Source organism: Protopterus annectens, chromosome 7.part1, assembly GCF_019279795.1.
Source record: "Protopterus annectens isolate FY-2018-M chromosome 7.part1, PAN1.0, whole genome shotgun sequence".
Lineage (NCBI taxonomy): Eukaryota > Metazoa > Chordata > Ceratodontiformes > Protopteridae > Protopterus > Protopterus annectens.
In genome coordinates this window covers 297,719,642-297,791,730 of record NC_056740.1, presented here as the reverse complement: position 1 = coordinate 297,791,730, position 72,089 = coordinate 297,719,642, and positions in this window count along the sequence as shown.

Here is a 72,089-nt window from a genome sequence, read left to right as displayed (position 1 = left end):
ATTCCTCACTTGGGTATTATAGAAAAACTCACCAGCATGAACATAAACCCCTACGTCACAAGATGGGTTGCCAACTGGCTAACAGACAGAACTCACATGGTAAGAATAGCGGGCTCCAGGTCCGACTCTAAACCAGTCACAAGTGGTGTCCCGCAAGGCTCGGTTCTGGGACCCCTACCATTCGGCATATATTTCTCAGAAGTACAGGCAAACACAGGAAGATTATGGCTAACCAAGTTCGCCGATGACTGCAAACTGGGAGCCATAACTGACTCTCCGGCTGACATGGACATCCTTCAAAAAGGCCTTACTGAGACAGACACCTGGTGTCAAAGTCATGACCTCAAGCTGAATGCCAAAAAATGCATAGTCATCCTGTTTGGGAAAAACAAAACACCCACGGATTACCATATAGGCGGCAGCCCCTTAATACAGAACAGGTAATAAGAGATCTGGGGACCCAGGTAGATAGTAATCTCTCCTTTGACAATCATATTGCCAAAGTAGTTAGGAAATCCTTCTATGTGACCCATCTAATTACTAAGGGGTTCGCATCTAGAAATAAAGAAGTTATAGCGCCCCTCTACTCGTTACTCATCAGACCCATCATAGAGTCATCATCTTCTTTTGGCTGTTCCTGTTAGGGGTTGCCACAGCGGATCATCTGTTTCCATTTCTTCCTGTCCTCTAAATCATGCTCTTTCACACCAACTGCCTGCATGTCCTCTCTCACCACATCCATAAACCTTATCTTAGGCCTTCCACCTTTCCTCTTACTTGGCAGCTCCATCCTTAGCATCCTTTTCCCAATATACCCAGCATCCCTCCTCAGCACATGTCCAAACCAACGCAATCTCCCCTCTCTTGCTTTGTCTCCAAACTGTCCAACCTGAGCTGACCCTCTAATATACTGATTCCTAATCCTGTCCATCCTAGTCACATACAGTGCAGATCTTAACATCTTTAACTCTGCCACATCTAACTCTGACTCCTGCCTTTTCGTCACTGCTACCATCTCCAACCCATATAACATAGCTGGTCTCACTACCCTCTTGTAGACCTTCCCTTAAACTCTTATTGGTACCTGTCTGTCACAAATCACTCCTGACACTGTTCTCCACCCATTCCACCCTGCCTGTACTCTCTTCTTCACCTCTCTTCCACACTCACCATTACTCTGAACTGTTGATCCCAAGTACTTAAACTCATCCACCTTTACCAACTCTACTCCCTGCATCCTCACCATTCCTCTACCCTCCCTCTCATTTACACACATATATTCTATTTTAGCCCTGCTGACCTTCATTCCTCTCCTCTCTAAAGCATATCTCCACCTCTCCAGGGTCTCCTCAACCTGGTCCCTACTCTCACTACATATCACAATGTCATCTGCAAACATCATAGCCCACGGGGCCTCCTGTCTAATCTCATCTGTCAACCTGTCCATCACCACTGCAAATAATAAAGGGCTCAGAGCTGATCCTTGATGTAATCCCACCTCCACCTTAAATGTACCTGTCACTCCCACTGCAGTCCTCACCAATGTCACACTACCCTTGTGCATATCCTGTACCACTCTTACATACTTCTCTGCCACTCCCGATTTCCTCATACAATACCACAACTCCTCTCTAGGCACCCTGTCATATGCTTTCTCTAAGTCCACAAAGACACAATGCAACTCCTTCTGACCTTCTCTGTATTTCTCCAACAATACTCTTAGAGCAAATATTGCATCTGTAGTGCTCTTTCCTGGCATGAAACCATACTGCTGATCACTAATCATCACCTCCCTTCTTAACCTAGCTTCCACTACTCTTTCCCATAACTTCAAGCTGTGACTGATCAATTTTATCCCTCTGTAGTTACTGCAGCTCTGCACATCACCCTTATTTTTTAAATATAGGTACCAAAACACTTTTTCTCCACTCCTCAGGCATCCTCTGACTTTCCAAAATTTCATTAAACAATCTGGTTAAAAATGCCCCATTTGGGATGTACCTCACAAGACATTTCCAACAGCTGGAAAGACTGCAAAGGCACCTCGCCAAAAGGATTACTGGCCTCGAACATATGTCCTATGCAGCCTGACTGAAAAAACTCCAGCTGTACTCAGTGACATATTGCTTACTCAGTGGTGATCTTTGCCTGACTTACAAAGCCATGTCCGACTCAGAATTGATGGACATGCTCCACCTAAAGAAATCCAAGTCACTGCGAGCCACAAGCTCTAGTGAGCTAAACCTCGCCACAACAATAAATAGAACATGCTGGAGGGATAGATTCCTGTCACAGAGACTCCCCATGCTTTGGAACAAAATTCCAAACTACATTAGGCAGAGCCCCTCACTAACACTCTTCAAGAGCAGCCTTGATTATCTTATAATAACAGATTATATAATACTGATGAAGAGATTATTCAACTTTTCACCTCTCTTTACACTGAGTTATATTCAGGTTCTTCTAATTCTGTTAAAGATAATCACTCAAAACTCTTTTTAGACTCTTTGCAGTTCCCTAAACTTAATGATAATCAGCAAAAACTACTTTCTACCCCTATATCGATACAAGAAATCTCGGATTCAATAGATAATCTTAAATTGGGTAAATCTCCGGGACCTGATGGTTTTACTCCAGAATTTTTCAAAACTTTCAAATTGGTAGTTCTTCCCTTTCTATTTAAAGTTTACAATCATATAAGAGTTAATGATATCTCAGATATTCATTGGAACACATCCAAAACCATTCTAATTCTAAAAATAATAAAGATAAATCTGACCCAGTAAATTACAGACCCATTTCTTTAATTAACGTGGATATTAAGATTCTGTCATCTATTCTGGCTAACAGATTGAAACGGATTTTACCCTCAATTATCTCGTCAGATCAATCAGGTTTTATGTCTCAGAGACATGCTTGGGATAATACTCTATCTTTACAGACTATACTTCATCTCATTAAGAAAATCCAAACCCTATATATGCTTTGATTATAGATGCATCAAATGCCTTTGACAGAGTATGTTGGAACTTTCTATTTCAAACTATGTTATGTTTTAATATTCCCTTATTCTTTATAAATTTTTAAAAGTTTTATACAAGAATATGTTTACTAGACTATACATTAATGGTCAATTTTCTGCTCCGATAAAGATCACTAAAGGAACAAGACAGGGTTGTCCATTGTCCCCTTTTCTTTTCAACATTTATTTAGAACCTTTGCTATTGTTTATCACTCAAAATACTTTTCATAACATCCCTAGAATTCTTAATACTAATATTCATTTCTCTGCTTTTGCGGATGATTTAGTAATCTACTTTCAAACTCCATTATCTGATTACAGAAAAATAATGAATTTTATTGATTATTTTTCTTTGGTTTCCAACTATCTTTTAAATTCTACAAAAACTCATATTTTTCCCTTAAATTATTTAGCACACAAATCTTTTTTGTTTCCAGACGATCATTTTCAGTTTACTTACAATATAAAATATTTAGGAATCAATTTAGAACACAATAATAAATCTTCCTTTCAAAATAATATTAATAAATTATGGAACTCTATATTGTCTGATATGGACAGATGGAAGCATCTAAACCTTTCATTTCTTTCAAGGGTGGCCATTATTAAAATGAATATTCTGCCTAAATTTCTTTACCAATTCTCATCATCTGATCAGATAATTTCAAAAAATTTTTTTGAGTCTGTAAATAAAGCTTTGGCAAAATTCATATGGTTCCCTAAATCTGTTAGAATTTCTTATTCTAGATTGGCATTTTCAAGGACAAGGGAGGTTTGGGTTTACCTAATCTTTATCTCTATTATTTGATTGTCTCATCCAATAAACTTCTTACTATCTCTAAATTCAATAACACTTCTTATCCAAATCAATCTTTATGGATAAAATTATGGTATAATTATGTCATTTCTAATAATTTAAATCCTGAAGCTATTCCCTTTATCTCTCTGGATAGTTTATTTATTAAAAATATATCTACAGTATTTAAACAAAAGATTAGAGATTTCCAAACCTTACTCAAAATGTGTAAACTAGAAAAGATCTCGCACCATGTTCAGCCAATTCATCTAAACCCAAATATATTATTGGACAATAAACTTTTGAACTTAACAAACTATCCTTTAATTAAAAATCTAAAAGTAGGAGATGTTTTGAAATATCTTGACTTGCCTTTATCTGACTGGCGTAAGTTATTGAAAGTAAACTGGAATTACTCACCAATTCTTACACAACTAAGAGCAATAATTAAAAACTAATTTGCATGTCTGGTCCCCATAGACTCACAATTGAAAATCCTTAACACGATTATCAAAATACTTTCATCATCTGATAAAATGCTCTCAAACTCATATAAATTAATTAATTCTTTAATGATGGACCACAACTGTCTTTTATCCAATGTTTGGTTGAATTATAATTCCCAATTGTCAGAATCTCAGAAAGTCCTGGCTATTAGACACACTAAGGAATTTATCCCTTTTAAAAAATTAGCATACACACAATTAATGATTAATAATGATGCCTACTTTACCCCAATCAAATTAAACAAATTTAACCCAAATAAGTCCCCTTCGTGTTCATGCTGTTCTCATCCCCAAGCAGACCTCCTTCATATTCTATGGTATTGTCATTTTTCTCACAGATTGTGGACATCTTTGAAAGTCAGACTGCAGAAAATGGGATATCAAAATCCACGTTGACGTGGAATTTGCTATTCTACATATTCCATTGATTCATCTTTCAAAAGTTGATATTCATGTTATCATTTTTATTTGCTCATTACTAAAACTTTATATAATACAAAATTGGATGGATGCCTCTAAATTAAAATCGGTTACTTTCCGGAAAGTCGGTTTTAAATTTATTGATGCTCAAAGATACTTAGGTGGGAGTCCAAAAAAGCTATTAGAAAGGTTGTGTTAGAAAAGGTTCTAAACATGTTAAATAGTTAATGTTAAATATTTTTTTTTTTTTCTCTCAGGTTGCCTAACTTGTATATAGTGTACATATGGTGTATGTTTTATTTCTAAATAATTTATCAAAATCTCAGGAAGGTTGTTATCACTAGATGAATTGTTATATGTTCATTTATGCCTTCTTGTTATGTATAATCTTTTAATTGTCTTGCTATTCATATAATTAATAAAAAAAATTTTGAGAAAAAAAAAGAGCAGCCTTGATGAGTGGATGGGTAACAGAAAATACACCCCTGGGATCACTTCATTGGCTCTGCTTGACAGAGGCTCAGTTAATTAATCAATGGGGCGGCGAAAGCCGACACACTCTGGCTAGGCTTAAAAATGCCCTTGGGCAGATAGCCTAGTACCTACCTATGAACCTCTAATGCAAAAAGAAACTATAAGACTTTGACACCTGACCAGGCAGGCATTACAAGTAAATGTGACTATGGCAAAAATGCAGTAAAAAATGTAAAACTGTTTAAATGAGGCACAGATTCTGCAGTGTATCAGAATTCTCTCACTATTGTGAATATAACTACAGGATTATGGCATTAGACTGATCAGAAATTGCAAATAAGTAAATATAACTTTGGTTTTAAAAATGACTAGTCTTTTCAGTCAAATTTGGGGTGGAATGAACAGTATGTGTGTGTGTGTGTGTGTGTGTGTGTGTGTGTGTGTGTGTGTGTGTGTGTGTGTGTGTGTGTGTGTGTGTGTGTGTGTGTGTGTGGGTGTGTGTGTGTGTGTGTGTGTGTGGGTGTGCGTGTGTGTGTGTGTGTGTGTGTGTGTGTGTGTGTGTGTGTGTGTGTGTGTGTGTGTGTGTGTGTGTGTGTGTGTTTGAATGTCACAATCAAGAAAAAATACCTAGATGAGAATAATATATGCAGTATGAACCAGAAGGAAGTATTTATATAATGACAAGTTAGGAAAACTGATCATGTATAATCTTAAAGAAGGAAATGTATGGAACTGACATAATCTCATTTTAAGTGACCCAGTGGAATATATGGAATACAATTCAATAGCTTTTTTGTTTCTAGGAAGAAACATCTATGAACAATATGATAAATCCTTAAGTTAAAGGGTGGACCACGGGCATACTGAAGCATTAATTCACAGAAATGCTGGTGGGTGGTTAAAGCAGACTTAGTAGACTTGGTTGTACAGTCAAAAGCAGTCTATTAATGACGTATACATAATATATTCATACAAACTTTGGAAAAAACACATATATTATTATTATTATTATTATGCAGAATCTATGACTCATCAAATATTTATAGAACTATGAAGACTAGATGGGTAAAATGATGTTTATCTGAGATCAGTCAGACTCTTTGTTTCTGTGTTGCATTCCAGAACAAATAAGTTACTCAAATGTTTGGCTACTCCACTGCAGACAACACTAATACAAATTTGAAGACTGCACTCGCCATGATCATGGGAGTGGATGACACAGTTTTGTGTTTTTATTGTTTAAGTAATCCATCTGTGCTTTTATTAATATGATTAGGTATGTGGTTGTGGGCAGTGCTTTTCATACAATTTTTTATTTTTACTCCTGTGTCCTTTTGGGGCATGTTTTCATCATTAAATCACTATACATATTAAAGGTTTAAATATAAAAACAGAAATTAATGTTATTGTAATGCATCCTTATAATGTTGCAGTAGTAATAATGCACATTATCAAAACACGTGCATTTCCTGTTTCTAACTGATTTTGTTTAAAGGGTGAATGCATCTGGTTCCTTTGTTAGGTTGTGTAGTCAGGACCAAACAGGTTTGAGTCTAGATGGAGGTGTTGGATTTCATGGTATTATAACAGAACCTGTTTAGGCACCTTATATGCCCTAAATGAACCTTCTTTCTCAAACTAACTGTAGCATGCATTGTAAACTGGAAAACTACTGTCAGAAAACTGTTTAAAATGTGAATATTTGTACTAATGTTGTTGTTGTGTCTTTCGGCTTTTCCCGGTTAGGGGTCGCCACAGCGGAACTCCGGTCCGCTAATGATTGGCAGTAGATTTTTACGTGCCAAGTTGCCAGTTCTGACGCACAACCTTCAAAGAAGGTACACCCATTCATGCATGTCTCCACACAGAAGACGCTCTAGCTGAGAATCGAACAGGACAACGTCGTACTGTGAGGCGATAACGCTACTGCAGCACCACCACCACTGCAGTCTAATATTTGTACTAATGTATGACCAGTTATTTTTGTAAAATTGTAATCATGATCGTGTCTCTCTATTCTCCACATTTTTGCAAAATGTCCATATTTATGCATCGTATTTTGGTCTTTTCCTCATAAAACTTGTAACTTTCTGGCAAATATTCCAGGGTTGATGTCATTTGAGTTTCAGACTTCATATCCTCCAGCAAATGCATGTTAACACAAATCCTGTTATCCTAGTAACTTTCTAAGTTTATAAGAGCCATAGCTAAAATCTATCCCTATATTTGGCCCATTGCTCCTCCCCCAATATTTTAGGCTTTCTTCAGAGTTTTGTGCTAAGAAGTTGAGAGGTGTGACCATGATCAGCACTGACCCTGCTGTAATATATTCTCATTCCATTTCAGTTAGCCCCACCCATTCACTTGTTTCTTATAGACCCCCTTGCTTTGAAGTCACAAGCCACCACTTCTGAATATTATTTTAGAAAAAGCTGCACAGAAAAATAGACTGCACAATGTAATTAGCTGCAGTTTTAAAAAGTACTTTAAAAGTCTGAACAAAATAGATATTATTGTTAATTTGATGTTATATGCTAAGTGAGGCACTTCTTTTATTTAACTGAAGTTCACTTAAGAACATGAATAAAATGATAAAACTGTGCTCTCAAAATATCATGAAGAAAAATATCTGTACTGCTCCAAAGAAGCTTTTCTCAGCTTCATAGTGTACAATTCTGTATGTGTCTAGTTAATATGTCCATAGGATTATATATTTATGTATTATATGTATAATTGCTCTGAATTTCTCTATATATATATCGGCTTGTATTTTTATAGTTTTTCTTCATTCTTCTCTCAGTACACGCTCGCTGGAGCTTCTAAATCTTACCTTATCTGCAATTAATTGTATCATTAATAATAATAATTCCAATTTGTGAACCAGGTGGGCCAGGCCCACTGGACACATAATGCCTTCTCAGATGCAGCGCAATATCTGGTTTAATGACTTGCTCCGTATCATCCACACTAGGTAAATGAGGGCTAAAGGAATAAAAAGCTGTACCACAGGCACTACAACTCCCCTTCTTAACCCTTTACACCTACTGCCAGTTTGTCTTTTCAGCTTTTCCCGGTGAGGGGTCACCACAGTGGAACTCTGGTTCACTAATGATTGGCAGTAGATTTTTATGGTGCCAAGCTGCCAGCCTGACTCCCAACCTTCAGCGAAGGCACACCCATGTCTTTTGAACACTACTCAACCATGGGGAGAACATGCAGATTCCACACAGAAGGCACTCCAGCCAAGAATCGAACAGGAAAACCTCTTGCTGTGAGGCAACAACACTACCGATGCACCACCTTGGCTACACACCAACTGCCAGTCAACATACTAAATTTTACTATTTACACATTCTGTATATGATATTGTGGATTAGTAAGATACTAATGTATTTTCTGCTCTTTGAGCTCGGGTCATGGAAGAAAATGGGCAATAGACCAGCTCAGAAACTTGTGTTGTTCTGTGCTGTTCCATCTCCAAAACCACACCAAAATGTGGGTAGTATGGCCAGCTACTTTATATAGCAGTTATACATAACAATCATCTCAGAGACTTTCACTTTACTGAGCAACAAACCACATCATTCACCTTATTTATATAACATTCTGCATCTACGTTCATAAAACATTAGATACGTTTTATTTCCAAACAGCCGTTGTCAGTTAGAATCCTTACCATTGTGAGGTAGATTTTTATTCAAGTGTCACTAGGTTAAATTATTTATCAGTTTATCTCTACTGATGCCATAAACCAATGTATGCTGGTTTCTAAACTAGACTGGACATTTCATCACCAACTAAAAATCATGTAAAGTTTGGTTCTTCTACCAATAACCCCAATTATGTACTAAAATGGACATCAGTCAATTATTTCTGTGACTGCAATGACTGAGGAACGTGCTCCAGCAACATAATCATTCACTGGGAGCACACAACTTGTATTTGCACACTAAGTCATACTGTGGGGCATCTTCCTGTCCCCACAGCCTTATCATCCCAGTGACAGCAGCCACCTGCTTCCTACTGATGGACGGATCATTCCTTACTCTGATGTAATTATGCACAGCATGAAGCATGGAATGTTGGAGGTCATAACTGTCCATCCTGTATATCACAGATATAGGAATCCCCACCCCTTGAGGCCTTCCTCACAACAGTTCATTAACAATAGTATAACAGACCAATGACTAGAGCAGTGGCGGCTGGTGACTTCAAATCAAAGGGGGGCTGCAGGAGACAGCTGAATAGGTAGGGTCAATGGGAAGGGGTGCAGCCAACTAGAAAGGGGAGGAGCTATGCTCAAAAACACAAAAACTGTCATTTTAATTAAATACACTGCCCTGGGTGCCAAACCATCATTATGAGAGTCCAGTCAAGACAAAATGAAGTGTAGAAGAAAAAAAATATTTCAATGCATTGGCTACATGACAGCTTACTTAATATCTAGATGGAAACAAAAAGGTTGTGAGGCATGAAAGAATAAATTACGTTTTAAATACATTACTGGAATGCTAGTCAAAATCAAGTATAAGAAAAACAAGCAGCACTCAACTCAAACCACTTCTCCTTGCACTGCAGTTCCAATTATAATTTATATTCAGATTTATTTAAGTACCAAGTAACATGCTGAAAGTAGCAGTCTCTGTGATACCCCCACTTGTAAAAATGTTTGTTATCCAAAAAAGACCTGCTGCCTCACAACAACTATCTACTTGTTTCATGGGGAAAACATGATCAAAGTAAAAAATGAAAAGCAAACAAGAAATAAGCTCAAGATACATTGCTTAAAGGATTACTGTAAAGGTTATGGACCACACACGATAAATTGGCATTCCGTTTAGTTTATAAGTAAAGCCTGCGAAGATGACTGCAAGTCTCCAACAAATGTAATAAGCTTCTAAAAATAAAGTAATCCTGTCCTTTATTACAAATACTGTCATATACATTTCAATACCCAAGGCTTATATGTTATCTAGTTATGTAAGTATTCTCTGCATGGCAACAACAGAAAGGCTTTCATTGTTGGCAATTGTTTAACAGTATTCTTAGTAAAGTTTACTTGCATCTTACAATCTCAGACAAGCTTACCTGATGGTCATTAAAGCATTGCTACTTAAACACAGAGCAACAGGCACTTTCTGAATAATAATAAGCATAAATCAACAGTATAAAAATATGACATAAACCAGAACATTCTGCAAAATCAAGGACAGATGAAAAGCCACTGTAGTACTTGTGTCTACCTTGGATGGGGGGATACTCTGCACATTTACACTGCATAACTGTTCCTTGCCTTGCTTGGACACATCCAGAGTCAGTACATGGTGGAGTGGGGTGCAGCAAGTATGTCACAATTTGAAATGTCTCTGGCTGACTGTGATGGCCCTGACACATTTGTCATACCTCTCAACCTCAGAGCAAGAAATCTGAACAAAGCCATATATAGAAGTGGGACAAAGGCCCAAAAATAAGGACAATTTTTAAATATTGCTCTTATAAACTTAGAAAGATTATAAAATAGTAGGTCTTGCATTAGTATGAATTTTCTGAAGGGTATGAAATCTGAAACTCAAATGTCTGTCATTATTTTCTAACTTCAATCTTTAATGATTTACCACTAATTTGCCAAATAAACACAATTTTATGAAAAATGGACCAAAAATGTGATGCAAAAATATAAAATAGCCACACAATACAGCTGGGAGCCTGTCAAAGAAGGGATACTTTTTTAATATTAGTACTGCTAACTTGAGCAGCTGACAAAATAAAAGAATCTACATGCATTTCTGAAATAAAAGTAATCTATAACTCTGATTATTACAGTTATTTATTAATTGTAAACCCTCCACGTTTTCTTCCAAAATTGTTATCTCATCTCTGGAAAAAGATCCTTTACATGTAAAACACAGTGGCACCTTCTCATCCTTCAAGATGAACCTGAACCTTAATTAAACCTCCTAGCTTTCTTGTTATGTGTAATGATTATAACTTAAGATTAAAGGTAGAAGGGTGTTCCATCAGAAAAAGGAAGAGTATTTGCATCAAACCTCTCTGTGATTAATGAAGTTCCATTTGGAAAGTGCAGCCATAGTCAAGAACAGTTTGAAAAATGACACTAGCAGTACAAAGATAAAATTACAGTTGTTTCATAGCTGTGCTCAATAGTTACTCCTTTAGACAAAATCTGACAGTCAAATTTAAACTTTTGACAAAAACTTGAAAGAGAGAAAATACCCAATGCATCAGAATTTTACAAACTGAGAAGTTAATTGAAAAACATACATGCTTGGAGGATCACCCTATAGAAAACAGAGAAATAAATACTGCAAAGTGTAATCATGTAATATAGTGTAAATTTGTAGTGGCAAAGATCAACACATGTACCAGTGCTTACCGAGAACAGTTGACTCAAACATTTGTGAAGCACAATTGATGTCATGTGGCCACTTCTAGAGACAGTCCTGGCAGAGTGTGAAATACAGATTAATAGAAGGTTGAAGAGAACAGGGATGTATATAATATACACATTCAGCTAACAATGCCTGACAAAGTGGGAATTACAGGGAAATAATGCGTCACTTCTGGGTGTTGTAAGGTATGAAGCTGCAGTTTGAAAAATAATTTCATTCTATTTGTGACTAGATGGTTCAAGCAGATTAAAGGGATGGCTGTGGGTACCCTGTTTTCACTTGCTTATTCTAATTTGTTTGTGGACCTTTTAGAAAAACATCTACACCCATGAATATTTTTTTAGCAGATATGTTAAACACTATTATAAACATGATGATTTGATTTTCTTTTTCAAGAGGGTACCCAGAAGGCTGACGGTTTATACAGGATCTATATAATAAGAGAACTCGATTGAAATTTACAATACAAGTGAAAATGCAGGATTTTAATTATTCTGATATTGATATTAGGGTCATGGCAGGAAAGTAATAGCCACCAGACTTTATCATAAATCCATTGGTACTTTGGACTGTGTTAAAGGAGATCATGTGGAAAGTTTTAAGAACCAAAAAGTTTGCACTAAGCATAAGGAATTCTTGCCAGAAGCTGAAAACATAATTGAAATGTTTATTATAAAAAGCTATGAATGTGAAGATACATTGAGATCTTGTTGGAAGACTTCAACTAAATCCAAACAGGAATTATTTGATGAATGGATTAATTCAATTATTGTAATAATATTAATGAGATAAGATAACCAACCAATACTGACATAAATAGAGTTAACAATCTAAGTAATGATCAGAAACTAGACAGGATATTTAATATTGTTATACAAGAAGTGGTTAAAAGAACTTCAAAACAGTAACAGAAAAAATACCTAAGAGAAATCAGTGCAACCCTCACAAGTGTACCTGAAAAGAAAACAAATCGAATTTGTGTGAGCCGAGGCATCATTGCCATTTATTTGCCAGCATAACAGTTGTTGTTGTGTCTTTTGGCTTTTCTGGTTAGGGGTCGCCACAGCGGAACTCCGGTCCGCTAATGATTGGCAGTAGATTTTTACATGCCGAGTTGCCGGCCCTGACGCACAACCTTCAACGAAGGTACACCCATTCACGCATGTCTCCACACAGAAGACGGTCTAGCTGAGAATCAAACAGGACATCTTACTGTGAGGCGACAACGCTACCACAGCACCACCACCACAGTTTTTCCAGCATAACAGTACACAAAGTAAAAGCAGCACTGTGCGCCCTTACCTAGTCCTTCTTAATCCCTTGATGACTGTGTGTGCAGTGCAGCTGCTCATAAGCAAGGCAAAGACAAAGGCAAGCAAGTGCAACTCAAGCCGAAAAAGTTATCTTCTAGTTCTAACCTAACCACTTTACTTATTAAGTCACCACCAATGCCGGTATCCAGTCCACTCCGTATTCATAGACAAGTACTGTCTGTGCTAGCTAGTGTGCTTATTTATTGCTACTGATTGTTTCTTGCTCTCTTTTTTGAGAAGACAGTGAGAACCAATCAGTAGCAATCCAGACGTCCACATCACGTAGGTGCCTGCGGATGTGGTAGTCCAAACCCTCTTCTAATTCACTGTGTGGTTAAACCGCATAGACTTCTGGGCATCACACTGATGCCTTCTCTTTAATCTGGACTGGTTTTACAGCAGTCTAGATTTCAAGGTGTGGCTAAATAAAAAAATTAAAAAAACCCGGAACTCGACGAGCATGCGCAGTTCGAGTTGCGGGACTTTGTGCACCCACGCTTAGGATTAGGAAGCACATCATTAGTAAATGAAACAAGCAAAATAATTTAAATATTTTTTTTTATTTTTTTTTGTACTGCAGAATGTCTATTTTTGCTGGGAGGGCTGAAGTCCTACAGTCAGATGGCACGAGCCATCCCTGGACTAGAGTGACACCAGATAGGTGGTCCATGCTAACTCTTCTGTGTCCTTTAGGAGGGCAGGCAGGGATTTTTCTTTATTTATTCCTTATTAGTGTATATAATTTTACTGTTTCACCTAAAGTGTCTGAAATTTAGACCCTCCTTTAACCTTCTTCCACCCAGTGTATGCTTTACAGTCTTGACCATACAGGCTGAAATGAAACTCGGTGATACTAAGTGCTCTGTAGTATTTTTAGCTGTGTCTCTCTCCTGTTCCCTGCAATAACTAACTAACTTATGACCAGCCCTACTGATGGCCTATGCTGTCTGACTACTAACTTAGGTAAGGACATGCCAGCTAGCTCTGTGCCATTGAGTAGCCTTCTTTCCAACTTCGGTGATTCCTTAACAAATATGATGCCTGAGACATGACCGATTCCAGCTGAGAAAATACTGTCCTGCTTCAAGGGAGCCAAGGAGGGAAATGATGATGAGGAATGGGGACCGGTGAAGATAATGATGAAGACCAAGCAACAGAGTCTCTATTGATGTGCCACTTTCTCCTTCTCCCCAATTGCATGTAAATGAGAGGTGGCATACAAAATGTAACACTTCACTTGTTTGTTATTGCTCTTGCATTTATTTCTCTTTAATATATTCTTAGATGTACATTTAAAGCCTGATAATGAGATTCCCTTGCGTACGATACTGTACCTTGATGCAGTCACTTCCCAGCCAGACCACACATGGTATCAAAACTAAAGTAACTAAACCATGGATACCAAAAGGGACCAAAACTTACTTGGTAATAAGTTGTCCGTACTTAAGAAGAGATATCAGCTGCTGAAATAAGTAGCTATGCTGCCCTTCAACCCAATTCCCTGACTTAATTCCTTTTTATTGCTTTAATATGGATGCATACTGTTAGAGACTGATGTTTTATCAAGTTGCAGAGACACACCTCATACTCTAAAACAAATTGGTATACCATAAACAATATTATCCACCCAGGTAAACCTTCTACTCCCCATCCCTTCCTCAATAAAACTCCTCTTGAAGTTGCAACCCTCCTACAAAACTACTACATTGAATCTATTCACAAAATAACACCCCCCAACAATAACCAGTCACAACCCCCACCTCCTCCACCACTCACCTCCATACAGCCTTCTCCCTGAACCCTGTTTCCACTGCCTATATTAAATCTCTCTTGCAGAATCTTAAACCATGTTCTCCTTCCTTTGATAACCTACCCTCCCAATTTCTCAAACTTGCAGCCAGTTCTATAGCAAATCCCATCTCTATCCTTATCAACCTTTCTATCAAAGAATCTACGGTCCCAGAAATTTGGAAATCCTTTTATACTATTCCATTGCACAAAGGAAGAAACTCCACCGACCCTTCTAATTTTTGTCCAATAGTCATCCTCTCCCCTCTCTCTCTAAGATTCTAGAGAAATGCATTCATGGTCAACTTCTTAAATATTTACTTCAGTTAAATCTCCTCACCCCCTCTCAACATGGACTTAGATCCCATCACAGCACATCTACAGCTCTTCTATCCTTCACTCAGACTATAGCAGAGGCAAGAGATAACAAACTGGTGTCATGTGGAAAACGAAAAATGAAGCACTTTGAGGAGAATAGTAACTATGGCTTCAAAAGTGGATAAATAGTATATTTTAACGCACCAACACTACAAACACTGCATTTTCATCCTGTAAAACCAGAACTTCATCAGAAAATGTAATTAAACCATCAAATGTTCCTTATATACTAATAAAGCACCATCCATTAATTAATAAGTGTAAATTAACTTTTTAACTGTTTCACCCCCAAATAAAACTACATTAAAATCAATGGGCCAGATTCAGGAAGGCTTACACGGAGTTTAAGAGTAGTGTAAGCCTCCGTGTAAGCCTCCTGATTCAGCAACAGCCCAAATCTCCGTGTAAGAGACAGCTAACACGTCTCTTACACGGAGTGGGCGTGGAAATGCTCAATACCTCATTTGCAGCTCCAAGATATGCAAATGAGGTATGTGAGCGATCCACGAAGCCCAAACCAGTCCGTGTAACGGACGTGTTGCAGAAATGTACTCAGCTGACAACTGAGTACATTTCTGCAAAATTAAAACGGAGCTATGTCAGCTCCAAATAAAGGGTGCATTTGTTACAGTAAGCATGCCAATGGCCAAATATGTGGCCATTGGCATGAAAGTGTTGCAAAAAAGTTATATAACTTTTTTTTCCACGGGATTTATGTGTTTAACTGCAGCGCACACCGGCAAACGGGTGCGCTACCTAAAACTGAAAACCGAAGCCTATAAGCCCACAATTGTGGGATTTATGTATTACATGAAATGTCAATGGAGGGACTTGCAGAGCAAAACAATATGGCCTCCGTTTAGTGGTTGTCAAGGGGGGGAAGCTCCGTGTAAGATATGTAACTAAGCATTACTAGGCAATCCTATGTAAATGAGGGTTACAATACTGAATCACACTGCCACATAGGTAATGAGCACTTTCTGAGTAGTGTAAGAGTTAGAGAAGGGGGAGGAACAGAGTAAGAGGTAGGTGACATCATGGGGAAGGATAGAAAGAAATGTACCAGATTAGAGGGCAACGTAAGGTAAGAGATGACAGACAGACATCAGGGAGGGAGGTGTGTCCCAACAGAACACTAGGAAAGTCAAGAAATTGAGGGCATACGCTATCTCTACACTCTAAGTTTCTTGATATACGTGCATGCGCGCGCGTGTAAGGCAGGTTCCACATGTGGGAGCGTGTTGCAAACTGTTTACAACGGTTTGCGCGGGCGTGCACGTGTGTAAGGCAGTGTGCGCGTGTTTTAGCATGAATCAGCCTAGCTAACACCGTGTAAGGATGTGTGCGTGTAACACCGTGTAGGGATGTGTATGCGCGTTTAAGTGACTGTGAGCGTGTTTAAGCTGGTGTGCACATTGCTCCCCCTCAGGAAACAGAGAGGAAGCAGGAAACAACCAAAATACAGGGAAACTGCCAGGGAATACTGCTGGAGTTAATTGGTGGAAATAATTGGAAGCAGGCAATTACACAGGCAGACTAGAAACCCAACCCAGCACTTAAAACACAACAGAGAGCAGTGCAGGCTGTTTCTCACAAGAGATACTGCCAGAAACTAAGCTATCAGAATTGAAACTGAAAAAAGCTGAACTCAGAGCAGAAATGCTAGGGGCTGCCATAGCTGTTATAATCAGACATAGGCGAATTGCTGAGGGTGGTGATAATGCAGATGCTGACAGACAACCCAGAGTGAGGAGAAGGAGAAGAGTATACAGGCCCAGGGTCACCTACCATGGGTTACATGAGCTGGAGATAGTAGAGCGCTATAGAGTGGACAGAGAGCTCCTGCAGCAGATTGTTGAGCTGTGCAGGCCACACCTCACACACAGAACCAACAGAAGGGAACCCATCCCAGTGGAAACCAAGGTATGTGTTGGCCTAAGAATACTAGCAACAGGTACCTTCCAGAGACCAACTGGCGATATGATGGGGATATCACAGGCATCAGCCTCCAGGGTACTGCACCAGTTCCTGGATGCCATGTCACCACATGTCAGTGATCATATATATGTCCCTAATGACCGTGAGGTTGTGGCCAGCAATATGCGTCTCTTCCAGCAAATAGCGGGATACCCTGAGGTGCTGGGTGCAATAGACTGCACGCACATACGCATCAAGGCACCAGCCGGTGAGCGGGGTAGAGTCTACATTAACCGCAAGGGATACCCCTCCATCAACTGCCAGGTCGTGTGTGATGCCCAGGGCATAATAATGAATGTGTGTGCTGGCTGCCCTGGGAGCTACCACGATTCCCACATCTGGCATCTGACGAGCTGTACCAATCATTTGCCAATGGGGACTTCCCACACGGACACCTAGTGGGGATGCTGGTTATGCACTTGAGCCGTGGCTGATGACACCCATCAGAAATGCACACACCCGAACAGGAACACCATAATGAGGCACACGCACAAACACGTAATATCATAGAGCGTGTGTTTGGGCTGCTCAAGTCACGGTTCCGGTGTCTGGACACGTCTGATGGAGCTTTGCAGTACACACCAACTACATGTACCCAAATGATCATGATATGTGCTATGCTACATAATATGATCCCATGGAAACAGCTGCAGCAGGACCAGCACAGGGCTGGGCCAAACATCCCCACCATTGCCAAGGCCACCACAGGCAGGGGTGACTTGGAGGAGGAACAACCTGACCTTGTCCCAGTAGGCAGAAGGAGGCGTGCCCAGTATGCCCTGGCCTTGACAAAGAGGCAACGATAGCACATATGCTTGGTCAGTAGGAACACTGGGACTGATACCCACTCTGACTCACTCATACAGTAACAGGGATGCCTAACATGACACAACCTGCTTCCAAACGTACAGGGAGTGTAGTATGTGCATCCGACAGAGGCAGCCCTGCAGCACCACCCGAGGCATGAATGCCATGTGTTAAGTAATGTAACACCATGTATCATATGCACACCTGAGGACCATGACTAACATCCACCCTCACCAATCATAAACCACAAAAACACAAACCCACCTCATAGCTATCACAAGGGATAGGAACCTAGATGTAATGCTACCCAATGCCAAAGGTATAAACAGCAAGATGTGTGCAGTGTAAATGCACACAGTATAGGGAATGCACATATCAGTGCTGTAATAGAAAACAGGGTCAAAGCGCACATCAGTACCCTGACACTACCAGGGTCACACCTCATACAGTGATGTACATGTGCAAAAACATGGAACAAGATACAAAATGAGGGTGACTACCAATAAATGGCATGGATAACCACACACCCCTGTTGTTACCACAACAAGAAGCAACATGCATTAGCCATGGTCAAACACCAATGGCTAAAACTGACTACTACTATATAGCTTGCTGCAGACCACTGTCCTAATAGCAGGAACTGCCCCAGGCCTATGTTCACAGGTTCACAGGTTCATACTAGGCTATCTGCCCTAGGGCATTTATAAGCCTAGACCAGAGTTCCGTGGAGTCTGCCGCCTTCACTCTGATGGATAATTTGCCCATTATATTGATGTGCCTCTGACAAGCAGTGATACTGAGGTTATCCCTGGGGCATACCTGCAATCTCCCATCCATTGATTAAGATCTCACTTGAACAAAGCCAGTGAGGTACTCAGCCTCACATGTACCAGGATGTTGTTCCACAGCATAGGGACTCTCTGGTTGAAGAATCTGTCCCTCCAGCACATCCTATTAATATCTGTGTTGAGGTTTAAATCTCCTGCCACTGTAGTTCTGATGGATGTAGAGGTCTTGAGGTGAAGCGTGTACATTAACTCAGGTTTGGACATGGCCTTGGATGTCAGGCACAGGTCACCTCTGAGCAGACGGTAAGTCACGGAATCAAGCTGGAATTCCTTCAGTTGGGCAGCATAAGAAATATGTTTGAGACCCTTTCTCCTCCTGTCGAGGAATTTGTGGGCCCATCCAATTGCCATAGGTGTCGGGTCATATACATGCTGAATGGGGCATTGCACTCAATCAATGGTCCGATGAGTGAAGAGTACAGGGGAACAATGACCTCCCTGGATCTAGATGTGAATCCCTGCATGATGAGGTGGGCAATGTAGAAGTTCTACCTAACTACCCTGGCAACGTGAGTGTCAAACAAAAGGTTACTGTCAACCTGGGTGCCCAGGTCCCTGATAACCTCCTGTGTGCTTAGAGGATTGCCACCTACAGGGGAGCTAGTGGTAACCTTGTTCTTCCCAAAGGGTATGGCTATGCATTGTTTAGTGTTTAATGTAAGGCCATGGCTCTGGCACCAGTTATCCATGTCTATGACACCCTTCTGAAGGATGTCTGTGTCAGATGGGTGTCCAACTATGGTTCCCAGTTTGCAGTCATCTTCAAACTTTGTCAGCCATAATCCTGCTGTGTTTGCTTGTACTTCTGAAAAGTAGATGCTGAGCAATAGTGGGCCCAGGACTGAGCCCTGTGGGACACCACTTGTGACAGTTGTGGAGTGTGACATGGCACCAGCAAGTCTGAACCTGTCTGTTCTGTCACGTAGCCAGTTTGCAACCCATCTTATGATGTATGGGTTCACATTTAAGCTGGTGATGTTTTCAATGATACCCGAGTGGGGTATTGTGTTGAAAGCCTTTGCCAGGTCAAGGTAGGCTGTGTGGAGTGCCTTGCCCTTGTCAATGGCCTTGGTGTCTGTTATGAAACAGTCAACCAAGTATAAAGGCATGATCTGCCCTCGACAAAGCCTAACTGGGTTGGATCTAATGTCTGCAAGTCCCCTATGTCCTCAGCTATGACTTCCATTATGATCTTCTCCATAGCTTAGCAGACCCTGCTTGTCAAGCTGATGGGATGGTAGTTTCCGTGGTTGGTGGAGGCACCCCATGTGAAGTGGGTCCACCATTGACATATGCCACTCCTTGGGAACATATCCTGAGTTGAGGCTAAGATCAAACAGCTGCCCTGACTGCGGGTTTCATTCTTGAGTGAGTTCATGGAGCACAAAACCAGGGACACCATCTGGTCCCATGGATGCTGCGTTCTTTCCCTTGGATAGAGCAGTTCCCACCTGAGCATTTGAGATGTTTGGGGGCTACAATCCTCTTTCATACATATCTCTCCAGTTGTGGTGGAGGGGTGGGGGGAGAAATCTGCACTGAACCTGTCAGCCAGTATGTTGGCAATGTCTGTAGGTTCAGTGATATTTACAGCATTCTGAGCCTATTCTGAGCATATCTGGGAGTTTCCTCCCAGGTGTGTAACGATGTATAAAAGGCCTCATGGTTGTCCCGTGAGTCCTTAGTGGGTTTACTCCCAATATTCGCCTTGGATGATTTCATGGGGAACTCAGTGTTTCACCTATATTGAGCAGGGGTGTCTACCCTTCCACGGATATCGCTCTATCTTGTAGTACCTCCTTCCTTGTGTTGTAGTGTTTGTTTATGGCTGAGGTCCACCACACTGGACGCTTGCCTCTGGTACAACGAGTCTGTGTTTTGTTTGGGATTGCCTCATCCATGCAGTCCTGAAGGTGCTGGTAGAAGGCAGTTGTAAGTGATACAGTGGCTTGGGTAATGGTGTCTGCTGGCTTGGGGGCTTTGAAAGAGACCACACCAGTCATTAGAAGTGTGTAGTCGGCTTCTGAGAAGTTCTGCACTGTGGTCTTTTCTATCTGGGGTGGGGTGGGATGTGGACTTCCACTGAGAGTAGGTTATGATCTGATCTCACCAATGATGGGTATACCTCTGGTGTTGAACATTGTGAGCCCATGTTTGTGATGATGAGATCTACTATGTTGTCTCCTCTTGTGGGGATGGTGACTAGTTCTTCCATGGCATGTGAGTGTATGAACTCTAGGAACCTGTGGGCTAGAGTGTTGGGGCTGTAGTACTGATCCCAGTCTATATTTGGATAGTTGGGATCACCCAGTGTGATGGTGTTTGCAGGTACATGTATCCCCGCCACTGTTTTCTTGAAAGCTCTGTGAGGTACCTGAGTTTCAGAGGATGGCCTGTAACATGCTACAAACTGCAGAGCAGTCTTGCCTATGGTTAATTGCACCCGGATGGTGTCCAATGCATCGTGTGTTGCCACCAACCATGAGGTGAGGGTGTCCTTGATGAATATTGCTATTGCCACCCCTCATAGTGGTAATATGTGTACTGCATAGATACGAAATATTGTACCTCTGACTTAGTAGTGACACATTATGACCACCTTACATAATTGAATAATGTGACTATGCCTCTGTCTAGTCTGTGCCCCTGTCCACATGCAGCTGTCCAGATGTCTCTTGAAGAGAGTCAGTGAGGTACTCTGTCTAACATGAACTGGGATACTCTGCTAGAGTTTGAGATGCCTCTGAGTTATGACTCTGTCCCTTCAGCATGTCCTATACATGTATGTGCTGAGGTTCAAATCTTTAGCTCCCATGTTTCTGGTGGATGTGGATTGCTTGCAGTGGAGCATGTCTACCAAATCCTGATTGGACATGGTCTTGTATGTCAGGCATAGGTCACCTGTACGTATGTGGTATGACACTGACAAAAGCTTGTTCTTAGTTATTCATGAAGTATATGACATGTGTTGTAGATCCCTGATCTTCATGGTAAGGTACTTGTGGGGTCTCTCCAGCTGCTGCAAGTGCTGGTTGAGGTACATACCAAATGGGGCGTTGTATTCAAGCATGGGCCTGATAAGGGAGAAGTATAGTGGTACAATGACCTCCTATGGTCTGGATGGAATACCCTCCATGATAAGGTGGCCAAGATAGAAAGTCTGTCAAACAACTTTGGCAACATGGGTGTCAAATGAGATGTCACTATCTACATGTGTCCCCAGCTGTCTGATTTGTTTCCTGTACTCATTGGGTTGCTGTCTATGTACAGATCTGTGGGTACTGTGTTCCTCCCAAACGGGATGGCTACACATCAGTTGCAGTCAGTTTCAGGCCATGAGTCCAGCACCAGCTATCTGTCTGTGTGACGGCAGTCTGTAGGATGTGTGTGCTGGCTGATGTATTCACTATGGTGCCCAGGTTGCAGTCATCTGTAAACTTTGTCGGCCACAACCCTCCTATGTTTGCTTTCACATCTGAAAAGTAAATACCAAATAAGAGAGGTCCCAGGACACAACCTTGTGGGACACCACTTGTGACTGGCTTTGAACCTGACAAGGCACCTGCAATGTTGACATTATGGGTTCTGTTTCTGAGCCATTTTGCAACCTATGCTGTGACATATGGTGTTATATTTCAGCTGTTGAGCTTGTCTATGATGCCTGAGTGGGGTATTGTGTCAAAGGCCTTAGCCAAGCGCAGGTAGGTTGTGTGTACTGTGTAGCCCTCATCAACGGCTCTACTGACAGTTTCAAAGTAGTCAACTTGGTGCAAAACGCAGGATCTGCCCTGTACAAAGCTGAATTGGGTGGGATCAAGGGTCTGTAGGACACCAATGTCTCTGTGTGGAAGCTCCATAATGACCCTTCACAAAGCTTTGCAGACAAGGCTGTTTAAGCTTGTGTGGTGGTAGCTGCCAGGGTCTGTGGAGGCATCTCCTTTGTGGAGTGGGACCACTGTTGCCGTATGCCAGTGTTCAGGTACAGATCCTGTAGCAAGGCTAAGGTTAAATAGCATCTGCATATACAGGTTTAGCTCCATCTGTAGTTCACATAGCATGCAACTGGGGATACCATCAGGTCCCATTGATGCTGTGTACTCGCCTTTGCTGACTGCGGCTCTCACATGGACATCCAGGATGACAGTGAGGTTACATACAGCTGTGATAACTATCATGTTTTGGTGGTGAGGGAGGGGGTACATTGCACTGAACTGGTCTGCCAGGGTGTCACTAATATCTGTCAGGTCCCTGGAATATAAGTTGTTGTGTACCAAATCTGAGCATATATGAGGGTTCCCACCCAGGCGTCAGACATAACTGAAGAAAGCAGTGTGGTTACCTTCATCGTCTGTGGTGATTTATGTCCCCAAGTTGAACTTGGGTGTCTTTATGTGAGAATGTAGCTTTCTACTACTGCTGATCACAGCTGCCTTACATTCTGGAGATGTAGCTCTGTCTTGCATTAGTATCCTTCATCTGTTATACAGCTCGTTTATGGCTGGGGTCCACCAGACAGGCCACTTTCCCTTGGTGGTGAGGGTCTCATTCTCATTTGTGATTGCATGGTCCATGCTTACTCGGAGATGTCCGTAGAAAGTGTCTGTGCAGGAGTCACCATTGTGTGTTGTGGTTTCCACTGGCCCAGTGGGCTTAATGGATACCATCTCAGTCCGAAGAAGTGTGAAGTCAGCTTCTGAGCTGTTAGTCACTATACCCCTGGTATCATACTAGCACTGACACAGGTGTAGACAATTCCCCAGAATCCATCAAACAAAATGGACATGCAGGCTTACAGATGCCCTATCGGGGTAGCCTAGTATGAACCCATTATGATACAGATTGTACAGGACACTACAGATAACCCCAAGGCTGTTGCAAATGATGGTAGTAAGCATGTTGTTGATTCCTGGATATGCTCCGGATCACACGGATATTACAAACAACATACCAGACACACACAGGTATGGCCAACATACATCCTGACATGTGCAGTGCAAACTCCCCATAATGCCAAATACCTTCCCCAGCAGACTGCCGCCTCCCTGACATTATGTCACCCTTACCACAGGGTACGTACCCAAAGAGCAGTGTACAACAACAGTGGGTGTTCTCAACAAAGGTGTCTCCTGAATGTATAGTAAAAACAACCACCACAGAATCATGAGAGGTTTGGTCTGCACAGCTATGGAAAGGACCAGCATGTACCACAGACATAATGATATTGTGGATCTATTGACACCCGACCCTACCCAGTGTGGGTTTACAAAGTGCAGACCCCACCCCTAAACATGTGTGACTCAGTTGAAACAGTACTTGAAGTCAGTGATGAGGGCAATGTGGTCCACACAGTGTAGCTGGACCTTGCAAAGCCTTCTGTACAATACCCTATGTGTTCCGTATAGATTTGCTCACCAGCTGATATATACACCTCAAATGTCATGAGAGGGGTTGCAAACCAGACCAACGACAGAACTGACATGGTCAGACATGCAGCAGCCATGTCAGACTACAATCCACATATAACAGGCATCCCACAAAGCTTGGTCCTGGGACCTTCACCATCTGGTATATATGCCCCATAGGTACAGGCCAACAAGTAAGGACTGTGCTGGAACATGTTTGTAGAGGACAACAAGCCGCCTGACATATCCGATACACCAGCTGACACAAGCATCCAATAAAAGGGCCACATAGAAACAGACAACTGGTGCCATAGCCATGTCAGCATGTTAAATGGTGAAAACAGTATAGTCAGCCTCTGTGGATATCCAGTAAGTGACCACCAATTCCCACATAGGTGTCGACCCATGACATACCTAACATGTAATGCCAGAATGGGGGACACAAGGTGATAGATATCCTGCATTGGACAAAAATGTGGCTGTAGGGTTAACAGAAACAATCCGTATACCAACCTAATCATGAGGGTTATGACATCTAGCTAACGGGAGGTCATTGTGGTTTTGCAGTTATCTTTCAGCAGCATTACAAATGACCACAACAGCGCCTGTGGGTGTACCTCAGCAGATACATTCAGCAACTGTAAAGTCCACAACAGTACCTCACCAGGAGTATCAAAGAGCTGGAACACATGTAATGTGTCGCCTGATTAAACAGAATTCAGCTCCACACACTGCCATGCTGGCCACCCAGACACAAGCTGTGCCTGATGTAGAAAGCCATGTCCAAGCTGGCAGCAATGCACATGCCGCACCTTGTACAATGTGAATGGCAGGGAGATATGCACATGAGGGACCTGAACCCCAGCACTGACATACATAGGACAAGCTGTACTGCATTATCCATAACACAGAAGCCACCCCCACGCATGAGTAAACTACCAGTACAGGTTATCCATAGAGTCACTCATTGATTCTACTCAACAGGGATCCTAACGAGTGGATGGGAGATGGTAGGTATACCCTGGGTATCAATGTTGTGTCACAGGTAGACAGAGGCACAGTATACAAAACAAGACATATGTCATGACAAACTGCACTCACGATGTGTTGATGGACAAACACACTATCCAATAAGCATTAGAAATGGCCTTGGGCACATCGGTAGTGTTTGCCAATGTACACCCATGTTGTGGAATACACTACTGATGTTGGATGAGGCCGTTGTAAGTAGTTCACATATGAACATAATGCAACATGGTCAGATAGGTTCATAGGTTCATACTAGGCTATCTGCCCCAAGGCAGTTCTAAGCCTAGCCCAGAGTCTGGTTGCGACGCCACCCCTTATATGGAAACAGTACTGTGCCCATTAGTTTGACGTGCCTGTCTCCAGCAGTGACACAGTGACGATCCCGGGTAAACCTATGATTTCCCATCCACAGGTCAGGATACCTCTTGAACAGAGCCAGCAAGGTGCTGTGACTCACATGGACCGTGATTGTATTCCACAGCATAGGAGTCTCCGAGTGATAAATCCACCCTCCAACATGTCCAATGTACATCCCTGCTATGGTGTAAGTCACTTGCACTAGTGGTTCAGGTGGATCTGACGATTTTGAGGTGGAGCATGTCCATTAATCCCTGGTTGGACATGCTTGCATGTCATGCACATGTCACCTGTAAGCAGACAGTATGTGACTGAATAGAGCTGTAGTGTCTTCAATCTGGCAGCATATGACAGATGTTGGAGACCCTTTATCCTTTGTTGGGGACATTCAGGGTCTCTCCACTTGCTGCAGATGTCAGGTGAGATACATCCAGATAAGGCAGTGTACCAGATCACCGGTCCGATAAGTGAAGAGTACAGGGAACAATGACCCACTAGATCTGGATGTGGATCCCTTCCTGATCATGTGGACAATGTAGAAGGTCCTACTAGCCACTTTAGCAATGTGAGTGTCATCAGAACAGTGACTGTCAACCTGGGTCCCCAGGTCCATGATAACCTCTTCTGTGCTTAGAGGATTGCCACCTATATGGTAGCTTGGGGTTACCTTGCTTTCCCTGAAGGGTATGACTACACATGTTTTGCAAGTTGACTTCAGGCCATGGCTCTGGCACCAGCTATCAGTGTCCGTGAGTCCCTTCTGAAGGATATCCGTGTCTGATGCACTGTCCACTATGGCACCCAGTGTGCAGTCATCTGCAAACTTTGTCAGCCAAAGTCCTCCCATGTTGGCCTGTACTTCTGAGAAGTAGATAACAAACAATAGGGGCCAAGGACTGAGCCCTGTGTGAGACCACATGTGACTGGCCTGGTGTCTGACATAGTGCCAGCAACTCTAACCCTGTGGGTCCTGTCCGTCAGACAGTTTGCAACCTGATCTTGTGACATATGGGTGTACATTTCTGTTGGTAGGGTTTCCTACAATACCTGAGTGGAGTATTGCGTTGAAAGTGTTTTCAAGGGCAAGGTAGGCTCTATGGACTGCCTTTCCCTCATCAATGGCCTTAGTTACTGTTTTGATAATGTCAACCAAGTACAAAAGGCATGACTTGCCCTTGATCAACACAAACTGGGACAGGTACAATGTCTGCATGTCCCCTATATCTTTCTTTATGAGCTCCATTATGATCCTCTCCATAGCTTTGCAGACTACACTTGTTAAGCTTATGGGGCAGTAATTACCAGAGTCCATAGAGGCACTGCCTTTGTGCAGACATGCACAACTGGACCCTAAAGAGGCTGTTGTGCACAGTATGGAAATGTAAATCAGTGATAGGACTAAAGCCCAGGATACTGTCCACCACAGTGAAAGTACTGAACCACTACACTATACAGTACTACAGTGCTAGGTCAGTAGGAATGGATGTTAACAATTGTATGCAAAGTATCCCATGCAAAACCTGCAGGCACAGTATAATCCCTGTTGTGTTCACAGGAAGCATCTGGACAGTAACTACACAACATGTCACAGAACACACAACCTTAAACAGGAGTTATTTTTTGGAGTTCACACTCATCCACAACTGTGATGGGCTGCATAGTTCAACATATGGAAAGCTCACACTGGGCATGCTCACACACTTTGATAAATGAGACATCATTCACACAACATGCCATGGGAAGGCTGAACTGGGCATGCTCACACACTTAGTTCAAATGTTCCTCTTAACAACTGTGAAAACACACCACAGGATGCACATTCCCCATTCCAAACAATGAAGATGTCAGCACCCTATAAGTAGATCAGTAGAAATACTACCTCCCACTAATCCGAATAGCGCGCTCTGCTAATGCGTCTGTCTCTAGTGTCATAACATAGTTAGGTAGGGGTTTGAATCCAGCAAGTGGCATGTGTGTGTGTGAATGGGGGTAAGTGTGTGTATGAGAAGAACATCCCTTTTGGCAATTGTGGAAACACCCAACAAAGTATATACTGCACGCAAGGAGTTGCACGGCTGTAAGGCAGATAAATAACAGAAAAAAACGCCAGCAACAAAGATGGACTGTAGATAGTAGTTTATTGGTGTATTAATAAACTACCAAAACACCAAGTAGGTCCCACATACCGGTTTCGGCCCAGGTTCAAACCCAGCCTTCTTCAGTGTATACCAATAGAACCAAATCCAAAAAAATAAGGTGTTTATATATAACATACAATTCAATGATTGGTTGTATAAATCAATCAATCAAGCTCATGAATATTAAACATAATAATATGTCTAGCATCTCAATAATAAATGCAACAAACATATCTGCAAATATAAAAAGTAGTAAAATGACATATCATGTGTAAAAGATTGTGAAATCCATGTTTATTATTTTTGTTATTTTTGTTATTGTATTCTATAAGTGTTCATTTAATCCTGGATTTAACAAAGCACCAAGTTTGGTGATCCACTTCTTTTCTTTTAGATCAAGTTTAGTGTGCCAACCCCCTTTGTTACTTCTATCACCAATAATTTTGTCAATTATTGTAAAACGAAATTGTGCTTTATTGTGTATCAGTGTGTGTTTGAATAGTGCATTAGATGTTTTTTTACATCTAATGTCGCTCAAATGTTCTGATATCCGTAGCTTCACTGGTCGCGAAGTTTGCCCAACATAAAATGAATGACAGCTGCAGTGTGCCATATAAATGGCCCAATCCGTGTTGCAATTGGCAAAAAATTTTATGTCGAACACATTATTGCTGTTTCTACTGGTAAACTCTTTTGTTTTTGCTATGAATTTACAGTTAACACAGTGACCACAAGGAAAACAGCCTATGAGTTTATCACCCAAAATGGTTGTTTGATATATATTGGATAAAGAGGATTCAAAATGGTGTTTGTAATGATTAAAGTATCCCGCTAAGTTTTTACCCTTTCGAAATGAAAACAAACATGTGTTGGGAACAATAGATTTGGTTTTAGCATCTGATTCTAGTATATTCCAATTTCCCTTGATGATATTAATAAAGGTATTAGTATTTCTACCATATGTGGTAGTAAGACGCAATATACTTTTCTTGTTTGGTTTTTGTTTGTATGTTAACAAGTTTGATCTATGTAACCCTGAGGCATGATTCAAAGCCATTGTAACAAAACCTGAGTTATAACCCCTGTTCTTAAACCTAGTACAAAGATCTTGAGCATGATGACCAAAACTAACATTATCAGAGCAATTTCTTCTCATTCTGATAAATTGCGATTTAGGAATATTTTTGGCAATGTGTTTTGGATGAAAGCTGGAGGCGTGGAGAATGGTATTATATTCAGGAAACTTTCTATAGGTCTCAGTTTTTAGAGTATTGTCCATATTCCTTGTTACCAGGACATCCAAAAAAGTTATCGATTTTAGATCATAATTAATGGTGAATTTTATTCCCCATTTATTATCATTCAGATATTCTACAAATTCAAGGAGATATGGAATATCCGATCTCCACACCATCCAGCAGTCATCCAAATACCTCCGCCAGATGTCTATCTCAGGCAAAAAAAGGTTGTGAGTAACATCATAGATCATAATATGTTCCAAATAAGCCATAAATAGGTCAGCATATATGGGGGCAAAAAATGCCCCCATAGCTGTACCATTAATTTGCAAAAAACATTCCTGATTGTAAAAGAAAACATTTTTGGTCAATACATGCTCAGTTAGGTTTAATAATAAAGTATTAAATCCTGGTTGATACATGTTGGATTGATGTAACCAGAATTCAATAGCATCAAGTCCGGCCCAGTGTGGAATACTTGTATATAATGAGCTCACATCCAAAGTACAGAGCAACCAATTTGAATCTAACTGCATATCATTGACAATACTCAAGAATTGGGTAGTATCCTGTATGCGAGATCTTACATAAGGTAGTAAAGGTTTTAAATACATAGTCAAAAATTCAGAAAGTGGTTCTGTGAGTGAGCCCATGCCTGACACAATGGGCCTACCAGGTGGATGAAACAAATCTTTATGTATTTTGGGTAGAAAATAAATGTATTGTCTGATGGGGTCAGAAATTGTTAAATGGTTTAATGTTTTCTTGGATATGATGCCATTATCAAAGGCTAATTGTAAAAAGTCATCAATCTGTTTTTTGAAAACTGGAGTAGGGTCAAGTGGCATCTTAGTGTAGTACCGAGCATCATTCAACTGCTTATAAGCTTCATTATCATAATAGCTCCAGTCTAACACTACCACTGCCCCTCCCTTATCTGCATTTATAATCACCAAATCCTTGTTACGTACTAATTCTTCCAAACATGATTTCTCAACATCTGTCATGTTATTGGACATAGGTAAAGCATGATTATACTGGAAGTGTAACTCATTTAGGACACTGCGTAAAAATAAATTAACAGTGGGATGCATAGGGGGTGTGAAGGATGAACTGTGGTATTTGAAAGAATCCCATTGTGTTGAACCACCATCTTCTTTATCCTGAAAAAATAATTTAAGATTCATTAACCTACAAAATGAAAATAAATCCTGTGTGAAATTATCCTCAGACACAAAAAATCCAGGAATGAAAGACAATCCTTTATTTAGTAATGATGTTTGTTCAGCTGTTAATGTAATTTTTGAAATGTTATGTACATTGTTTACTTGTTCGACAACATTTGCAACAAGTTTTCCAGACTTGTAACTTTTTTTGTGCTTCCTACCACCCCTCCTCCCTCTATGTTCCCTAAAGGGGACATGTTGTTTTTCCGTTTGGGGTTAGGGGAATCTAAAGTGGACTGTGTCTCCGTGTCTGTCCCTGATGATGTATCATAGTCTGTTGATACTGCATTGGTACCCTTGGTTTTGAGTATAGACCTCGGGCATTTCCTTTTGGAATTAGATGGATACTTATTGTTAGTTTTAATATGTCCCTCTTGGAATTTGACATGTCGGACATGTTTGAAAGGTTGTCCTTTCTCATAGTCCATGAGATCACGAGAAAATTTTTTAATTTTTCTCTCCTTCAAAATAGTTTCAAAACTTAATAATTCACTACTTAGTTTAGATAACAAGGCAGGAAAAAATGTCTCATGTTGATAATGATTACATTCTTGAATAGATTCTAGGACTGTGTTGGTCTCTTTGTCAATGATTCTAGTATAGTAATCAGACAAAGAACTAACAAACTTCATTGAATATTCCTGTTGAATCTGAGCCCATTCAGTCATTAAATTATCATCAGGATCTCCCACAAGTGGTTGAATTTTGACTCTAAGACCTCTCGGACAAATGCCCTTAGCCAAATAAGCCTTCAATAGTTTGTGGTGCCAAACACTAGATCTTAAGGTTTTCATATTTTTGTTTAGATTTAAAAAGAGTGTCTCACATTTTTGCTCTGGTTTAATAGCAGTAGTAATGCCAGAGACCGTAGCTTCATTACCAATTCCAAAAGGTGCAAGGTCATCCTTGTCTGCTGATAGATCCAAAAGTATTTGGTTTAGATCCATAATAATTGTCTGATTTTTAATATAAATTATTACCATCCCTTTTGGCAACTGTGGAAACACACCACAGGGAGCTCATTCCACTTTCTAAACACTGATGATGTCAGCACCCTATAAGTAGATCAACTGAAATGAAACCTCCCAATAATGCGAATAGCGCGCTCTGCTAATACGTCCGTCTCTAGTGTCATAACATAGTTAGGTAGGGGTTTGAATCCAGCAAGTGGCATGTGTGTGTGTGAATGGGGGTAAGTGTGTGTATGAGAAGAACATCCCTTTTGGCAACTGTGGAAACACACCACAGGGAGCTCATTCCACTTTCTAAACACTGATGATGTCAGCACCCTATAAGTAGATCAACTGAAATGAAACCTCCCAGTAATGCGAATAGCGCGCTCTGCTAATACGTCCGTCTCTAGTGTCATAACATAGTTAGGTAGGGGTTTGAATCCAGCAAGTGGCATGTGTGTGTGTGAATGGGGGTAAGTGTGTGTATGAGAAGAACATCCCTTTTGGCAACTGTGGAAACACACCACAGGGAGCTCATTCCACTTTCTAAACACTGATGATGTCAGCACCCTATAAGTAGATCAACTGAAATGAAACCTCACAGTAATGCGAATAGCGCGCTCTGCTAATACGTCCGTCTCTAGTGTCATAACATAATTAGGTAGGGGTTTGAATCCAGCCAGTGGCATGTGTGTGTGTGAATGGGGGTAAGTGTGTATGAGAAGAACATCCCTTTTGGCAACTGTGGAAACACACCACAGGGAGCTCATTCCACTTTCTAAACACTGATGATGTCAGCACCCTATAAGTAGATCAACTGAAATGAAACCTCCCAGTAATGCGAATAGCGCGCTCTGCTAATACGTCCGTCTCTAATGTCATAACATAGCTAGGTAGGGGTTTGAATCCAGCAAGTGGCATGTGTGTGTGTATAAGAAGAACATCCCTTTTGGCAACTGTGGAAACACACCACAGGGAGCTCATTCCACTTTCTAAACACTGATGATGTCAGCACCCTATAAGTAGATCAACTGAAATAAAACCTCCCAGTAATGCGAATAGCGCGCTCTGCTAATACGTCCGTCTCTAGTGTCATAACATAGTTAAGTAGGAATTTGAATCCAGCAAGTGGCATGTGTGTGTGTGTGAATGGGGGTAAGTGTGTGTATAAGTGTGTATGAGAAGAACACCCCTTTTGGCAACTGTGGAAACACACCACAGGGAGCTCATTCCACTTTCTAAACACTGATGATGTCAGCACCCTATAAGTAGATCAACTGAAATGAAACCTCCCAGTAATGCGAATAGCGCGCTCTGCTAATATGTCCGTCTCTAGTGTCATAACATAGTTAGGTAGGGGTTTGAATCCAGCAAGTGGCATGTGTGTGTGTGAATGGGGGTAAGTGTGTGTATGAGAAGAACATCCCTTTTGGCAACTGTGGAAACACACCACAGGGAGCTCATTCCACTTTCTAAACACTGATGATGTCAGCACCCTATAAGTAGATCAACTGAAATGAAATCTCCTAGTAATGCGAATAGTGCGCTCTGCTAATACGTCCATCTCTAGTGTTATAACATAGTTAGGTAGGGGTTTGAATCCTGCAAAGGGAATATATGTGTGTTAGTATGAGTGGGGTTTGTGTGTGTGCATAACGCTGTGGAGAGAAAGTGCCTTTTGCCAACTGGGAGAACACACTACAGGGTGCACATCCCTCTTCGTAAACACAGATGATGTCAGCACCCTCTAAGTACAGCATTGGAAAAGATTGCTCCTACTAATGCAAATAGCACACTCTGCTAATGTGTCTGCCTTTAAAGTCATAACACATCTAGGTAGGGGTTTGGATCTTGCAAATGGAAAGTATGTGTTTTACTATGGTGGGGGTGGGATGTCTCTTTTGCCAAATGGGGCTATGCACTGCAGGGTGCACATTTCCCTTAACAAACAGTGATGTTGACAGCACCCTGTACAAACAGAACAACAACACAGAAGGTGTTGGTACCAATGATGCATGTAAGGTTACACTTCAACTAATGTCCACAAAACAAAGTAGGATAAACAAATGCTCCTTTTACTCTATCCAAACAACATGGCAACAGACAACTGCCACTACTCAGTATAGTGCTACATGCTACTGTAACATGCAGATGTACCAGAATATACCTAGATAGTGTTTTGAAGCCTGAATGTGGCAAGTGTGTGGATGTGGGATGTTACTGTGTGTGCATTTCCGTATGGAAAACATGTTTGAGATATTGGCAATATTGTTGCAGACAGCTTAGGTGCAGATACCCCCCCCCCATTCTCCTACACACGTGTTATTAGTTATCCCAGATGACTGTAACCTCCCTATCCTCTCACATGTCCAGGTGAGAGCCACCCTCATCATTGCAGAACACATATCATCACTGTTACGAAATGGTATCCCTGGATGTGTGCTACATTCACCCCTGGAGGACATAGCACCACATGACAGACTGATATTAATCCCTGGCCATACTACAGGATATGTACCTGAACAGTGCCATACATACACAGTGGTCCCACACCAATGAGGAGGAACCTCTACTGACCCTGGGAACTACTGCATCATATGCACAACTGGCCTTGTGTTCTAAGCTATGGAAGTGTTAGTTATGGCCCACATGTACAACAATATTACATATGTTTATATTTCATGACTATCTACACACAACCTATCTCATGGACATACCTATAGATAGTGAACTATGATACATTTGGAGGTGTCACAGTATACACAGGATTAACCTGCTACTTTGCATTACCTGTGTTTGTGGCAGTTTTTGGAGTGTCACTCGTGCTGCTTGAATTTTGCTGCTGTTGCTGCTGCTGCTGCTGCTGTTTTGCTGCTGGCTGTCTGTATATTTTGTCTTCTCTCTCTGTCTCTCTCTCTCTCTCTCTCTTTCTCATTAGGTTTGTGCAATGACTGTATTGCATGAGTGGAGTGTGGGTACTGAATACTTTTGTAGGTATCTGCATAGGTCCATGTGATGGCCTCTGCACCAATTGTAAGGCAGCATTTGCTAATTGCAAGCAGCTGGGTGTGTACTGATTGCATGTCTCACTGTGATTTCAGGACACTGCTATAAAAGGGTATGTGAGATAGGCGTTGCCCTTTCAGATTGTAGGGCGTGGACCATGCTGGTATGCTGTTGACAGTGTTCTGCGAGTGTGAAGGTTAGTACATCTCCCATGCTTCATGCTGTGTTGTAGATTCAGGTTGCTGCATTTATCTTGCCTGTTCCCTGTAGTGAGTGTGTATGCATACTGACACCTACAACTATATGTCATATGTATTGCTATATAAATATATATATATATATATATCTGTGTACATATACATACTTTCATATATGTACATTAGCTGACATTATTGGGTACAAGCTAACAATTAGCAGGGCTGTTTCCGTTAACACTACTCTAGTATGGGAATCCAGTAATTGGGACTATAAAAGTCTGCCTGACATGCTTTGGGTAGTAGACATACTATATTGCCTTTATCTTCATTCCTACTATTACATGTTCCACTTATTTAGCACTATATTCCTGTATGAGAGTCATGGCTTAGTGGTAGGTCATACAGACTAGTGTTACAATTGTCTTGTGGTAGGGCCTACTAGTATGCTCATATTCTGCTTTTGAGTTGAGTATAGGGCCTATCAATCACAGTGCTGGAGGCACCTTTAAGCAGTTAAAGGGCTTAGTAGGTCTCACAGGAGCCAGGCTGTGTTGCAGATTCTGGTTGCTGCATATATCTTCACTGTTTCCTGTAGTGAGTGTGTATGGCTACTGAGACCTACGATTATATTTCATATGTATTAATATATATTTATATATATGTATGTGTAGATATACATACCTTCACATATGTACATTACCTTACATTATTATGTACAAGCTAACAGGTAGCAGGGCTGTTTCTGCTCACACTGAACTAGTATGGGAATCCAGTAATTTGGCCATTAAAACTCTACCAAACATGCTTTGGATAGTACATCTCCTATATTACCTTTATACTGATTCCTACTATTACATGTTATATTTATTTTAGCAGTGTGTTCTTCCAAAGCAGGCATGGCTTAGTGGTAGGTCAAACAGACTAATGTTACCTAGGTCCTGGTTTCGAGACTGACAGTGGGAATTTTTACTTTGCAAACTTTCCAACTGAGTACAGGACCTGTCAATCAAAGTGCTGAGGCCACCTGTAAGCAGTTAGAAGGGTAAGTAGGTCACACAGGGGTCAGGCTGTGTTGCAGATTCAGGTTGCAGCAATTATGTTAACTTTTTCCTGTAGTGAGTGTGTATGGCTACTGAGACCTACGATTATATTTCATATGTATTAATATATATTTATATATATGTATGTGTAGATATACATACCTTCACATATGTACATTACCTTACATTATTATGTACAAGCTAACAGGTAGCAGTGCTGTTTCTGTTCACACTGAACTAGTATGGGAATCCAGTAATTTGGCCATTACAACTCTACCTGACATGCTTTGGATAGTACATCTCCTATATTGCCTTTATACTGATTCCTACTATTACATGTTATATTTATTTTAGCACTGTGTTCTTGTAAAGCAGGCATGGCTTAGTGGTAGGTCATACAGACTAATGTTACCAAGGTCCTGGGTTCGAGACTGACAGTGGGAATTTATTTTTCTTAGCAAACTTTCAAACTGAGTACAGGACCTGTCAATCAAAGTGCCATAAAGGCACTTTTAAGCACTTTAAACCAGGTCTGCGCTCGTTTGCGCGGAGGTAACGCATGCGCACTGGCAGTTAGCTTGTGGGAGCGCCGCGCAAACGGTGTGCGCTGGGATAAATCCTAATTGGCTACTGACACACATGTTAAGCTAATTGCACACAGTTTCAGTCTGTCTAACTGCAGCTTGGCAACGGGCATGCAGTTTGCAGCTTTTGAAACACTACTCAGCTACGGGCACTCTGTTTCACAACAGCTTAGCTATCAGTACATTTCTGACTATTTTTATTCTTATGTTACTTTAAAATATATGCTCTATTTCATTCCATTTTACAAAAGGGAATACATTTACATTTGTACAATACTGTCAGGGGGCTTTTTAGTGCTTATTTACAAAAAAAAAAAAAAAAGGTTGTTGTAGGGGCTCGAACCCTGCCTGCCTACTCTTAGGCCGGCAACTCTACCACTAAGCTATTATTTCTTGGCTTACTTTGCATATTTAGTTCTTATATCCTTTTCCACTGACTGCTAACTGTGATTGCGCTAGTAGCACACCCGCGCCTGGCGCATTACACAGTAGCAAACATTTACGGGGTTTAAAAAAATAAAAGGTTTTAATTTAATTTTATAACATCTCTTCACTTTATACAGTGATGGTCTATCGGGGCATGTGTTGTGTAGTGTGTTTATTCACATTTTCATGGCCTTTCTCATGGCTGTTTACTTTCAGCCATTCTAGTCTTCCGGGGGCATGTCCGCTTGCAGGGCTTAGCCTACAGACATGCCCCCTACTCTCTTACACGGACCGTGTAAGAGTTACTAGTGTGATTCAGCATGCCTCATGCACCTCATGCATATGCATGACATGCTGACATCACACAGTTTAACTGCAGCCTCCGTGTAAGAGTTATAACTCTTACACGGAGGCTTCCTGAATCTGGCCCAATATTATTTTCAAACATAATGAAATACATTATCCACATTATTAAAATTATTGGATGAATAATGTACCAGTGTAATTCAAACGTCTTCTACATATAATGAATACAAAAATTAAATGAATACAAGATTTCTTAATTGTTTGTGTATGTTCCCCCTACTGCATGATTTTATCACAGCACCATCTGTTGGTTAAAACAGCCAAAATAGCTCTTAAAAAACATCCTTTTTTCATTCAATCGTACATCCAAATACATAATTTTAATAAATTCATAATCAAATGAACACACAAAATATGTACCTTATCCTTTAAAACTAAATATGAAATGTACAATACATATACATATAAACTAAAACCAATTTTACAGTTTGGCTGACCTAAGTTTCAGGACAGGAGCCAGGGAGATGTGATCATTAAGGCCTGGAAACCTATTTGCTTCCAGTCTCAATTGCCAGAATAGCTCTCTAAATTCAATAGTGGTTTCCAAAGGCCCTCCCCGTGGATCAATGTCCACTTTCTCAATAACAAAGAAACAAAACAATGCTTCTTTGCATTCTATACTGTATTTGTAGAGTGCATTATTAACATCCTACTTTCTCACATCATTCAGATGCTCGTAAATTCTTCTTTTAAATTTCATTTGGGTCTTTCCTATATAAAAACAACCACAGATTTTACATATAGCAGCATATACCACCCCACACAGATTCACAGTTACAATGTGTATTGGTCTCAATACATTCTTTCCTACCCTTTAAGTTCACCTTATTACCAACCAAGACGTGAACACTGGGCACAGGAACCACATTTATATGTTCCCTTCCTTTGCTTACTTTGCTTATTGACCCCCTTCTCCAGCATGTCTTTTATATTTTTGCCCTTTTTTTGTCCAAATCTGAGAATTTTGCAAACCTTTCCCAATTCTTCAGTATTATGTTTTTAATATAGTTAACATTACTACTAAAGTTTAACACAAAATTGTTGTTCCATTGTTTTTCTTTTATCTTTTCCGTAACTTGAGGGTTAACCACCTCTGGTACCCCCAGGATTGGACTAAATTTACCTCTCCTCTCCCTAAGTACTTCCTTCTCAATTTCCTCTATCAGTGCTAAAGGTTATTGCCTATCCAAAAACATTTTCTTCAATTTGTAACTCTCCTTCAAGTAGTCTATGTCACATGAAGGTATTGCCCTTTCACTATTCCCTTCTTTTGACTGAACAGGTGGGCCCTAGTAAAGACTAGATAGGAGTTAGAAAATGTCTTCTTCCTATAAACTTTAGACTTAAACCCGTTTATCTCTGGTACCTTCTCTATTAGTACATCTAAGTATTGTATTCTCTCGTGTGATATAACATAAGTAAATCTCAAAAATTCAGTAGTCGTATTTACATATGTGATAAACTCCAAAAGTGTAGATTCTGATCCCTTCCAAAAAATGCATATATCATCCAGATATCGCCTATAATAGCTCAAAAAAGGAGAATATTTTGAATGAAACACATATCTTTCCTCCTATGTGGACAGTACTAGGTTAGCATACATGGGGGCACAACAGGCCCCCATTGCTACCCCACTGGTTTGCTTGTAGAACTCACCTTCAAAGAACAAAAAATTATGTTTGAGTGTTAGGTCCATGTGCTCAAGCAAAACCTGAATATTTTGAATGTTGGTACTCCTTTTACTGTATAATGCTTCCTCAAACCATTCTAATCCCAATTTATGTGGTATGACATTAAATAGATCTTGAACATCCAGTGAACAAATATTAACTCTTCATTGTACAGATGTTCACTAACACTTCTAAGGAAGTCCCACGAATCCTTCTCTGACCACACTTTCTTAAGGGTTAAGTCCAAATATTTAGCTATCGGATATGTCTTAGATCTTGTAGCTGCTACTATTGGTCTAAGAAGTGGGTCTTCCAGAGCCTTGTGGATCTTGGGAATGTCAAATGTTGTTGTTTGTCTTTCGGCTTTTCCCGGTTAGGGGTCGCCACAGCGGAACTCCGGTCCGCTAATGATTGGCAGTAGATTTTGATGAACGCCAAGGCGCCAGCTCGATGTTCAACCTTCAACGAAGGCACATCTATTCACGCATGTCTTTCGAACGCCCACCCAACCACGGGGAGGACATGCAGACTCCACATAGAAGACACCCCCTGCACTCCAGCCGAGAAGAATGCCAAATATAGATGGAATTTTTGGTTTATCTATAACTAAGTATTGGTACACATCTGGTTCAATCAGTTCATCCTTCACCATTTCTTTGAGAATAAAATCTATTTTGTAATAAGTCACATTAATTTCATTACGTGACACTCAGTACCTATCCGTATTGTTCAGCATTTCCAACATTTTCCCTGAATATACAATAGTATCCATCAGTACCAGTCCTCCTCCCTTGTCAAGCTTCATAACCCTGATATTCTTGTTATTTCCCATGGATTGTAACACTTCATTCTCCTCTTTATTTAAATTATATCTTTTCTTTGTATTATTCAAACAGCCCCTAAGTTCCAACTCTACTTGAGTCTCAAAGTTTTTTAACTGGGGATGGAGGGGTGGATTGTAGGTACTCTTTTTCTTGATAACATTTTGATTAAATTCTTTGTTATTTATTAAAAGTTCTAAGTTCTTTTTCCTCAAAAATAGTTTTAAATCTATTAATACTTTGGAAATATCACTTACAGTACTAGGAACAAGTTTTAAGCCCTTAATAAACAAATCAAAATGTTCTATATCCAAACTACTGTTATTAAATATACTGAAGTCATTGTGTGTATGTCTTGGCCCTTACACTAATATTTACCCAACATTCTTGTCTTCAGTGTAATATAAAACTCTTTCTAAAACCTTCTCGCCTCCTACCAACCCCCCTTTCGATGGTGATAATTCACTAAACTGGTGTCATGTCTTTTCCTGGACCTCTCAAAAGCATTCAACACCGTCTCCCACCCAAAGCTCCTTACAAAACTAAATGGATTTAACCTCTCCTCATCCACTACTCTCTGGTTCTCTAGCTATCTTAATAACAGACAGGAATTGGTGAGATGGCAGTCCTCCTGGTCACCTTTCTTACCTATCCAAACTGGTGTCCCCCAAGGATCCATTCTAGGCCCCCTACTCTTTAATATTTTTACTAACAATCTATGGTCAGCCTGCTGCATCTCATCACTAATCCAGTATGCTGACGATTCTACTCTAATTACTGTTTCAGATAACACTACCAAACTTCACTCCCTCATCCAGACCTCCTTTAACACAATTGAACACTGGTTAATTGATAACCAACTCATTCTTAACCAAAGAAAACCAAACTTCTTCTTTTCTTTCCTAGATCTATGTCTAGCCTTAAAACTTGCTTCAGTCTCTGTTCCCCAGACAACTCCATCATTCATGCTGACTCCTATACCAAACTTGTAAGAATTAGAATTGACAGTTAACTGAAATTTGACCTCCATATCCAACAGTCCATCAAAAAAAACAATCAAAAGCTTGGATTACTGTACAGAAGCAAAACAAACATTCTTATCCATCACTTCTAGGACTTCTCTTGCTCAAGCCTACCTCCTCCTCCTCCTCCTCTGTCTACTCTATGCTTCCCCTGTATTTACCCACCTACAAGTAAATCTTTCAGCCAAACTTGAACAAAGTTACAGCCAGATAGCGAGATTTGCCTGTAACTCCCCTTATAAATCCCATCACTGCCTTGCCCTCAGAGAACTAGTGGCTTGAATTCCCTCAACTGCTCCATCATTATCAGCTACAGATGACACACTCTCTGCTTTACAAACCTGGAAACTGTCCCTCTCTGTCAGCCCTTCTAACTCTATACAAACCCGCTCAGTATCTGTACTGCTGACCAAATTCTACTTGACACCTACAGGCCAAAAAAATAATAGGTAGACTACTCTACAAATGCTCCTTATCAGATTTGGAACAAACTCCCAACTTATCTATGATCTACACAATTTTCAATCCATTTCAAAAGAATTAAAACACTCCCTTCTAACTCTCCCTCCTGCTCTTGTCACCCCCCTACCTAATACAATTCTCTGCCAACCATCTGTCTACAGCAATTTCTTCTCTCCTTCCTGGTACATTACCTTTATAATAACTAGTACTGTATTATGTTAGCTGCACCTCTGACTAACACTATAATTAATCTCATATTTAGTTGTGCCTCTGCCTAACACTATACTTAAATCTCTTACATTTCTCTCACTTAGCTACTAAACATCCCTGTCTACCTCTCTCCTCTTATAACTGTTTCTCACACTCCAGAATCTTCTATGTATTCCCCCCTCCACTTAGCCCTTCTACTTAATTATCTCTTCTTCATCTCTTCCAACTTGGTTCAATCATTAAGACGCATTGGGGGCTTATTTTTTTTTTCTTTTGTTTTTGTTGTTACTTCAAATCTATATTTTTACCTTTATAATTAAAAATCTGATCTTTTTCTAGTTTGTTCACTTCCATTTGGAAAAAAATGTATGTAGTTATGTATTCATATCTCCTAAATGAAACTGTTATTATTAGTGTCATGGATATGCTGTATGTAGAGCTTTTCTCCTCACGTCTCCACTGGAAATAGGCCACTGGCCCAGTTGGACAAACCCAGTTAACCAAAGACAAATAAATAAATAACTATGGAAAAAGGAAGTAAAAATAGCTGACACATGACATTTCCATCTGCCTGGCAATAGAGGGAGTGAATAATAAAGACTTGATATTCTCCTATAAAGTCGAGCTGATAGCACTCTGACGTTAAACAGATGCTTCACCATTATTCATTGTAAGCATTTTAACTTACTGTTACACATTGTAAATATATCTTTACTTCATTATAAGAGCTAGTTAGTATAAGTAGATTTTGCTTACTTTATTGTACGTAATGTTTTCTATCCTGTTTTAGTTGATATTGTCTTCCATCTTGCCTCATATAAAAACTAGTAAATGGGTACTTATGGTTGTGGCTTAATGTTAAAATATTGATATCAGTTCATCTGAAAGTATTAAAGATTCACCATTATTTATTTCATCTGCATTTATCGATGTTAGTTAGTTATTGACTGACTGACTTACATAAACCGTCATCATCATCTTCATCTAGAACATGGTGGCCCAGCTCCTTGTCAGTGATCATGGTACTCTATGCACCTCAAACAGGCTTGAAGACTTATAACAGCCTCCAAATGCTCAAGATGGCAGACAGTCATTTGTCCTTTAGCAGTAATTGACATCACATCCAAGTGTCCACCATGTCTTTGTACACTCCAAGTTATTTATTTATTAAAATTTGTTAGCTGAGGTAGAGCACTGATCAACATGGACTTATTTCAAGCTCAGCCCTGGTGTGATAGGCACATTAAACAGTAAAGGAAAGCACAAATGCAGAACAAAAGACATTCTAGTACACCACTCCGTGTGTATGAACAAACCATTATTAGTATTTATCACTGTTTACATAAAAATCAGGAGTCATGTAAGTAGGACTAGTAGATAAAGAGGAAGTGAGTGATAAAGATTGGGGGTGAATAATTTGTACAATATTAGTTTGTCATAATGATGAAAAGGAGGTAGCTATGTTAATGTTTATACAACTGTGAGCAGTCCCTTATCAATGTCAGTCCAATATCAATGTTTCTTAGCCAATGAAGTTTTTCCATTGTTTTGTACATACAAACAGTCCAACAACTGAACCATACTCCATCTGTGAAGACATGCTACATAAGAAAGTCAGACTCAGTGCATGTGCCACAGGAGCAGTCACACCACAACATTTCCATTACATCTATTTCACTGCCATGAAATCATAAAATGCATTTATATTTGTCCAATATAGAAATGAATAATAATAACTTAATGCAATTGTGTTTGTGCAACATCAGTACATTCATATAATGTTACCCTTTGCTGGAATTGAACAGCAATCTATGTAAGTTCACTGACTAATGTAATATATATAAATCACATGTGTCACAGTGGAGGTCTTATTACAACTATGATACTTCACATATATAAAGTCAATACAATTTGTATGAAATAAAAGGGTGTGGAAGGCCTCTCCCACTGTAAGCGTATGCATTATAACTGTGGTGAATGTAATTCATGCATAACAATATAAGGACACACAAAGCTTACAGTCACTGAATGCAGGTCTTGAACACCTGACTATGGGAAGACAGAAGCTACATGATATTGTGAAGAATGAACGTGTCATGGTAGAATTGTTGCTACAGCTGGGATATATTTAGGTATTTGTAAGCATTACATCATGTTACTGCTGCAAAGGGTATGTGTGCCTGTAATTTGATTAAAAGACTGCTGCTATATGTCTATTTTATTTATTTATTTTATTTATTTGCAGTTTGTTAACTGGGAAAGTCCATTGGGCCAAGATGAGCCCTTTTTCAATGGACGCCCAGGGAGAAAAGCTCCATCTACATACATACTAAGTAAAAGTCAACAAGAATTAATACAGAAAATTAATACAGGTTATTACAAAAGCAAAAATCAGCAGAAGTTAATACAAACTCTTACACAACTTAAAAATTAATAGAAACACATTGATATAGTGATAGTAGTAGCAATAGGATTTGTATAGAATTCCATAATAATAGATTCTGAACCATCATGAGATAATAAACATTCTGTTTTATGTGGTATGCAAATGTCTACACTATCTAAAGTATAAAAGGGAGCAAGTAATTGTAAGAGAAAGACAAAGGAGGAAAAAAAGAAAGCATGGTTAGTGTTAGGTAAAAGCTTGAGAGAGAAAGATTGAAAAAAGTGGGAGTGATAGGGTGGAGGTTAGGAGGGGTGAGAGCAGGAGCACTCCCAAGTAGAAGAGAGGTGGGAATGGAGCAAAGTCTTAAAGATGGAGAGGTTCTGGGTAGTTTGAATATGGGGAGGAAGTGAGTTCCATTTTCCTGCTAAGGAAAATGACAATAGAAGTGACCTAGGTGGATGTAACGGAAAGGAAATTCTGGTTAATAGACCTGAGAGATAAATCAGGAAGATACATAGTAAGGATGGGAGGGGGGGGGCACTGAGATGGCTTGAAAATAAGTTTATTTGCAGTAGAGAGCTGAAAGTAAAAGAAATAGTTGGAGAGTTCCAGCCAGTTCAAGGAGTGTACGACATCACAGTGGTGGGAGGATGATTTGGAACTGGTAGCAAACTTGAAGATTTTATTGTAGCAGGTTGCCAGTTTAGCCTTAAGGGTGGCTTGAAGATTGGTAAGGAAAGGTGCTCCGTACATGAGAGAGGGAAGGAGGGAAGTGATTAGAGAGGGCAAGCTTAGTTGAAGAGGTGAGGTAGTGATTGTGACGATAAAGCATTCTGAGCTTCTGGTGAATTTTCTTGATGTTAGTTTGAAGGCGAGTGTTGAACTTTAGTTGTTTATCGATAAGGACACCTAGAAGCTTAGTTCTGGGAATATTTCAATAGGAGTCATGTTTTGACTTACTATAGAGAAAGTATTATTGTCTATTTTGGTGTTTTTAGAAGGGGTAAAGATCAGGATTTTGGTTTTAGATGCATTGATACCTAGGTGATTGTTTAGCATCCATGTCTCAGTGCTGTTAAATGTGACCTGAGTTACATGCATGAGTCTAGGGAGAGATTCAGCAGAGCAAATGATGGTAGAGATGTCTGTGTATTGAAATACTTAGCATTTGGGATACAATGATGAAAGTCATTAATGAAGATGTTAAATAAGAAAAGGAACCAGGATAGAACCTTGTGGGATGCTTGTCAGAGTGTCAAGGTAGGAAGAAGTACAATTTTTCCATTTGATGGCCTGTTGTCGATTTGGAAAACTAATTGATGGAAGAGGAGGAAAGATTAAGTTGAGACAGCTTGAATAAAAGTAGGCTATTGGAAACGGTATCAAAGGCCTTATAAAGGGAAGATACAATATTGCCTGAGTCCCGAGTGCGGTTAATGCTATCAAGGAAGGATAGAAGGGCTGTGGTGGTACTGTGTCTGGGACTGAATCTATGCTGTGTTGGGGTCAACAGATGGTTGTCTAAAAGGTAAGGTAAAAGTTGTAGGTGAATACATTTTTCAAGAATTTTAGAGATAGGGGAGAGAATGGCTATGGGGTGGAAATTGGAGATGTTAGTGTTGCAGCCTCCTTTGTGTAAGGGAATGATAAAGGCTTTTTTTTCAGAGGAGGGGTACATAGGATTCTTGGATGGATTGATTAATTAGAATACAGATGGGGAGAGCAATAACCTCAGCAGCTAACTTGAAGAAGTTAGATGTTAAATTGTCAGGGGCATTAGAACATGGTTTTAATATTTGGAGGAGTTTTTTTATAGTGTTGACAGGAATGGATTTAAGGGAGGAGGGTGGGTAGCATTGGTGGCAGAAGGAGAGGAGTTGCAGGTGTGAGATATGGAAGGAGCTAATGAGTTGTTAGGGAAAGACGTGGTGAGCTTAGCTATTGAGTCAACGAAGGACTTAAATTTGGTGACTATGATATAATCTGGAGAGCTAGAGTCAGGGCAAGGTTTGTCTTTTCTACTGAGAGTAAGGAGGGCAGAAATACTACTCCAAAATTTCTTGGGGTTGGATTTGTGATTATTTTGAAGCTTAGAGTAGTAGGATTTGCGGTCGAAAGCAATTTGTTTTTTAACTCTTATTACGAAGTTGTTTACATTCAGTAAGAGGGTTGGGTGTTTTGTATTTTTGGTAGAGTTTCCATGATTTATCATGGGTGTGCATGAGGGTTATTGTTTCTTTGGAAAGCCATGGGATAGTTTTGGATTTCACTCTTTTAGTTCAAGGAGGAGCAAAGCTGTTTACTAGGTTAATGAAAGAAGTATTAAAGTAAGTAACAGAGTTGTAAAGAGGAAGAGCTTTCAGAGGGTTCCAGTTCATCTGTTTTAAGCAGTCAAAGAAGGATTGAGGGTTAAAGTTTTTGAGGGTATGGGTTAAGGTATAATTATGCTGTAGGTGTAGGGAGGAAGGTGAGTGACATATGAAGGTGGGAAGGTAATCGCTAGGGGAATTGGGCAAGGTGCCACTGTCAGAGATATTGTTGGGAAGCGAAACTAATATCCAGTCCAGAATACTGCCTGAAGAGTTATCTTTATTAGGTCTGGTAGGACAGTTAATTAAGTGAGAGAAATTGTATAGGTTTATATGCTAGGAAGTAAACTGCGGTGGTGGTGCTGCGGTATCGTTGTCGCCTCACAGTTAGACGTTGCCCATTCGATTCTCAGTTAGAGCGTCTTCTGTGTGTCGACATGCGTAAATGGGTGTTCCTTCATTGAAGGTTGTGCATTAGGCCCGGCAAGCCAGCACGTAAAAAATCTACTGCCAATCATTAGCAGACCGGAGTTCCGCTGTGGCGATCCTAACCAGGAAAAGCTGAAAGACACAAACACAAAAAAATATGCTAGGAAGTGGTGGTTGAGTGAATAGAAGTCCAGTTAATGTTAACGTCTCCTAGGATAATTGTTTTATTACTTATATTAGATTACTTATATTAGATAAGAAACAAGAGAGAATATCTTCAAGAATGGGGATGCTGTTTCCATGTGGAATATATGGAGCAGCTATAACTATGTTTTTATGGTTATCGATTTTTAGGAGGGCCAAGGCTTTTTTTTTGGCTGTAACAAATTGAGGTATAGGGTTGTTGTAAGGTGTCACTGTTAGACAGGAGGAAAAAGTAGGGGTACTCCACCTCCTTTCTTTTGAATACTGTCATTTCTTATGATTCTATAGTTTGGGGTGGTGATTTCAGAGCCTTTCAGGTGTGGTTTGAGCCATGTTTCGGAGATTGATAGAATGTCAGGGTGGTTATGGGAGAGCCAAGCATAAAAGTTGGATAGTTTTTTGCAAAGGCTTTGGGCATTAATAGTAGTGAAAAGGAGAGCCTTGTGGGGAGAGGGTGAAGGTATTGGAATTGAGTTTGCATTCTGGTTGGCAGGGGTCCAGGGTTAGGGTGCATGTCTCCAGAAAGGAGAATCGAGATTAGTTCAAGAAGGATGGATAAAAGTTCTTTAGAACCCTCAACTCCAACGGTGAAAAGAATATGAGATATGGCTTGTGAGGGATGGGGCTATTTTGAGGTGACAAGGAGCTTTCTGCTAAAGAGGAGAGAATCATTGGAGTGGTAGCGATGAGGAGAAATGTAGGCTGAGTAGAAGATAAAATATTTTGCATGTCATTAGTGTAATCTTCAGAATTGTACAATACCACCCCACCTCCTTTATCAGGTGTCATAATTCTAATTCTTTTATCCTCTCTCAAACTCCTAAGTAGTTGTTTTTCATTGGGGTTCATATTAGCAAACACCCTTCTTTTTTCCTCCCATATTTTGTATAAATCCTCCTTAACTAATTTCTCATATGTTGTAACTAACGGATGTAGTGGTGGGTTAAATACAATACAATACAATGTGTGGACAGTATTCAATACAGTTTGGATGGGTTCAATATATATATATAATTATTCTGATGTTCCTGTCACCAAAGATTTATTTTCTTTATTTTCTAGAGGGTTTAAATTTGTACCAACCAAAGTACCTGATATAGGCCAAGTGATGGTGGATTTACAGTTATATTTTAGAAAGTTAAATTTAAATATTATGTTTTCAGATAAAACTTCCGCTGAGGTACCGAGAGGTACTGTTAAGAGAAGTAGTACATTTAACCCCCCACTACATATTTTATTTCAAGCTGATTGTTATTCTTCATGTTCAAAGAACGAAATACATATTTCATATAGTAGGTTGGATAGCTATTTATATGAATATCTTATGGATCAGAGAATATCCAGGGATGAGTATGATTTTTTGTTGAATAAATTTCTGAAAATTCCAGTGATATTCGGAATACCAAAAATACACAAAAATTTGAATAAACTACCCTTTAGACCTATTCTGGCAGCAGCAGGTTCCAAAACCCACAATTTGGCAGTATTTGTGGACAGGAAATTGAAACATATTTTGAATAAATGTCCACACCTTTTAAAAGATTCTTGGGACTTTTGGGACAGCTTAAGAAAGAGTTATGGTCAGTGGACTGTGTTCTTCTGACTATAGATGTTCAGGACCTATTTTCCTGTATTCCAAAAGCAGAAGGCTTGTGTTTTTTTGAGGCGGTCCTGTTTAGTCATTCTTTATTGAGCTCAGATGAAGTTCTATTGTTATGTGAGCTTATGAATCTTATTTTGGAAAACAACTATTTATTCTTCGAAGGTGAATATTTTCAGCAACTAAAAGGTGTTGCAATGGGTGCTGCCTGCGCTCCCTTGTATGCTAATTTGGTGCTTCTGGGTTGGGAATATAAGTATATCTTCCAGAATGAAACATTTGTTTCTAATGTTAAATATCATGGTAGATTTTTGGACGATATTTTTATTGTGTGGGAAGGAGGGTCTGAAATGATTTCTGAGTTTGTTCATTACTTAAATCAAACCACAGATTATCTGAAGTTTACTTACCAGTTTGATTCCCAAGAAATTAGTTTTCTGGACACTAAAATTATCAAAGGGCATGATAACTTTACTTCCAAAATTTACCGTAAAAATACCTTCTGCAATAGTTATTTGCACTACACTAGCCATCATCCCACACATCAGAAAAAGAGTATTATTAAGGGTCAAGCTATAAGAGTTGTTAGAATGACCACAAGGAAAGATGATGTTATAGCAGAGTTTCAACATTTAAGGGAGATGTTTTTAGAGAGAGGGTATCCTGGACATTTCATTGACCCTATTCTTGAGGAGGTTTTGAATAAATGGGGTAAGGTGTATATCCCCTTACTTGGTGTGGGTAGGGACGGATACCAGCCTATAAGTCAGGATATGAATGTTCATGATAAACCTGATTTTCAACATGCTTGTGTGGTGCAATATAGTCCCTTGTATTCTCAAATAAAAGGAATTTTGATAAAAAATTGGAATATTTTCAGAACTAATACCGAAATATACCGTATATTGGGCCAACAACCTATTTTTTCTACCAAGGTGGGACCTAACATTAAGATAATATTGGAGAAGGATCACATTTTGAATAATACTAAGGTTAAGAGAAGTGGTAGTAAACTTTGCGGTAAATGTTCTTATTGCCGTTATATTCTACAAGAAAATTCTATTACCCTTGATAATCAAAGTAAGAGTCATATTTTTTTAGAGTGGCAATTGTGATTCAAGCAAACTGGTATATATAGCTAAGTGCTGCTCCTGTTCTTCCTTTTATGTAGGTAAGACGGAGAGAAGATTGAAAAATAGGATATATGAACATCTATATGATATCAAAAATGAAAGAGATACCAGTGCACTGTATAAGCATAGTGTTACTTGTACCAATTTCAAGTGTTACAAGTTTGCTATATTAGAATTTGTCACTATTGAAGCCAGGGGGGGGGGACTGGCAAAATGTGTTGTACAAAAAGGAATTCTTATGGCAACTGAGATTGGCCGCTGATTACCCCCCCAGGGCTTAATGAGCATATTTCAATTATGCCTATTCTTAAAGAAAAGGCCGGTTCAGTGTAGTAGTATTTTAAATATATATAATTTTATTGTAGTATATTTTTATCAAGAGTTTTTTTATTGAAAAGAGACATGTGTGTGTTTTTTTGTTGTTTTTTTGTTAAAACAGGTTTTGATGAAACAGATGCTTTCTTATTAAGTAATCATGCATTTACATATTCATGAGGAGGGAATTTTCATTGACATGATTGGGTATTTTGAATTATTGATCAATTAGAATTATGTATTTAACCTTGAATTTTACTTGTCATTTTGTTCTGAGGAAGTCAAACTACTTGATGAAAGCACTTAACCATTGTGGATTTTAACTACGTTTGTGGATGTGTTTTTTACAATAAATCATCTGTGGACCCGCAACACTGTGCTCTACTTTTTCTTGGTTTGGTTGGTTTTAGAGCACTGTTAACACTACTTTTTGGACTTTCTAATTTTGAATAAATGGACACTTTTGCATAAGGAACAGTCTACTGTAATAAGTCAATCTATGAGAGATTTGTTTGTCAACTTGTACACATGAGGACACTAAAGGGAGCAGTTGGGCATGCTAAGACCGTTTGCTATAATCAGAGCAAATACAGTCAGTGCATGTAACACACTGCCAGCAGTTACCACAGAGGTAAACATTTGCAGACAGAAAGCAGCAAACATACAAAAAATAACAGTAGGTTGTTGTTAGGGTTGCCACCTTTTCAAATGCCCAAAGTGGGACATTTTTGACACAAACATCAGATTTTTCAGGGCAAAACATACCCACGGCCAGTACCAAGGACAAAACTGCACTTTTTTGCCTAAATAAAAGCTTATTCTTGTAGCATTTTAGTTGCTTATTCTGTCTCTTATAACATTTAGGTGTTTAAGATACAGAATAACTGTTTTATGCAACTATTACATAAAATATAGGAAATAATTTTGTCCTAAAATCTCAGGACATTTGCCATTTTTCCAATTTTTGTTGCAGGACACAACAGCCCAAAGAGGGACTGTCCTTCGCAAAGTGGGACAGGTGGCAACCCTAGTTGTTGTTGTACAGCTGGGATTAGAATAGGATCCAACAAGCCATAATATACAGAATATTCATCAACAGTTTCATAAAATATACAACAGTACCACAAAAACTAGCCTGGTCCTAATCACTATAACTTACCAGCGAGCACACAAGCAGTCGTAGGCAGTTACATCCAAGGGCAGGGGCAGTGATTTAAAAATGGTGCCACAGGTAACACCTTGAGTTATAGAGTTAGGGAAAGGAAGTAGGTGGAGTGAGGAGGGAGCTGTGAGGTAAGAGTGGAGGTAGAGGCAATGTCTAATGGGATGCAGAGCCGAGAAGGAGGAATGAGCGAGAAGAGAAACTCAACAAAAACTATCAGTGAAAACAGTCACTATTAAGTAGGCAACACTGCTGGCAAGCACAAGGTGAGTTTAATACCAAGCTTAAAGTTGGGGCTGAGTTTTACGAGGTTGTGGCTAAAAGTGACAGGGCAACTACAATTAGGAAGAATAAATTCACTGAGAAAAAATAAATAAGTCGAGAGCAGCAGGAAGCAGGGCAATTACATACAATAAGCTGCAAAAAATTAAGAGTGGGGGTGTGCCCCATCTAGTGGCATACCTATGTAAAGTTATATTGAGAAAAGTACTATTAACAAGGGAAAAAAAGAGGCTACAAGGGGGGAATTGAGGGGGTAAGAGACTGCTTTAAAACTGCTAGTGAGCACGCCGTGGAAACACTAGGCAAACGCAATGATATATGGTAAAAACCTGGTATAGGTACTAACATACACTCAGTATGGTCAGTAGAGATAATGTAGATGCAGCCAAAGGTGATTTGAATATTTGTGGTGCATGTCGTTTAAGGAGCAAAACTGGTCTGGCCACTGTATTGTAGATTGGGGAGGAGCACCCATAGTTAATCGACACTAACAAGCTGTAATGAGAGAAAGATTGAGTTAAAAACTTTACAGCTTAGAGCAGCTGAGTGGGGAGAGAATAGGATGGGCTAGGGAAGTAGAAAACATGCAATAGGGGATCTTATTACAAGACGTTAGCATTATTTCTAAAAGGTAAAACACAGTGCAGAGGTAATATGAAAACAGATTCTAAGAGAAGTAAGGTATAAATGGTAGGCATAACAGTGATACACAATTCACCCATGTACAGATAGTGGGGGTACAATTTAGTAGATACGCTATGAACATTTGGATGTGCAGGAGCTAATCAAAACTTACAATCAAACTACTGATATGCATCACACTGTAAACCATGCGACCACAGCAAGAGTGTTGCAAACAGTATCACAGTTGTGTAATAGGTATCACGCTGTTACCATAACCAGAGACATCTGGTCTTTAAATCGTTACATCTTTAAAACATGACCACATAAAATGTTACAAAAGTTAGCCAGTACAGGACCGGTAGTAGTATAGACATACTGACAGCATTACCAAATGAATTAAAAATAATTCCAAGGGTAAGTGATACACTATGAGCACAAATCTGTATACCTTACTTTTAGAAATCAACCGATTGATATTGTATAACAGATGGCCATTCTATAAGCATTTTCTGCAGCTAAAACTCAAATGGGTAGACATATATGTCGCTGTTAGCGTCTACTGCTAAAAGGAATTGGTAACGTTCAGTGCAGTTAGACACGCTGTGAGCATTTTGTTTCCTCTATTACAGATATATATATATATATATATATATATATATATATATATATATATATATATATATATATATCTGTTAAGTACAGAAACACTTGGGACTCTATGAGCAGATTATCACTACAGTTTATCAAGTAAAAGTAGTCTAGGGCACTAATTCACACAGTGAACATGTTGGTGTCAAGTTTTCAATATACAGACACTTTTGCATAAGGGACAGTCTACTGTAGTAAGCCAATCTATCAGCAAATTGTTATCAACTTGCACACATGAGGACACTAAAGGGAGTAGATGGGCATTCTCAGAGCATTTACTATAATCAGAGCAAATGCAGTCAGTGCATGTAACAAGCTGTCAGTGTTTACTGCAGAGGTAAATGTTTGCAGGCAGAAAACAGCAAACATACAAAAATAACAGTAGGTTGTAGTACAGCTGGGATTAGAATAGGACCCAACAAGCCATAATATACAGCATATTCATCAACAGTTTCATAAAATATACAACAGTACCACAAGAACTAGCCTGGTCCTAATCACTATAACTTACCAGCGAGCACACAAGCAGTTGTAGGCAGTTACATCCAAGGGCAGGGGTAGTGATTTAAAAATGGTGCCATATGTAACACCATGAGTTATAGAGTTAGGGAAAGGAAGTTGGTGGAGTGGGGGAGGGAGCTGTGAGGTAAGAGTGGAGGTACAGGCAATGTCTAATGAGATGCAGAGCCGAGGAGGAGGAATGAGCAAGAAGAGAAACTCAAAAACTATTAGTGAAAACAGCCACTTTTAAGTAGGCAGTGCTGCTGGGAAGCACAAGGTGAGTTTAATACCAAGCTTAAAGTTGGGGCTGAGTTTTAAGAGGTTGTGGCTAAAAGTGACAGGGCAACTACAATTAGGAAGAATAAATTCACTGAGAAAAAATAAATAAGTTGAGAGCAGCAGGAAGCAGGGCAATTACATACAATAAGCTGCAAAAAATTAAGAGTGGGGGTGTGCCCCATCTAGTGGCATACCTATGTAAAGTTATATTGAGAAAGGTACTGTTAAGGGAAGAAAACAGGCTACAAAGTGGGGAAAGAGTAGGAGGTAAGAGACTGCTTTAAAACTGTTAGTGTGCATGCCACGGAAAACTAGGGAAACATGCACTCAATATGGTCAGTATGGTCAGTAGAGAGAAGGTAGCCAAAGATGGGCTGAATATTTCTGATGCATGTCCTTTGAGGAGGAAAACTGGTCTGGCCCCTGTATTGTAGATTGTGGGGTGGAGCACCTGCAGTTAATAGACAGGAGCGAGCAGCAAGCACACAAGCAATCATAGGGAGTTACATCCTAGAGCAGGGGCAGTGATTTATCATGCAGCATTGCCTGATGCTAGGTATACCCAAACACACATGATACATAAAGCAGTTATCACTGTGGTGGTAGAATGGCAGTCATGCACTATGTGTAGGTAATCATGAATTTGAACACACACCCTACTAAAGCAACAACATACAGAACATTGTCTCAGTTCCTCACTCTACAGGGGAAGCCTTAGCATTTTTCTTAGGAATGCCAAATTTCATCAAATGGAATCATCAGTATCAGATAAAGCATTCCTCTGTAAAACATGAGCAGAAGCTCTTGTAAGAGAAATCCCAAGCTATGTATGTACATGGCAGATATGTGTATAACAACATTTTACCTACATATGGATTCATATGTATTCTGACACAAGTAAATCTAAGGAACAATGGTTGGATTAAATCTGACTACCTAAGATCATTAGGTACGGAACATTCCCTGAATTTCAAGGGCCATATGAGATGGTGTTTACAACTGTGATAGTGCACATTTGAATGGATGACATCAGCATTGTTTAATAAGGTGATGTTTCTGATAAAAAAAGGAAAGAAAGTGGTGGAAGAGCCCAATAACACTGTTCATTTGCACTACCTATATACAATTGATGCCTTTTGTACACAGCATGACAGAGAAACACACACTCACGACTGTCAGTCATTGCTGGATTCCAACCACCTACCCATCAGGATACACAGATTAGAAAGCACAATAACAACCAGTACTACAGAATAAGTCATATTACAACTGTGAGACAGGGCAGTTTTGAAAGCATTGTGTAATCATTGTGATTCTGAAACTGAGTTTTGTCTGGGGAGACAAGAAATTTAGAGGGTAGCCTCGACCAGTGAAAATATGTCTCCTAAGTGGAAGTGTACACAAGGGATGCTGTCACAGAGCCAGTTGTACATGACAGTGCATACAATCACACTACTTAAGCAATGTTAGATTTGAACTTCCTACCTATCTAATTACAGAAACTAGAGAACACGCTATTCACTGCAAGCACCACAGGAGAAATCAGACTTTTATAGTGATAGAGTACACTTATGAAAGTATGACCTAATCAGTAAGTAACAGAGAAGATTTTGTGATAAAAGTGGCAAACAGGAGTCCTCTGACAGTGTAAATGTTTCTCCTAAGTTGAAGTAGATAGAGCACTTCTGTTGATAAATCTATAAGAACCTGACTCTTGAGCCACGTACGCACAAATTCAGCATTACTGGATTCGAACTCCCTACCTACCTATCTAGTTACTGAACCTAGAGAGCACACTAGTAACTGCAAGCACCCCAGAACAAGACTGGCATTTATAGTGAGATAGTGCACATATGAAAGGATGACTTCATCAGTATGTTGCAAAGAAGACGCTGGTGTTAAAATTGAGATAAAGTGCAGAAGAATCCATGTTCAAAGTTACATTTTTCTCTTTTTAATTTCTCCAAGTCTTTTGGGTTTCTAATACCATAACGGGAATGGACCCCATTCCTAAGTCAAAGTATAATTAAAGTTCATGAAATTAGTATTGTTTCAGTCTTTGATGTCAGCCAGCAGTGCTCTTCGCAGCACCCGCAATGTGCCCAGTAATGACTCCTTCTGCAGTTCATATGGAGTTACACGTATTGGTAACATATCCAAATATGATTGTAAATTCTTTTTTATAAGACCCGTTGCTCCTACTACTATTGTAACTGTCTGGGTATCTTTCTTCCACATTGCTCTTTAATATTTTATGACTTTGTGTCTCACTGTACGCAAGAAACTGTAGTCACTGGGTGTGGCAATTTCAAAGGTCAATGCTACTTTTGTCTTCTTTTCTTACACCACTATATCTGGTTTTCTAGCATTTATCTTTTGGACTGTTGGTAATGGGTGATCCCATATGATATAAACTTCATAATTTTGTAAAAATCTGTTAACCAGTTTACTGTGTAATTTAATTTAATCCTGATTTGTGCTCAGGATTAACTGTAACCTGTGGAACTTGTTTAACTTGCTTACTTATGTAATCTCTGTAAATAGTCTGTAATATGTAATGCTGGTATTATGTAATGCTGTATCTGCTTGCCCTTGGAGCTTTTCTCCCTGGGCCTCCGCTGAAAATTGACATGCATCCAGTCGGACTATCCCAGTCAACAAATGTAAAATAAATAAAATAAATAAATTTTCTATGATGCTCTGTGGCCCATGTTTCCAGTGTTTTTCAGCCATTTCAATACCATAATGTTTGCACAATCCCCAGTGCAACAGTCTCGCCACATTATTATACCTTTCAGTATACAGTCCTTCTGCCATTAGTGTGTCGCAAGCAGCAACAAGGTGAGTGACTGTTTCCAATTCGGTTTTAACAAAACCTACATTTGTCTGTTTCTCCCACATGTTCAGTTGACTTTGTAAACCAGCATGTACATAGGCCACTATCTTGGACTGCCAATATTAACCTTTCATTTCTTGGTTTGAATTCACCTCTCCTTAACCATTCCTGCATTTGTTCTTGATCAACATGAGGTTCTTCCAGAAGTTTTATATACTTGCAACTATAGTTATGTTTTTTCCACATTGCTTGCCTTCTCATCTGGTCCTTCACCTTATATTCTTTCTTTTGTTTTTTTGCCACATTCAGTTGCTGTCTGTTTTTTATCTCCTTCTGGTTTGATTTCCATTCCTGCTTGATGTCTATATGCTTCTGCTAAATTAAGCAGAGAAGTCATCTTAGATTTATTCTCCTCATGTTTCAAAACTTTCACTACATTTGGATCTTGTGATGTCAGCAGATATGTATGGAGTCCCACGATTGCAGATCTATACATGTAATCAATTTCACGAAGGCCCATCCCTCCTTCGGAACCTGAATGGAACTGAACATGGCTCATCTGTTGTTGAAGCTTTACTGACCTGACACTAGAACCCCCCCCCCACATGTACATACACACACACACACACACACACACACACACACACATGCAAACACACGTTTACCACTATCAGATTCAAACCACCTGCCTAACTAGTTACACAATCTAGACTGCCAAAGGAAAAGGTTGACTTTTAAAGATGTGATAATTGACATTTACAGTGGTTTGAATATCAGTTAGTGTTCATCCCAGGTTTTGTGGAAAATGCATGTGTTTGGGCAGGCTGATGTAACAACACTGTGCTTGTCCCATGTAATAACATACTGCTCTGATAACATCTATGTGCTGTCAGTCATGTATATTGCATTATAGGTTCATAGGTTCATACTAGGCTATCTGCTCAAGGGCATTTATAAGCCTAGCCCATAGTTATGTGGCTTTCGCCACCCCTTTAGTTTGAATAAAAACTATGCCTATCATTTTGCTGTGCCTCTGTCAAGCAGTGACACTGAAGTAATCCCTGGGGTATATCTGCAATCTCCCATCCATTGGTCAAGATTCCTCTTGAACAAGGCCAGAGAGGTGCTCTGCCTCACATGTACCGGGATTTTGTTCCACAGCATAGGGAGTCTCTGGGTGATGAATCTGTCCCTCCAGCACGTTCTATTTATAACCGTGTCAAGGTTTAAGTCTCCGCCCTTGTGGTTCTGAGGGATCTAGATTTTTGAGGTGAAGCATATTCATCAAATCTGGGTTTGACATGGCCTTATATGTCAGGCACAGGTCACCTCTGAGCAAGCGGTATGAGACTGAATAGAGCTGGAGTTCTTTCAGTCGGGCAGCATAAGACATATTTTTGAGACCCTTTATCCTTTTGGTGAGGAACTTTTGGGGCCTTTCAACCTGCAGCAGGTGTCTGGTCAGATACATTCCGAACGGGGCATTGTACTCAATCATAGGTCTAATAAGTGATGAGTACAGGGGGACGATGACCTCCCTTGATCTAGATGTGAATCCCTTCATGATCAGGTGGGTGATATAGAAGGTTTTCCTAACTACTTTAGCAACATGAGTGTCAAACGAAAGGCTACTGTCAACCTGGGTCCCCAGATCTCTGATGACTTTTTCTGTGCTCAGTGGATTGCCACCTATATGGTAACTAGGGGTACTCTGAGTGAAATGTACCTGTTTCACAGTACGGCATTTCAATGACAATCATAGCTGTAAAATAGTGCGTTGTCAATTCATGACAGTTCATCCCAGGATGATTGTATGCAAATACTAGCCATTTATTGTGTCACTGTCAGTTCTACTGGCTCAAGCTTGGACAATGTGCATTGACAATACAAACAGACACTGCCAAAATATGAGCATGCACTAATGAATAACAGTGATGGGTTACGTGTGAAAAGTTTTCACACCATTGTAACAAAGTTGCAAGTGTAACCATTGGACTGCAGATATACATTAACAGACAGAATTAATTGCGTCAACATCCCTGTGAAATCCAGATACCTTAGTTTCAAAATTCCATTAACACAAACAGAAGTTGACAACCTACTCACATAATTCTTTGTTGTAATTTTTTAACTATCTCTCTGAAGCGCACATCTGTCAAGACCTTTTGTGTGGTTGATGGCAAACTATTCATGCATGCATAATCATATCTTCAGGTGTTTTACTTTGAATGGGAATTAGCAGCACTCTGTGGTGCTCAGTGATGACCTTCATGCAAATAAGCAGTAAACACATACAACTATGTTTGAATCTGACAGAATACAGAGCAGGTATGTGTTATGGTCATGTTTCAGGTTATGATTTACACATTTGCCATGATAGATGCAGTCCTTCATGTGTATTATGAAACATATGAGGGATCAAGTATGTTACTGCTGGTGGAATCATGGCTTACAGAAACAGTATTGACTGAAGGAGGTTTATTTGATGACACAGAAGGGGTGGGAAGAGGAGGATATTTGGAGACAGGGATGCACATGCAGACATACTATGAGATTATGTTATGCTTCATTTCTGCACATACTTGTGTTGTATTGCGTTATCATGCATTTTCTGATCCATATAAATTTACAAAATCAAATCTATGGCTTTTCCTAATGCTTCCAATTGTCAATGATTTTCAAGATATTTTCAAGGGTAGGCATGATAACAACAAACATTAACATGCAGAAATGCGTACATTCTCTGAAACTGTATACTTAGATGTATTGCGGTGTACAATACACTGTTTCTAATATGGACAGAGAAGGAGTAATTGAATGGAAATATGATGAGGACATAAGGAGGATACTGTTGTTTGACAACCTATGCAGCACACATTTACAATATGTCAAAATATTAAATAAATATATGACAAACTTCTGGATTTAAACCCTTCACAGTATAAAATAAAAGTGTATAGACAGGTGGATTATTTCAGCTCAACACACAGGAATTCAAAAATTCTTAAATTTAACTTTCACATTCGAAGGGACATTAACAGCAGACTGAAGCAAAGGAAAATATAAGCATCAGCCTTCATCCCAGTAAGGACAGGTGTAACGTCCCATTAGATGTATATGACACCTGTCGGCCTAATACACATGTTGCATGAACCGTTCTCACAACAGTACTATCTGTATTTTTATAGTGCAGTGGGCTGAGCACATTTGCATGACATGCACTGTGATAGTGTGGTTAAACTTAAAATTTTCAGCTTCTGCCAAAGACATGAAATTACATTTACTGTTACCATTGGTGCAAGATGCCAATCTTTGCACAAGAGCTCAGGATACTAAATAGGGAAGAGAGGTTAGGGGACAGGGGTAGAGACATAGGAAAATGTTTTCTTATGGTCCCTTTCTGCACATCCTTGTGGTATGTTATTCTTTGGTTTCCCATTATAAATATTTGGTCATGATCTGTACAAGACAGTGTTCCTAATAAAGCACAATCACATTTGCAGGATAATGCTGTGTTAATACAATGTGTAGCCAACACTTACACACAAAGGAGGCTTACAAAACAATCGAGAACACTTTGGAATACATCTGGATTTGAAACCTGACAGTATTCCAAAAAAAATTTACAGACCTGGTTATTATCTAACCAAACCACATTAAGAACTCCTACTTCATAATGTTCAAATCTGACAACAGACTGTAGCAAAGGAGAATGTATTTATTGCACTCATGACAGTTGTAAAATCCCATAATGTGTACATAACATCCAGTAAGATAATATGAAACAGTACAAAGTGATGACACAGAAGTGGGACCAGACAGAGATATGACAACAGGGACAGAGACAGACAATGTTATATTTTTTAGGCCATTTTTTAACAGGGGTTCATAGGAGATTACTAGGCTAATGGCTTAAGAGCCCTTACAAGCCTAGTCAATATAACCCAGTTTTACCTAATATATGGCCCTTAGGGGCAAGAGGATGACATGGATTTGTGCCTGTGCTTTGAGTATTTTACAGACTGTCCCATCCATAAGGGACATAGGCACAACCCCAGGTGTGAATTTGTGATTCCCCATCCATTGATCAAAATTACATTTATAGAAGGCCAGGCAAAGGCTAATGTGAATAGGAAGTCTGTTCCTAAGGCCATGGATGAGGGTAAAACAGTACATACTGACCAGGTCAAAGCATTTGACATAACTACCCACTTGGGTATTGTAAATAAATTCACAAAACTAGGCATAAATCCCTATATCACCAGACAGATAGCTAGTTGGCTCACAGCCAGGGCACATATGGTTAAACTGAGTGAATCCAGATCCATCAAAAGACTAGTTGCTAGTAATACAGACATCGCTTAAGTATATCTCCATTCATGCTTAAATTAGTATATCTGTAATTAACATCTTAAAAAGTAAGTTTGTTTGTGGCACTAACAGTTAAGAAATAAAGTTCAACATTGTATCCTTCTTTTTCTCATAGATTCCCAAATTTCCAAGTGGTACTACTCAATCTTACTAATATAAGTCCCAACAGCAATATATGCCACAAGTCATACAATTTTTCCTCCAAACAGCAGTGATTATAACAAACACCATAAAGCATTTCAGTTTAACATTGGGGCATGTGTTAAGCATACATGGTCATATCTCACTGTCATAGTTCACATCTTCTGTGCTTTCTGATATAATCGTGCCAACGCATCTGGAAAGCCTTTGCTGTGCTTTGAAGTGTGCAAATGCAGCTGGTAAGGCTATGTGTCTTTTTGTACAAGCTTTTACATGTGACATCTGAATTAGGAGCCAGTTCAGACAGATAGTTCTAGCTTGCTTCTGTAGAGATAGCTGGTGAAGGTAGGGATGGTGCTCCATTTATAGAACAAAGGTGGGGTCTTCAGTCCACAATTTCTGTTACACTCCTCATCAAGAACTACAGCTGGAGGCTGCTGAAGGGGGATTATACTGGGTCTTGGTATAAGGCTGAGGCTTGGAATACCATGCCTAAAGCTTTCTGCAGTGCAACTGGCATTCCACACACAGGGTAGCAATACTGTCGCCATTACAGTGACATAAAGGGGTACAAGCAGAACCTCCTGAGACAATGGGAGGATCAGTTTAAGACAGCAATTAGCAAATATCCCTCAGATGAATACGTATAGTGACTTATTAAGTCTATGATATAACACTGATGGGTCAGCCAAGACAATTAGTCTCTGTGCTTTCATATCATTTTTTTTTTTTATTTTCTCTACTGAACAGCTACAGAAGAGATAGCAGAAATCCATGAGATGCATTAGGAGAGACTATCTCAGTTCACAGCATTAGTCCACTGCATCAGCTACAGGATTAAATCATTCAGACCCTACTACAGTAATGAGGACGCCAGGGGGTGGAAGCACCCAAGAAGCAAAATATTTACATCAAAGACCATAGTGTTGAATGGGAGAACAGTTATTACAATTGACAGGGCTACTTCCATAATTTCTTCTACTGCCATTTCAAATGATTTTTTTACTTATGCAGCTTTAAACTATTTAGCACACTTTTCCCTGGAATGTATAGACTGAGGCATGAGGGAAGGAGGAAGGAAGGAAGGAAGGAAGGAAGGAAGGAAGAAAGGAAGGAAGGAAGGAAGGAAGGAAGGAAGGAAATAAATGAGGTGAAGAAACAAATTTTTCATACCCGCACGTAGGGAAGAATAAATGTACTTATTGAAAATGACCTGCAACTCAACTAAAAATGAGATATTGGCCAAACCACACAGAAATAGAAGTTTTAAATTTGAGCACCTCTAGGCAGGAGTAAGCATGCATCAGGTCGAATGCAAGGCAGAGAAGTATTTTCAGTCCATAACTCTATATCATCTTGAGCAGGCATATCTTAACTTTTATATCAAGTGTAAATGTCGGCTTTAATAGTTCTTGGTGCTTCCATTAGGCAATGAGACCTCCTGTTTAATTCTGTGTGGGTTCATTACCCAGAAGCTGCCACTGTATTTTATTACAGGACAGAATTTAAAAAATATTAAATGAAATACTGTATGACATCAGCAACTCAGTTTTTGCAAATTAAATTATTAAATTTGAAACCATACAGCCAATGTGGTACAGTCACATAAATGTTTCTACTTGTCACATCGTAGCATAGTGATTGATTTTATGACACAGTAATGCCTTCCTATCATATCTGGATGTGGCAAAGGTGTACATTTTTATTTTTTATATTTGTTTATGCACTGCCATAATAAAATAATGTGACATGCCATTGATCTAATTCTCTTTTTTGTCTCTTCAACCCTCTCTCTTTCTCTCAATATATATATATATATATATATGTATATATATATATATATATATATATATATATATATATATATGTGTGTGTGTGTGTGTAATTTACTTTTTCTGTAAAATATTACTGGTGAAAACAAAATGACCAACAGCACAGGGAGCTAGACCAGCCACTACAGTTTGGCCAACCATACTTACACAAGTGACTGTGATGGGAGAGGCAGTACAGACATCCAGCATTCCTCCCTGGTTAGATCTGACCACAAACTAATCACCATGGAACTCCACATCTCAACCACACCCCCCACAAAGGTAACCACCATGAAAAACTTCTCCAAAGCTGACTTTGTGCTCCTAAAAACAGAGGTGGCTAACTTCACAGTACCCATGTCAATGGAAAATAGATGCATGACGGCTGAATCATACAACAATGCACTGTATGAACACATACATAAATCCATGGAACTAGCCATATCCAACAGAACCAAGATGTTCTCCTCCAAAAAAAAAAGCCAATCTGGTGGTCCCCTGCCATTAATAAACTCTACAACAGAAGGAAGAAACTTTTGCAGAAAAAGGTGAATTCCCAAGACTGGAAAAACTCCTTTATTAGCCTCAACAAAAAGTTGAGATCCCACATCAAAACCTCTAAAGCCAGCTATGAAGGCAGAATTGCAGCAGACACTAAAAACAACCACAAAGCCTTCTATAGTTATATCAAAAATTTCCAAGGCAATACCCAGGTTTGCCCTGAGTTACTGTACATTGGCACATCCTCTACTGAGTCAACAGATATTGCCAACATACTGGCCGACAGATTTAATGACAACCTAACCACTCCCCCCCCAAAGAACCAATCACAATACTGGACGAATGCCAGTCACCCAGCATTACTGCAGTACAGGTTAAAACTGCATTGTCCAAGGCCAAGAATACAGGTTCCATGGGACCCAACAATATCCCTGGATGTGTTTTACATGAATTACAAAGTGAACTGACACCACATCCATGTGCCCTGTTCAATCACAGCCTCACCTCAGGCTTTGTCCCTATTGAATGGCACACTGCTACAGTCATCCCTCCCCATAAAGGTGAAGCGACTACAGACCCTGGGAATTATCCCCCTATTAGCCTGACGAGTCTAATATGTGGTTTTGTGAAAGGTAGATCTTGCCTGCTCAACCTGGTTGACTTCTTTGAGTCAGTCACCAGAACTGTAGATGAGGGCAAGGCTGTTCATACAGCCTACCTTGATCTGGCCAAGGCCTTTGATACCATTCCCCACACAGGAATTATTGATAAACTCACCAAACTAGGCACCAACCCCTATACCACTATGTGGATTGCAAATTGGCTCACAGACAGAACACACAGTGTGAAAGTAGCGGACTCCAAGTCAGAGTGCTGACCAGTCATGAGTGGATTCCCATGGGGATTGGTCCTGGGTCCTCTTCTGTTTGGTATCTACTTCTCAGAAGTCCAGGCCAACACGGAGGGACTCTGGCTGACCAAGTTTGCAGATGACTGCAAGCTAGGAGCCATTATTAACTTCTCAAGTGACGCAGACATCCTACAGAAAAGCCTCACTGAAACCAATGACTGGTGTCGAATCCATGGCTTTAAGCTTAATGCCAAAAAATGCATCGTCATCCCTTTGGGAAAAACTCATTTCCCACTAATTACCACATTGATGGGAGCCCACTGAACACTGAAGGTGTTATAAGAGATCTGGGGACACAGGTTCACAGCAACCGCTCCTTTGACCACCACATTGCCACTGTGGCCAGAAAGTCCTTCTATGTGCACATCTCATTACCAAGGGTTTTGCATCCAGGAAGAAAGAGGTCATCATCTCTCTCTACTCTTCCCTCATTAGGCCAATCATCGAGTATAATGCCCCATTTGGCATGTACCTTACTAAACACATGCAACAGCTGGAAAAGCCAAAAAAGTACCTCACAAAGAGGATCTTAGGCTTCAAACACATGTTATATATGGACAGACTCAAAAAAACTAGTTATTCTCTGTCTCATATTGTCTACTAAGAGGCGATCTCTGCTTGACTTACAAAACCATGTCTGATCCAGCTCTGTTAGAAATGCTACATCTAAAGAAATCCCAGTCCCTCTGCACCACATGCTGCAGAGACCTCAACTTCATTACCACAATCAACAGAACATGCTAGAGGAACAGGTTCATAAACCAGAGACTACCCATGCTCTGGAATAGACTTCTCATACATGTCAAGCAGAGCACCTCACTGGCCCTCTTCAAGAGAAATCTTGATGAGTGGATGGGAAAAAGAAAGTTCACCCCATGGATCACTCCAGTGGATCTACTTGATAGAGGCACTGGGAACTAATGTCAGGCAGCATGATGCCAGGGCACTTCTCTGGGTTAGGCTTGTAAAAGCTGTGGGCCATTAGCCTAGTACACACCTATGAACCTATGAGAAGTCTCTTAATGAGACAGAGTATTCTGCATTCTGTCTTGGACCTGACAACAACTAGAAGATCCATTCACCACACCTCCCTTGCTCTATTAGTAAGTTCTTAGGTTATAGTATAATTCTCTTAGATACAGTCAGGAATATAGTTAAGTTTAGTTTAGATATTTTTCTTTATTTATTTATTTGAGACTGTCCTGCAATGTTGTTTTAAATATTTCCTGTGTTTTGAACTCTGATGTCACTGTGAATATATATATTTAGTATTGTCTTGTTCTTTTATTATTTATTATTAAATATATTTAAACCTTTCATTGTGGCTAATCTGTGTAGAGATATTTAAGATTTGAGAGTACTTGCATATTTATTTGGTGACACTGTGTGGGACACTCCTAATAGCCTTGCTCTTGGTTAAACTACCATTTGTATTAGTATTAATATCCCGCAGTAAAATTGGACACCCTTTGTTAAGGGCCTTAAAGTAGCTGATATGTGGTTCTGGTTGCAGTGATAACTACTTTATAGTCTGGGCAGAAGGGGGCATACCTAGTAAACCTGTGCCAGCATTTCCCACGTGTGTGTGTGTGTGTGTGTGTGTGTGTGTGTGTGTGTGTGTGTGTGTGTGTGTGTATGTGTGTATGTGTGTATGTGTGTGTGTGTGTGTGTGTGTGTGTGTGTGTGTGTGTGTGTGTGTGTGTGTGTGTGTGTGTGTGTGTGTGTGTGTGTGTGTAAAACAAATATCCAAGAGTGTGTCAGCTACTTGAGCAGAGACACTAAGCACTGGTTGGACAGAGAGAGTGTCGGAGGACTTGGCTTGGAACCCTGGCTAATGACTCAACTCTATAGCTGTGCCAGTGGGGAGTCTTATTTGGGATCTGGAGGAAGAGGGAGAAATGAGCCCTGGACTGATTGTGGTTTCTGTGTGCTCTTAAGGGAAATTGCACTTAATGCAGAGAGCTGCATCTCGAAATACTGTGCGTGTACTTAATATCTTCTTAGTAAACATCCCCCACAGGTGCCAGTGGTGAGAACTGAAGTACCCACCAGGAGCGGTACTAGTGGAGACATTGATTTTGCAACTATCAGGAGCTCATAGGGCTGGTGGAAAGGTCTCACTGCCCAAATTGGCAGGGATGAAAGGGTCCTGGGTCATATTGCCAAATCAATGCTACATCCAGCAATGACCCAGGCAACTGACACAGGAGACAGTGTTGACAGTTCTGAGAGTGAGGGCTAGATTCTCACTGGTCTCAAGAGAGATGTGGGATGCACCTCTGATGACCCCTAACTATCCCCAGTCATGGTGTTCCCCAAACTTTAGTGTCCTTCACCATCCCTATTAGTCTTGTATGTCCTGTATGTCTGTGCCTGCTACCTAACCTACCCTACCTACCCGGCCCTTTCATTCCTAAGCACATTCCCTAGCATTTCTTTCTCTACAAAAACAAAAAACAAAAATGGGCACCTGTCACCCCCAAAAAAATTAGACCCTATACATAAGTCTCCATTTCACCTAGGTGACATCTTGACACACTTCATTTGATCCAATTGGTTATACAACATTATTCTGTTTTTGTCCCTCATCCCTGGTGTGCTGACTTTTCAAAGTCATGTAATTCTGTGAATAACACTACAGTTATGTTGTGAAGAAGTGGATAGTTATGGTTCTTTCCCACCACCATCCTGCAAATTTCTGAATTCTTTGCCCCTGTACATTGTGCTTGCCCCCCATTTTCAACATTCGCCTATCAATCCCTTTTTAACATGTTTAATCTGGGCAAAAAAAATAGAATCACACACAACACACATGTTCGGAAATGGCCCATCAAAAGCCTTTACTTTTGTATACTCAGCATTTGTGTAGTGACTGGCATCTCATACCAATGATGTGTGACTGTGAATGACGTTCACATTGTATGGCAAAAACTGATGAGTATTTACTGTCACCAGTACTAGTCTGGTTACCTTTGTATACATGTGCTTAAATCCACAACACTGTATGAATACAGAGTAAAGGCACTGCTATGAAACAGTTACTCTTAACAGTTCTTAAATTGTTAGATGTAAGGAACTAGAAGTTCCTATGTGGTGTGTTGAGGTAATTCTCCTGTGTGTATATAGATGTTTTTACATTGTGTCAAGGGTCATATTATTGCTGTTTGCTATATTATTATTTCATGTCATTTTCTATTCCTGTCATGTTTAACTGCAGATGACTGTATTTATCTGCAGTTACATTTCATGAATATAGCATTTGAATGGTGCAGCAAGAAATCATTTGCAAAATAATTCCAACAACAACAGGGAGACTTAGTAAAACATCAGTATCCAGTGTAAATGTTAAACTTTTTCTTCTGTCCCACCCCTTCTTTCTCCCTGTAGCAAAACTGTTATTAAAATGAGGAAACACCTATGAGTAACACTCCATACAGATGACCCTAAATGTACCATAAACAAAATACTAATGAGTTAACTGGTAATAATGGGAGTACTATATACTTTTTAGGAGAATCTGATTGGAGGTTGGATGGTTGGAAATCTCGTTATTTTATTGAAACGTGGTTTTATTTTACTGAAATGTGGTTTTATTTTATTGAAATGTGGTTCTAATTGATTGTAATTTTATGTCTGAAGAAGTCTTGCTATCAGCAAGATGAAAAGCACTTCACAATAAATCTTGTTCCTGTGAGCAACATTGGCAGTTATCTTTTGGCCCTCATAACTTTACTTCAACAGTGCTGAGTGGCAAGGCGTTCTCCGACCCGTTTTTCTTGGTTTGATATTTTATACTCCCTCAGCAATTAGCGAAAACATTATAAATGTTGTATTCCCACATATTATGAATGTTTACCATCACAGACAACATTAAAGCAGTGTTCCTTTTCTTCTTGTATAACTGGACAGGTGGAAGGGATGGAGAACTGCTATTGAGACAAAGAACAAGTAAGCTGTAGGTTTTTCTCTTCCCAGGGGAAAAACTTTATTAGTCTTGTTATTTATATATAGTCTTGTTATTTATATATATATATATATATATATATATATATATATATATATACATATATTATATATATACATATATATATATATATATATATATATATATATATATGTGTGTGTGTGTGTGTGTGTGTGTATTTATATATATATATATATATATATATATATATATATATATATATATATATATATATTGTATGTATATCTACAGACCTCCCCATTTTTTATTATTCCCCTGTAAGGACATTGAAGAATAAAGTTATAAGGAAACATCAGGATCTCTGTCAAATGCTAAACACTGAAAACGTTCCCTTTGTGGGGACTGCTAAACTATCCTATCCCATGTAAAACTTGCCATGTGCTGTAAAAAGGGAGTGCAGTGTCATGTCCTCCCCCTCCCCATGTATTAGTTTTTGAGCCAACAAAAGAATGACTGAATCTTCAGCAAGAGGAGTAATTTGATTCCATGAGATTGCCATGTAGAAATGTTCATATTCAAATTTCTTGTTTGTCTGTCTCTAAACTACCATTTTAATTATAATTAGACCTCAACTTTTCTTTCTGAAAATAATCATAATAAAAACAAATTCCTTCAAGCAAACCTAAGAATCAAACACACATACATTCACATCTTTCATGCAACTGAGTCTTATACAAAATGATAATAAAACAAACTTGAAAACTAAGCACACACCATTTATGCATTTCTGTCTCTCTATTTCTTTAAAGTGTTTTATAATTACACGGAATGACAAGGCATAGTATAAGAAAGCATCAGGGTCTCTTTAAAAGTGCTAAACAGTTAGGAGGCATGCTCCTTGCGGGAGGTTAAGATGTCTCCATTTTAAACTTGCCATGTGTGCCTAAAAAAAGTGAATTATATCTGCTTGCTTTAGAGAGTTAAGCAATCCTGTCAGAATTTGAAATGCTGGTTTGTTTTCTTAAGTAGCAGTAATATCTCTTGTAATCAATCCCTTTTTCAATCTACAACCTTTTACAGTGCACTCACATTTTGCTTTTTTGCTGCACTTTCTTTTATTTTAATTTAATCTTGAGTTAAACCCATATATACCAACAGGAAATCACAACCTCAATTACCTACCTTAGAGTATTTTAAAGCGATACCAATTTTGACCTAGTCATAATGTTAAATTTCGATACAAGTCCATAACAACTTACTTTCCCACTGTTTTCCCTGCATCCTTACACTCTGACCAGGGAAGATAATCCCAGGTTTTATCCTCATCCCACTCCTACTGGCCTTCATAGTTCAAGTTACCCTGCTCTTCCCTGAAATTCTGATTACTCAGACCTCATAAAGTCTATTACATCCTCCATACACATGTACTAACTCTGTGGAATTACCAAATATATTTTTATTCATTAAACTACATACTCTACAATTGTGATCTACCACAAATTGTACTTAATTGTGAATTATATCACACTTTCCCCTTCATCATGCACATTATGTAATTATTTTAATTACATAAAGTCTTTATACACAGTTTATTTCTGATTAGTATACTTCAGCAGTAATCAGAGACTACCAGCTACCACAAAAAACAACACAGATTAAATCATCTTTGAGATCACACCAGCAAAGGAATAAAAAGATTTTTCCATATTACTTTTGATTTGTTTTTAAACTAACTACAAAATCTCTCTTACTGACATGTATGTATGTATATGTATACCTATATCTATATCTCTCTATATCTATCACTCTCTTTCTCTGTTTCTCTCTCTCTCTTTCTTCTATTTAGAAGGCATCCTGGTATATTGTCTGGGCCTATTGATGCAGTGTTCTTGCCATTAGAGAGAGAGAGAGAGAGAGAGGGAGAGAGAGAGAGAGCATTAAGGACCTGTTCCCTAGTGATAGCAGGGGTCTATATTAGAACACCGAACATTCAAAATGTTGAGTGTTCTAATATCGAACCCTAGCAATAGAAAAAAAAAAACATTGAACATTCATAACAGAGAATTTTTTCCTAGGGAAATAATTTTCTGTTCCAAAACACAAAACACAAGCACACCAAACAAACAGCAGTCCACACATATACACCTAAACTCTTACACCTGACCCTACACTAAATTATACATACACCACTAACTATCCACTTACCTTAACCCAAACCCTAACCCTAAGGTCCGTCACTATCGCACAGTCACCTCACCCGTGCCCTAACCCTAACTCACCTAACCTGCCCTAACGCACACGTCCACACAATCGCACACTTACCTGACCCGTGACCTAACCCTAACTCACCTAACCCACCCTAACCCACACGTCCACACAATCGCAGACTTACCTGAACCCGACCCGTAACTTTCCACCAGAGCGCTGAAAATACTGAAGCAACAGAAACAGACAACCAAATTATTTCCCTAGGAAAGAATTTGGTTTCCTGTTACTTCGATATTTTCAGCATTCTCTGAAAATGGGTCGATATTAGAACACTCGACATTTCACATGTTTGGTGTTCTAATATAGACCCGATAGCAGGGGGAGTTATGTTTGATGATATTTCCTGATGGAAGGTTGAGGGGTAAAGAGGGGTAAAGTTGGAGCTACATTTGTCAGCCAGTGGTCTGCTATATCATCTGGGTCAGTGTAGGTGGCTCCATTTACAATGAGCTCTGCACACAGTTGTGTATTGCCTATAAGGTTGCAGACATAGCTAAAGAAATCCTTGTGGTTGTCCTTAGCCTGGGATGCCAAATTTACGTCAGGTGTGGCTTTGGTGGACTTTATTTGTCCTCTGAGTTGTTTGTTTAGTTTGATGAGAGTGCCTTTATCCCACTGGGTGCTGCACCTCCTAATTTTTGCCATGATTTTCTTCCTTCTGTTATACAGCCTACTGATTTTGTGATTCCACCATGGTGGCTTGTTTTTGAGTTAGTTCTGTACTTCTTCCTGGGTGAGTATAATTGCCTCTGTGCAGCTACTAACATGCTTGTATAGGGCTTCTGTGAACTGTTCTGCATAAGCAGCAGTGTTCTCAGGGTTACTGGGGGGCTTGAAATTTTGCCAGGTTATCACTTAATAGCAGGAAGCTAATCTTAGAGTAGTTCCTGAATATTCCAAGTTTAGCTGGGGATCCAGGTTTTATTTTTACTTCAAAGGAGAACATTTTGTGGTCTGACCTTACCAGAGAAGACATTACACTAGGGGACCAGATCCAGTATGGTTGCACCCCTGGTTGGTGTATTGACAATCTTGTCCAGGGAGTTTGTGTTTACAAATTCCAGGAATCTCTGTGCCTGTACATTTGGTGTTGTATAGGATTCCCATTTAATAGTGGAGTAATTAAAGTCACCCATGAATATGGTGTAGGTTTGGATGGTGAGTCTTTCCAATAAGTTTAAATACATGGTATGGACTTCCATGGTCATAGACAGGGCCTATAGCTTGCAAGGGAATGGTATTGGATTCTGCCTATAGTGATTTGAACATGGAGTAGCTCAAGTACATTGCCATGATTTACTAACCTTGAGGTATATTTATATTTTTTATGTAAATTGAGACACTTCCACCTTTATTCCCTTGTCTGTGTAGCAGCTGGTCTAAATGTGTTGGAAGACATTGTAACCTTGCAGTGTCTGTGTGAAGACAGCATCTAGGGAGTGGAGTTTTTTGTTTAGATTCTTAGCACTGAGCAGTAATACCTTTGGATTTTCTTGGTTTTGATTTGCTTTGAAGAAAGTACTTTCAGTTTGGCATTGCCTAGAAAGACACTGTGGGGGAAGACAATGTTTTAGCTAATATTTGAAAGCCTACAGAAGAGGTGCAGACTATCCCTGGCAAAGTAGTGTCATCTATTGACCATCTCCTTCCATGCTGACAAATGTTGCACCCCCTTAAAATGACACCAGAAACTAAGCCAATTATTAAAGTTAGTCATCTTTTGTTTGCATTGTGGTATCATCCTTGGAAAAGGTAAAATGCTGCTCAGTGCTAGGCGCATACCAGCCTGGGACACATTCCAAGAGTTCTATGATGCCTTTCTTCATATAGTCTAGGGAGGCATGTGTCAAGTCATTTATACCCAACTGTTTTAATTTTTATGTGACTCACAACAGACTCAGCTGTAGTCTCTTTCCTAGTTTTAATATGCAATTAAAAGCAGAATATAACTAAAACACAGTGTAAAGAAAACAGTTTACAAAACAGAAGAAGGCAATAAAGTAATACAAAATACAAGAAAGCAAAAGTAAACTAATCTTTCCCTTACAGCAAGGTATGGCAGAGTCTGGGCGATCTTTTCCAGTAAAGCTTTGAAATGTTTTATTTTACCCCTTAAATAGAAGGTTTATTTCCTAGCTCAGTTCACAGATAATTAACCTTAATTGACTTGTTCTAACTTGTGTGTGACTCCCTAACTGACCTGTTCTAATTTCTGTGTGACCCACAAGAGACAGAGCTGTGGTCTCTTTCCTAGTTTTAATATGCAGTTAAAAGCAGAATACAAGTAGAACACTGTGTGAAGGAAACAAACTACAGAATACAAATTAGAAGAAGGCAATAAAGCAATACAAAATATAAGAAATCAAAAGCAAACTAACCTTTCCCGCACAGCAATTTGTGGCAGAGTTTGGGTGAGCTTTTCCAGTAAAGCTTTGAAATGTTTTGTTTTACCCCTTAAATAAAAGGTTTAGTTCCTAGAAATATAGACACGATAAAAACAATGTGCGGTATCATAACAGACTAGGATCTATCGTACACTATTGCAAATAATAAAGATATCTGCATAGG